The sequence below is a fragment of the Schistocerca nitens genome, chromosome 4 (assembly GCF_023898315.1).
Source record: "Schistocerca nitens isolate TAMUIC-IGC-003100 chromosome 4, iqSchNite1.1, whole genome shotgun sequence".
Taxonomy (NCBI): domain Eukaryota; kingdom Metazoa; phylum Arthropoda; class Insecta; order Orthoptera; family Acrididae; genus Schistocerca; species Schistocerca nitens.
In genome coordinates, this window is record NC_064617.1 from 976,725,639 (window position 1) to 976,793,050 (window position 67,412).

The 67,412-nt window shown below is 39.0% G+C and overlaps 1 protein-coding gene across 1 annotated transcript; it reads right to left on the reverse strand.

Moving 5' to 3' along the window:
* Positions 1-22,004: 22,004 nt before the first annotated feature.
* LOC126253676 (regulation of nuclear pre-mRNA domain-containing protein 1A-like) lies at positions 22,005-60,232 on the reverse strand. The gene is made up of 4 exons (XM_049955198.1): positions 59,991-60,232; positions 45,659-45,898; positions 23,394-23,522; positions 22,005-22,516 (listed from the first exon to the last, which is right to left on the reverse strand). The coding sequence occupies exons 1-4, from the start codon at positions 60,136-60,138 to the stop codon at positions 22,500-22,502; spliced, it is 534 nt and encodes a 177-aa protein (XP_049811155.1). The 5' UTR covers positions 60,139-60,232; the 3' UTR covers positions 22,005-22,499.
* Between the last annotated feature and the right edge of the window lie 7,180 nt (positions 60,233-67,412).

Below are 67,412 nucleotides of genomic sequence, written 5' to 3' on the forward strand. Positions count from 1 at the left end.
CAATATTTGTCACTGTTGTTCATTACTTCAACTTCTGATTTCATTACATTCATCACCGAAGTATTCAATCCTGGTTCAAAAGGTATAGAAGACGACAGACATTTCAGATACCTCACAGAAGGAAGATAAAAATGAACTGACAAATATTTGTATAGGCGGGGACTTCTTTGTATAAGGATAAAGCAAATACTTTGTCCTCGGGTGTCCATCGCCTTGCATTTGCTGATCGATGAGCATTTCGTAATTGGCTGTTTATGAAGCCTTTGGCAACAGAGTTTAAATTAGATTCTATGATAGAGAAAGTATTGCTGTCATATAAATCTTTAAGTGCTTTCAGGCCTTGATTTTTCATGATGTAGCTTTGCTTTCAGTTTTGATAGCCTTGTTAGAGTATTCCTATGAATCTCGTACATTTTTGATTTTGTTGGAGTTAAGTCTGCTTTTGAAACCCCTGTACCTAAAACCCCAGTTTCCTCATTACAAAATGTTTCAGATAAGAATGTGTACTCACTATCTGCAGATTCATTTTGAGGGGAGATAAAAAATTTAAGAGGTGCATGACTCAATGAATTACTCTGCTTAGCACAACTAGTGCTAGGTAATTCTCTAACACCAGTTTCACCTCTGGCATTGGCACCTGTATAATAAAGATTTTCCATGGTACCACTAGTGCTTGGTAAGTCTAATTCAGTATTAACACCAGTTTCAAGTGATCCACTTCTGGTACAAACACCTACATGAGAACTACTTGCCACAGCACAACTAAGGCTTTGTAGTTCATTCACACCAGTTTCACTTCTGGTATTAGCAGTTGCCATAGCACCACTAGTGCTTGGTAGGCCCAATTCACTATTAACAACAGTGTCACCTGATTCACTACCGTTTTGGCAATTTCACAAGTAACACCTGTCACATGTTTTGGAAACACACCCCTGTTTAGCCTATGCCTACTTTTATTCATAAAATCTTCGAAAAAATGATCTTCACAAACAAAATAAGAAGCACAGCTCACATCTGGTGACAGTTTACAAACATTCTTCCACTTTAGAAGCAACTCTGAGGTTGTTTTGGAAATCTGTAGAAATGCTTGTTGCAAATTTCCTCCGTTGAACCCACGTAATAACCAGATGAACAGCCGGGGAACTTGCAGGAGTATTTCAACGTCAATCTGTTGTGTTGAATATCCTGAAAAAATCATAAACGTCTTCATTACATAAAACTACTACAGACATATCAATGTAATTTAAATAAAGAAATGGAAACCACACAGCTTAATTCATGATAGAAGAGAATACAGTTCATTTATAAGCTACGAGATTATTTAATGAAAAATTAAATGTCTTACCTTACAATTAATTGTGGACTTTTTCAGCAGTAAACTTCTTCAATTCCGCGGTGAGCTTTATGAATTTAAAGTAAAAAATCTGTTTATAATGAAGATGAGTAGTAAGTAAATATGAAACAAATACAAAGACGACTGTAACCGAGGACCACAGACTTCAGTGCAGAGCAAGACGATAGAATATTTCAGAAACACCACCATTGGAGTTTAGACAACTCTCATTGGTCAATTCCGGCTTCGTTTGACCCCTAGCACGTCTAGTGGTCTGGAGTGGAACTACATGGCTTGTTGCCTCTTCGTCCATATAGCCTTCACCTCCGTATTCGTTACTACGATATCTTGATTTCCACTGCTGACAACGTCGACCTAGCAGCCGCCCCATTGTAACTGACCGGTATGCGTGTGTCACTGCAAATGAACCATATAAACATGAACGTCCCTAGAATGCGACTTCACAAAAGGTTGTTACTTTGTGTCATTTCTACCGTAGTATCTGACCGGTACACAGTGTAGAAGTTGGTAGCATTTCACTTTTCAATGTTCAAGTATTGGAGATTTTAATGCGTGATGCAGGTCGCATCATCAGAGTTATGAATATGAAAGCATCTACTTCCTTTTACCACTCTTAACAGCTTCTGTGTATGTATCTATGGCAAAGAACCTTTCGAATTATATAAGTTTCATTGGCCCTCTTGTATAATTAACATTAAAAATTGATAGACCTACTTCAATTTTCGTGTTCACGTATTAATATTGTGATGGTCACATGGCTAAATTCGGGTGGACGGAGTAACGCAGCGACCCCGACTGTTTTTGTGGTCATTCTGTGGAAGGCTAGTCGTAAAGTACTGCAGAAGCCAGAGGCAGCCAGTGGGCGTAGTATGTTGGCAGCTGCTTGCAGCAATAAGGCTGTTTGTTCATTTCGAGAGCGGCCGGGCTTGGCACCATATTCTTGGGCAACGCAGCTGAAAGGCGTTGTCTCGACAATATGAGCCAGGCAACTACTACATCTTCAGGCCAAGAAATTGTGATCCTGTATGTGACCCGAAGCAGTACAATATCATAAAAAGTGGCTTGTATAGAAACTCGCCGATTTCAGTTACGGTATGAACAGTCCAGCAGTACCTGTTGGGACGAGAAGAACACTTTGGGTGATGAGGGGACATGAACCAGCCTGCTGCCACAATCAGTTCCCGGCTATGCTGTCGCGGCATATCGTGGCACTGGGCCCTCTCCTGAATCATTTCAAGAAACTAGTTTTGCTAAAGCTCAGTTCAGTTAACAAGCAATAATGAATCCTATTCCCGTCACATTGTTGACCAGTAGACAGATGTACTACTGATAAAGTTAAGAAAATAACCCACAGAAATCCTTAAATTATGCATGTAGCTAATTTCTAAAACATGATAGGAACGTCAGCACTTAATTAGTTTCCGGATAATTAACACTTTTGTGTGTGGTATCGTTTACGTAGCTAGTTTTGCAGTTCATGTCATCAAGAATGCTTATTTCAGTCGAAACTCTTTTTGTAATATAAAATGCAGACCATAAACAATGTTTCTGTATTATTCAATTAATCTGAGATGTAAAATTGTAATTGTAAATTATCTAAACTACGTATTTAACAATGTGGAACTTTATTAACCATTTTTGCAGCCATTTTTAGAGCAGTCTGTTCCGAGATTTCGAGCGTGGAACCTGTGTAAGTCGACACTGACGTAATTTTCTTGTGGAGTAATGTGCTTAAGTTAATATAAAACCAGACAGTGAATTAGGACTATTAATAACATATGTGGAATAACTTGAATGTGAAAGACAGTCAGTGCCTAGATTCCGAAAGTGGAACCCATGTCAGTCTGAACCGTAATAATGTAATGGTGCAATGATGTGTTGTTTATTTATTTATTTATTTTCGTCCTGAATCTCTGAGGTACATGTACCATACCTTAGATGTTGGACAAAATGACATTACATTAATATACTGTTACATTGATTGTATACAATACATTTATAAATTGTTATATTGCTATATTGTTACATTACATTTTTATATTGTTACAACCGAAATTAACTTATTTTTCAAAATACTGTGTTACTGAGTAGAAACAGTTTTCCAAGAGATATGAAGTTACAGATTTTTTAAAGCTATGGATTTTGTTTATGTCCTTTAAGTTACTTGGCAGCTTATTTAACAAATGTGAACCTGAGTGATATACACCTTTCTTGCACAGTGTGGTATAACAATAATGTCTGTGTATGTCACTATTTGCCCTTGTATGGTGTTCATTTACAGATTTATTTTGAATAAATACATTTCCATTTTTTAGCATGCTTTTTTTTAGGTACATGACAACTTCTAGTATATAGATACATGGTAGGGGTAGAATCCCCAGTTCTTTAAAGAATGATTTGCATGATTTTCGGCTGTTAGCATTTTTCATTATCCTCACAATCTTTTTTTGTTTCCAGAATGTTGTTATGCTGTGATGAGAATTTTCCCAGAATATGATGCCATATCTCAATGGGGAGTGTATGCAAGCGTAATACACCGCTCTAACTGTTTCAGGACTTGTGTTGTTCCATATAATCCTCATTGCATAAGTCATTTTTGATAGTTTAGAATTTAATGATGTGATGTGGGAATTCCATTTAAGATTATCTTGTAAGCAGATGCCAAGAAATTTTGTTTCAGTGACACTGTTAATTCTTTGATTTTCCATGGACATGTTTGGTTTTAATGGGTTTTTATTTTGTTGCGTATGGAAGTGTAAGACGACTGTTTTTTGAGGGTTTATCAGTAATTTATTCCCCATAAACCACTCTGTGACATTTTCATTTGTGACTTTAGCATTTAAACTTGTAAATAAGAAGACGGGCAGTGAAGTAGGACAGTTAACAATGATTGCTGTTTAACTGTAATAGAAAAGTGCCACTCGTATTGTTCATCTGAGTGAGACTTTTGTAGGTTGGTTGGGTTCTACTACACAGTAACTATTATCGTATAATTAGACGGCGCAGTATGTGCATACCTGGTAAATGGGACTTTATTACGTAATTAAGACACGGATTGCCCATAACTAGTTCAGGTAGGGGGGTTCTCACGTTCATGATGGACGTAAAACTTTCGAATATATATATATATATATATATATATATATATATATATATATATATATATATATATAGGGTGTTTCAAAAATGACCGGTATATTTGAAACGGCAATAAAAACTAAACGAGCAGCGATAGAAATACACCGTTTGTTGCAATATGCTTGGGACAACAGTACATTTTCAGGCAGACAAACTTTCGAAATTACAGTAGTTACAATTTTCAACAACAGATGGCGCTGCGGTCTGGGAAACTCTATAGTACGATATTTTCCACATATCCACCATGCGTAGCAATAATATGGCGTAGTCTCTGAATGAAATTACCCGAAACCTTTGACAACGTGTCTGGCGGAATGGCTTCACATGCAGATGAGATGTACTGCTTCAGCTGTTCAATTGTTTCTGGATTCTGGCGGTACACCTGGTCTTTCAAGTGTCCCCACAGAAAGAAGTCACAGGGGTTCATATCTAGCGAATAGGGAGGCCAATCCACGCCGCCTCCTGTATGTTTCGGATAGCCCAAAGCAATCACACGATCATCGAAATATTCATTCAGGAAATTAAAGACGACGGCCGTGCGATGTGGCCGGGCACCATCTTGCATAAACCACGAGGTGTTCGCAGTGTCGTCTAAGGCAGTTTGTACTGCCACAAATTCATGAAGAATGTCCAGATAGCGTGATGCAGTAATCGTTTCGGATCTGAAAAATGGGCCAATGATTCCTTTGGAAGAAATGGCGGCCCAGACCAGTACTTTTGGAGGATGCAGGGACGATGGGACTGCAACATGGGGCTTTTCGGTTCCCCATATGCGCCAGTTCTGTTTATTGACGAAGCCGTCCAGGTAAAAATAAGCTTCGTCAGTAAACCAAATGCTGCCCACATGCATATCGCCGTCATCAATCCTGTGCACTATATCGTTAGCGAATGTCTCTCGTGCAGCAATGGTAGCGGCGCTGAGGGGTTGCCGCGTTTGAATTTTGTACGGATAGAGGTGTAAACTCTGGCGCATGAGACGATACGTGGACGTTGGCATCATTTGGACCGCAGCTGCGACACGGCGAACGGAAACCCGAGGCCGCTGTTGGATCACCTGCTGCACTAGCTGCGCGTTGCCCTCTGTGGTTGCCGTACGCGGTCGCCCTACCTTTCCAGCACGTTCATCCGTCACGTTCCCAGTCCGTTGAAATGTTTCAAACAGATCCTTTATTGTATCGCTTTTCGGTCCTTTGGTTACATTAAACCTCCGTTGCAAACTTCGTCTTGTTGCAACAACACTGTGTTCTAGGCGGTGGAATTCCAACACCAGAAAAATCCTCTGTTCTAAGGAATAAACCATGTTGTCCACAGCACACTTGCACGTTGTGAACAGCACACGCTTACAGCAGAAAGACGACGTACAGAATGGCGCACCCACAGACTGCGTTGTCTTCTATATCTTTCACATCACGTGCAGCGCCATCTGTTGTTGAAAATTGTAACTACAGTAATTTCGAAAGTTTGTCCGCCTGAAAATGTACTGTTGTCCCAAGCATATTGCAACAAACGGTGTATTTCTATCGCTGCTCGTTTAGTTTTTATTGCCGTTTCAAATATACCGGTCATTTTTGAAACACCATATATATATATATATATATGTGTGTGTGTGTGTGTGTGTGTGTGTGTGTGTGTGTGTGTGTGTGTGTGTGTGTGTGTGTCGCCACATTATTGGATGTAGATGGTGTTGTTCCCAGCCATATTTACAGCCAATTTTTCGCTGCCACTGAGGAACAACAAGCTGATGCATGACAAGGTATGTCACGCGGTATTTGTCAACACACTGCATGCAATGACGCACTCTTGTGTCAAGAGGAGACTTGGCCGCTGCACCACAGCGTCCATCCGTAGCTACATGATTCATAATAAAGAACTTGCGCTTGCGTTGTTACAACCGTTTCATTGAAGTCCCCACCGTCCAACATCATTACCTCGATCTTATCACATTTACCAGGAACAATTACTTGAGAGTTGTTAAGTTCAGTAGCACATTAGTCCATTGGCCAATATTTAGTATCGAATCTGCCCATAAATATTCGTTCTGTAATTTGTTGATCTATAAGTTGACTCCTTTCATCAGAAGCAACTTTTCAGAAGACACAAACCTTTCTACCGTACTCGTTTTTCTTAAAAAATTATAAACCCATAATTTTGGCACCATTGCTGTAAGAAATTGATATCTCAGGTTTATACCCAGTTGTCAATAAATAATAAAAATATCTGTTATAACCGAGACCAAACATATACCGTGAAATACCGGTTATTCAGAACTAAAATACCAGTACTGATTTTAACCAGTCTGTTTTTCTCATCCCTAGATTGTAACTGCACTGCAGTACTCTGTATTTGTCCCTTTTGGTAACGGGCGGTTGTACTCAGAGTCTGTGCCATCGGCTGTTACGATCACGCGTTTGTTCCTCAAACCTACGACGTTACTCTGACCGGTAGTGGTCTATTGTTTAATAGCTCCCACTGGTATATCATCACAGCCACTCGTAAGCTGTCAGTACACCTGGAACACGATTTCAATGTAAGCCTAGTCCAATTCTGTTATAGTTACCGGAACTATCCTTGGCGGTACACACTCTTGGTAATTGGTCGATGCCACCGAGTCTTATGGATCACCGTCTGCTACGATCAATTGACACACTCATTACTCATGAGAGGGGAATGCGCTATTGTGCATATTAATGATGGCACAATAGAGGTTTATAGCTGTGACGTTCCCCCGGTAGCTGAGTGGTCAGCGCAACAGAATGTCAATCCTAAGGGCGCGGGTTCGATTCCCGGCCGGGTCGGAGATTTTCTCCGCTCAGGGACTGGGTGTTTTGTTGTCCTAATCATCATCATTTCACCCCCATCGAGGCGCAAGTCGCCGAAGTGGCGTCAAATCGAAAGACTTGCGCCTGTCGAACGGTCTACCCGACGGGAGGCCCTACTCACACGACATTTCATTACTGTGACGTTACCCAGCTCCATCTCGAGTCCTCTAGCTCTGCAATACTGGCCATTAAAATTGCTACACCACGAAGATGAAGTGCTACAGACGCGAAATTTAACAGACAGGAAGATGATGCTGTGATATGCAAATGATAAGCTTTTCAGAGAATTCACACAAGGTTGGCGCCGGTGGCGACACCTACAACGTGCCGACATGAGGAACGTTTCCAACCGATTTCTCATACACAAACAGCAGTTGACCGGCGTTGCCTGGTGAAACGTTGTTGGGATGCCTCGTGTAAGGAGGAGAAATGCGTACCATCACGTTTCCGACTTTGATGAAGGTCGTATTGTAGCCTATCGCGATTGCGGTCTATCGTATCGCGACATTGCTGCTCGCGTCGGTCGAGATCCAATGACTGTTAGCTGGTTTTGAAATCGGTGGGTTCAGGAGTGTAATACGGAACGCCGTACTGGATCCCAACGGCCTCGTATTACTAGCAGTCGAGATGACAGGCATCTTATCCGCATGGCTGTAACGGATCGTGCAGCCACGTCTCGATCGCTGAGTCAACAGATGGAGACGTTTGCAATACAACAACCATCTGCATAAACAGTTCGACGACGTCTGCGCAGCATGGACTATCATCTCGGAGACCATGGCTGCGGTTACCCTTGACGCTGCATCACAGACAGGAGCGCCTGCGATGGTGTACTCAACGACGAACCTGGGTGCACGAATGGCAAAACGTCATTTTTTGGGATGAATCGAGGTTCTGTTTACAGCATCATGATGGTCGCATCCGTGTTTGGTGACATCGCGGTGAACGCACATTGGAAGCGTGTATTCGTCATCGCCATACTGGCGTATCACCCGGCGTGATAGTATGGGGTGCCATTGGTTACACGCCTCGGTCACCTCTTGTTCGCATTGACGGCACTTCGAAGACTGGACGTTACATTTCAGATGTGTTACGACCCGTGGCTCTACCCTTCATTCGATCCCTGCGAAACCCTACATTTCAGCAGGATAATGCACGACCGCATGTTGCAAGTCCTGTACGGGCCTTTCTGGATACAGAAAATGTTCGACTGCTGCCCTGGCGATCACATTCTCCAGATCTCTCACCAACTGAAAACGTATGGTCAATGGTGGCCGAGCAACTGGCTTGTTGCAATACGCCAGTCACTACTCTTGATGAACTGTGGTATCGTGTTGAAACTGCATGGGCAGCTGTACCTGTGCACGCCATCCAAGCTCTGTTTGACTCAATGCCCAGGTGTATTAAGGCCGTTATTACGGCCAGAGGTGATTGTTCTGGGTACTGATTTCTCAGGATCTATGCACCCAAATTGCGTGAAAATGTAATCACATGTAAGTTCTAGTGTAATATATTTGTCCAACGAATACCCGTTTATCATCTGCATTTCTTCTTGGTACAGCAGTTTTAATGGGCAGTAGTGTATATTTTCTTGGCTTAGTCGTATGGTTCTAGTGCAGGAAAGGCGGCCGCTGTGGCCGAGCGTTCTAGGCGCTTCAGTCTGGAACCGCGCTGCTGCTACGGTCGCAGGTTCGAATCCTGCCTCGGACATGGATGTGTGTGATGTCCTTAGGTTAGTTAGGTTTAAGTAGTTCTAAGTCTAGGGGACTGATGACTTCAGATGTTAAGTCCCATAGTGCTCAGAGCCATTTGAACCATTTTTGAGTGCAGGAAATATTGCTGTAAGCAACATAGCAGGTCGCCAAAAGAAGTTGTACCTGGACCGCAGCCGCCGGGCGACTATAACGTATCAGTTAAAAGCAATTAGGCATGGACCCTACCTTAAGTCTTGCACTTAGTTGTATGAGTACTTATGTGTATCTATTTAACGTTTACGGGCAATTAACAAAGAATTCGCGATATGGCTGAATTGGCAAGTGCACTGCTCTCAGACACTAACGCATAACGCCTGGAGCACCTGCGTATATGAAACAGAAGTATCGTGTAAACAGGATTCAGTTTGTTGCTTAGGTGCGTTTGTACTTTGTGTAACTTGTCCTTTATATTAAAGGGCTGGAATTCAAACTGATACCGTGCACTAAGGTGACAAAAGTCGTGAGACAGCTCGTGGAAATTTCGTGTCGGAACCCCTAATCCCCGGCATAGAGTAGCAGCTCCAAGTAGCATGGACTCAACATGTCGTTGGAAGTCCCCTTCAGAAATATGCTGCCTCTATAGTCATCCATAATTGCAAAAGTGATGCCGGTGCAGAATTTTGTGAACGAACTGACCTCTCGATTATATTGCATACGTGTTCGATGGGATTCATGTCGGGCGATTTGAGTGGCCAAATCATTCATTCTAATTGTCCAGACTGTTCTTCAAACCAATCACGAACAGCTGTGGCCTGATGACATGCCGCATTATCATCCAAAAAAATTAAGGCCATCAGTGGCTGCAAATGGTCTCCAAGTAGTAGAACAGAAACATTTCCAATCAATGAACGGTTTAGTTTGACCACCAGACACAGTCCATTCCAAGTAAATACAGCCGACACCATTATGCAACGATCTTCAGCTTGCACAGTACCTTGTTGACAACTGTGGTCCATGGGCCCGCTCCACCCTACCATCAGCTCTTACCAACTGAAATCGGGACTCATCTGACCACGTCACGGTTTTCTAGTCGTCTAGAGTCCAACACATATCGCCAGGAGACCAGGAGTGGCACTGCAGGTGATGTTGTGCTTGTAGTAAAGATACTTTGCGTCGGTAGTCTGTTGCCACAGCCCATTATTGCCAAATCTCGCCGCACTACCCCAACGGATACGTTCGTCGTACGTTCCACTTGATGTCTGCTGTCGCTTGTCTGTTAACACTGACAAATCTACGCAAACGGCCCCCGCTCTCTGTGCTATTGTCGGCACACTCAACACTGTGGAGCTCAGAACATTGAATTACTTAACGATTTCCGAAATGGAACGTGCCTTACATGTACCTATGACTACCATTCCGGGTTCAGAGTCTGTAGTATGGCCATGATCACATCGGACATCATCTTTATATGAATGATCTGAATACAAATCCGCCAACGCACAGCCTTTTTATACCTCTTGTACGTGATACTGCCACCATCTGTATATGAGTGTGTCACTATCTCACGACTTTTGTCACCTAGCTGTAGTCGGTGGTGCTAACTTGAAGAGGTAACTGAAAATTAAGAAAAAGTAACATTTACTATGTCCACATCACGTACTTCTCTAAGATGCAGAATTGAAACTGCAGCATCAGTTGCAAATGTCCTTTTCTTTGAATCTCTAAAGGTAACTAGAACAGGAGTTGTAAAGATGTACTAGGTGAATAGAGAACTGTTGTTGTTGTTATTGTGGTCTTCAGTCCTGAGACTGGTTTGATGCAGCTCTCCATGCCACTCTATCCTGTGGTAGCTTCTTCATCTCCCAGTACCCACTGCAGCCTACATCCTTCTGAATCTGCTTAGTGTATTCATCTCTTGGTCTCCCTCTACGATTTTTACCGTCCACACTGCCCTCCACTACTAAATTGGTGATCCCTTGATGCCTCAGAACATGTCCTACTAACCGGTCCCTTCTTTTTGTCAAGTTGTGCCACAAACTCCTCTTCTCCCCAACTCTATTCAATACTTCATCATTAGTTGTGTGATCTACCCATCTAATCTTCAGCATTCTTCTATAGCACTACATTTCGAAAACTTCTATTCTCTTCTTGTCCAAACTATTTATCGTCCATGTTTCACTTCCATAAATGGCTACACTCCATACAAATACTTTCAGAAACGACTTCCTGACACTTAAATCTATACTCGATGTTAACAAATTTCTCTTCTTCAGAAACGCTTTCCTTGCCATTGCCAGTCTACATTTTATATCCTCTCTACTTCGACCATCATCAGTTATTTTGCTCCCCAAATAGGAAAACTCCTTTACTACTTTAAGTGTCTCATTTCCTAATCTAATTCCCTCAGCATCGCCCGACTTAATTCGACTACATTCCATTATCCTCGTTTTGCTTTTGTTGATGTTCATCTTATACCCTCTTTTCAAGACACTGTCCATTCTGTTCAACTGCTCTTCCAAATCCTTTGCTGTCTCTGACAGAATTACAATGTCATCGGCGAACCTCAACGTTTTTATTTCTTCTCCATGGTTTTTAATACCACCTCCGAACTTTTCTTTTGTTTCCTTTAGTGCTTGCTCAATATACAGATTGAATAGCATCAGGGAGATGCCACAACCCTGTCTCACTCCCTTCCCAATCACTGCTTCCCTTTCATGCCCCTCGACTCTTATAACTGCCATCTGCTTTCTGTACAAATTGTAAATAGCCTTTTGCTCCCTGTATTTTTCCCCTGCCACCTTCAGAATTTGAAAGAGAGTGTTCCAGTCAACATTGTCAAAAGTTTTCTCTAAGTCTACAAATGCTAGAAATGTAGGTTTGCCTTTCTTTAATCTTTCTTCTAAGATAAGTCGTAGGGTCATTATTGCCTCACGTGTTTTAACAGTAATAACCCTCTTTTTGGCTTCAATTAATAAGAATAAGGGTATTTTATTTACCAACATTTCTACGGAATCCAAACTGATCTTCCCCGAGGTCGGCTTCTACCAGTTTTTCCATTTGTCTGTAAGGAATTCGCATTAGTATTTTGCAGCTGTGACTTATTACACTGATAGTTTGGTAATTTTCACATCTGTCAACACATGCTTTATTTGGGATTGGAATTATTATATTCTTCTTGAAGTCTGAGGGAATTTCGCCTGTCCCATACATCTTGCTCACCAGATGGTAGAGTTTTGTCAGGACTGGCACTCCCAAGGCTGTCAGTAGCTCTAATGGAATGTTGTCTACTCTCGGGGCCTTTTTTTCGACTTTGGTCTTTCAGTGCTCTGTCAAACTCTTCACGCAGTATCATATCTCCCATTTCATCTTCATCTACATGCTCTTCCATTTTCATATTATTTCCCTCAAGAACATCACCCCTGTATAGACGCTCTGTTAATGAAATTGTATTAGTTATAAGCTTCACCTCGTTATAACCTTTTCTTTTGGGATAACTGACAGATCCAACCATTTGATAACTTTTCTTCTGTTTAAGCCTCCATCCGCCACAGACTGTCACTAATGTCCAATGGACTGAATATTGGCAGTTCCTGTATCATCTGGACCGACAGGGATAAGCAGCCTGGCAGCAGATTCGTATCCACCTCACTGCTGCAAGTGACCGAATTGCCACACTTGTCCACCGTCTACCCACTTGACCTATGTCAAAACTGTGATGCAAGATTCTTCAGTAAAGTTCCCCTGTAACCAATTATGCTCCCAACAGACATCAGCAAACATAAATACTGTAAAATTATGCCCCTTAACACTAAATTAATTGTCAATTAGTAACAGCTATCGTACCTTAGCATGTAAGACCCCTTTGATAGCACAATCTGTTGAAAGGATTGTTCAGTAATTCACCACCTTTGTAGCGGTGATGCTCTACTCCTGTTGACAGGGGAAGGACTGTGCAATGTTGGAGGGAGAAGGAACTAATTGTTCAAAATATTTATTTTTTGAACTCATCGCAGTAATTAACTTTACTGTTGTTGAGAGACCACTCACAGACTGTCCAATGCCCCAGCACATGGTGCTGGGCTCAGCAGGGTTCTCACGATAAGGATTGCTGATGGACAGACCCACTGGCAAGGTCTCAGTCACAGTTGTCGACCAATAGCAGTGCAGGAAAGGCTCACGGGGCATCTAGGATTCAGGCAGCTGAGGCCTGGAATAGAGACAGTTCGCCCTCTTGCCTACTAGCTTCTGATCCAGTACCACGTCTTTCTACTGCTCTCCTATGTTCCAATAGGGGGCTTTGGCCTCAATGGCCCCCTCCAACGTGTGGTGACTTCCCTAGATCTGACATATGTATCCCTTACAATGCAATAAACACTGTGACACTTTTACCAGATTTATCTGGTTCTCATTTACAAATGTAACTATTCTGGATGCCCACCTATTTGCCTACCTTTGCCCCCTTCTGTAAACTCCAGTAAAGTTATTGGGGATGCCATAACGGACATTGGATACGAGACTTTACTGTGTGTTTGGCAGGAGTTTAATATCTCTAATTTATCGTGTGGAAACGTATTCACTGGATCTTGCCCCCTACTATGCCGCACCACGGCTATCGTAAGATTAGACACAATAGAACTCGAATTTTTAACGAAGTCGAGATGCTGTTTGAGAGTGGAATTTGTCGGGAAATTTGTCTCTGTGTCCATAGACACGCAAGACAGATAACCACAAATGGGTTAGCTGTACAACACCACATCTGATGATGCAAGTTAGATAAAGCACTCAGATGTTAACAGTTTATAAAGTTTCACCATGCAATAGTTTTTATCTATTGGAGAGTTCCCATGGTTGATTCGCACTGATACCAACGTAGTGGATGCTTCAGCTCTTTCAGATGATTCTGGTGTAGTACGTGTTTTGTAGCTATATTTAGGGTATCCTGATAGTTCACATGATATGCACAGCAATTTGCTGCTATCTCTAGATCACCAAAAACTGTGGAACGGTTCGCATACCAACTTGATGACAAAGCTGGGGGATAAAACAAGGTAAATAACCCATTAGAGAAACTTCCAGCAATACCTCAAGCTGGAATTGCAAATGAGGTCACCCACATTATTGGATTCAAGCAAATTCCCTAGCTGAAAAAGTGTATAAATTTAACTACCGAAAAAAGATCACCTGCAACCTGTGATTTCGATAAAGAATTTTACGGATTAATAAATAACTCGAGTTTTGATAAGGCAATGGAAGATATCAGGAAAAATCGTGATATAAAATTAGTCAGCTGTTGGTTGAGGTGTTATGGAGCGAGACAATTGATCACCAAGCCCAGTTTTGAACAGGCTAGTATCTTCCACGAATATTCTGCAGCTCTGGAGGTGGCAAAGGCTGCAGTACAGTTCACGAAACATGTTTGGGTTGATGTGTGTGTATTGGACCTACCAAAACTCAACATGCTTTGTTTCCACAATGAGTTTGCTAAAACTCATTTTGAAAACCTAAAGTTGCTTTTCATGGATACCAACACTTTGATTTACTCGGTTAATGGCTGTGATCTATATGCATTTGACACATCTGGATATGTAGTTTATAACCTTTATGCCATAAAGCTGGATCGCAGATCGTGTAGTTTCTGAGTATATGATCCAAGATGAGCGGATGATGCTCCACATGTGATGCATCAGGTATATTTGTCAGTCAAGAGGACACGTGGTCCATTCTGTTGTGTAGCTGAATATCAGACTGTCATGTCATGATGATAAGCGAATCATTTGCAAGGATGGAATTCAAACCCTGTCTTACTGATTTCATACAGTGGATGTATGCTGTGTTGTATATAGCAAAACTGTATGCATTTGCATACATGGAATAGTATGACCTGTCTATTATAGTGTTTATAGCTGTCTGATGTATATAAACTTCACACTATAAGAGAAAGAAACATTCCACATGGGAAAAATATATTAAAAAAGGTGCTGTGACTTACCAAATGAGAAAGCACTGGTAGATAGACACAATAAAAAACACACAAACAAACAGAAATATCAAGCTTTCGCAACCCACAGTTGCTTCATCAGGAAAGAGGGAAGGATGTGGGTTTTAAGGGAGAGGGTAAGGAGTCATTCCTATCCCGGGAGCGGAAAGACTTACCTTATGGGGTAGGGGGAAAAAGGGACAGGTATACACTTGTGCGCACACACGCCCCCCCCCCCCCCCCCCCCACACACACACGTTATGTTTGAATAGCATATCGTCTATGTGAATTGAGTTTTTTGTGGACCCTATGTGTTCTTGAATTGTAAGAGTATAGACCCTATGTACAAATTATATTGGTTTTTATGCATACTGCATATGTCAATCATTCATATGTCAATGATTCACATGTTAACCCTCTTTTTACTCTGTGTGCATTATTAGCTTGGTTTCTGCATGCTATGTGCAAGAATTATTAACTAGTTTTATACTATGTGTAAATTAACTGCTTCTACTGGTTAGTTTGTATATTAGCTTTCGTTTTTCCTGGCGCTTGCCATTCAAGTCAAAAAATAATTCAGCTTCAAGCCTTATACCAATTTCCCTGCATAATATAAAAATGTAAAGTATCTATTGTAAACAGCTGATCTGTCGAGTTTCATCTTATGTAAAATATGCTAAGTCTCTCTCTGACTGATACAAATGAACTATTCTCTCTCCAACATTTCAATGACAGTTGCTAAAACTCTCTCTCCAACATTGCAGTCTGTTAAGTCTCGTGGGAAATATGTATGTTTGAGTAAAACATATTGAAATTTGTAGAAATAATTTTATCTACTTCGATAAATTATTCTCTCATTATTAATATCTAGTTTTTCTTGAAGAGAAGAAATTTGAGGCAAGACTGTAGCACTACGAAGTTAGTCTGTGTAAATGGCTATTGTCAGGTAGTTAACTTCGTTCACTTGCTGAGAGCTGAGCTGTCAACATTAAGGTGAAAACATCACGAAAAGGGAAATTTTTCAAAGCAGTAATTCCTTAGGTATTATTTTTATCCCAAAAGAGAACTTAGACCACCCAAAAGAAGAAAAGCGCAGACTCAATGCCCTCTTTCTGAACTGCCATCCTATGTTCAAATTCAGACTTCCTGCATAACTAGAACTCTCTCATGTGTTATACAGATCACCTATTTCTTCTGGTATTGTGAGGGTTGTCCACGAACTCCATCACGGAACAGGAATAGTCTCTTCCCTCATTTCTTCCTAGAAGATTTTACCTTCAAAGACAATGGACGCGAAACTATGCAGACATATGTTAATGATACTATTTATGTGACCCAACACTGAAAAATACATCTAAAATTTTAGATGTAATGGTTTCTGTCAGAGACCGCATAAACTCAATGTAGAGTTGGTGAAACACGCAAACTGAATTCTATAAAATGCATTTGCCAGCTCTTTTTTTTCCTTTAACTTTTGCTGTCAAACACAATATGAGTCTGGGTTTATTCAGTGGGTCCGACAACCCATGCTCGTGTCATACTACACTTGAGGCATTAGCAGCTGCCGCCATATTGCTGTACACTGTCTCTGATACAGTCTTGCACTGAGCTGCCACCTCCTCTGACCTGTGAAACAGTCCGCAGGTTATCAAAAAAGATTTTTATGGTACTCATGGTGGTCTGAATACGCGACCTGCCAGAATTTTTCCATGCAAGTGTTATTATTAGCGAATGCTGGGCTTAAAGGTGGCCTATACTCCTTGCTGTTGTAGAAGTCATGAATGAGTAAGTTACAGTTTCCGAATGTTTCTGCAATCAAGTATCCATTAAGGGAAGATCACTAACTGAGCAATGAAGTCTAAATTGACAAGTTAATTCAATAAGATAAAAATAAGAATTTATCTCGTAAGACATCGACTTATTATTCTATCCATATGGCGTGATGGCTCGCAGTAAACACTGGCTCCGGCAGCAAACAGATGCGTAACACATCGAACCTGGAGCAGGACGTAGTTCCATCTGTATATGTTCGGGAATGTGGCATCTACACCTACAGCTACAGTCTGCAACCCACTGTGAGTGCATGGCAGAAACTACTTACCAATACACCACTTGCAGGGTTGCTTCCTTATCCATTCACGTCCAAGATAAGGGAAGAATGATTGTCTAATGCCTCCATGTGTGCTGTAAATACTTTAATCTCGTCTTCATCATTCCCACAGGAGCATCACGTAGCGAGTTGTAGTGTAAGCCGGGTTTCACGGGGTAGTTTGCACCTGTTAGTTCAGGTTTTTCACCATCTCACTCGGACTCTCCCATATGTGAAACAAACAAGTAAACTGCGTTTTATGGTGCGCACAGTTCTATATTTCTGAACATTTAATGCAGGTTACCAATCTTTGTACCACTTTGAAATCTTATAAAAAGCTGACAAATTATTTATACGACTTTATTCAGTCAGCACTTCATTAAAGACTAGTGGAGAAACGCTCCTGTCAGAGCACAAAAACTGTTTAAAAGACTGACAGGAAAGTGGGGACCCAACTCAATCCTCATTCCACCTCCCTTACCACAAATTTTTGCATGCGAACATATTCGTGCTCTTTTAACACGGGACATTCCTAAATTCTCTCTCTGTAGTTAAGCCTTCATAAATAGCTTCTTCACTGCCACTGTCTATATACGTCTCTCTCTCCCACTGTCTCCATTATCTCCCAATAACGTACAGTATGTCCTACTACCAATGTTCCCTCTCTCACTTACACTGTCTTCTTTTGCCTTTTTTCTCACTGCCACAGTCTCCACCATACTTCGGCACATCAAAAATTCTGGGAAGTTCAAATTATCTTTTCACCTATACCCACATATACTGTAGTTTCCCCATCTGGGAGGGTCCAGACCTGCCGAGCGTATGTACCGTCTCCACCCAATTTTTTCTTCTTTTTTTTCACTTCCACTACCTCCTCTCTCTTTTTATCCCATGGGATTCTATCTCCATCCATCTCTCTTTCTCTTGTAATGCCACTCTCTCTCACTGAGCATCACTATCTCCTTTCTCTTTCGTTCCCATTGCTATGTCTTCGTCCACTTCTGTTTCTCTTTTGCCACCATTTTCTCTCTCTCTCTCTCTCTCTCTCTCTCTCTCTCTCTCTCACACACACACACACACACACACACACACACACACACACACACACACACACTGCCTCCTGTCTCTTACAACACCACCGTCTCTCTGGTACTCTCTTTCAGGACAAAAAAATTGCGTTATGTTTGCATGCCAAAATTTTTGGTGAGGAAGGAGGAATAAGGATTGGGGCAGCTGGTTCCCCACTTTTCTTTCAGAGTCTTTTAAAGACAAGCGTATTCGTCTTTGTGCTCCGATAGGACAATTTTTTCACTGGTTACCTCCTTTCCTCTGTTACAGCAAGCTGTGTTGCTTATGTAAAACGATTTCTATAGGTCAGTAAAGTTATGAAAGCTTACTTATTTATTTACACACATTTATATACTTCGCCACATACACTCTAAGACAAAAATACGATGTACCGTAGAGGAACTATCCAAATGGGACGGAAATCAGTAGATGTGATGTACATGGACAGCCAAACAAATGGTTTCAATTTCAGAAAAATTGAATGGTTCATTCACCGGCCCTTATGTAAGCAGTTATTAGGATTGGCATGATTGACAGAGTTTTTGGGTGTCTTCCTGAGGGAGGAAATTCATTCCAACTGGCGCGTTGTATTGTCAAAATTCCGAGTTGCCTTGAGGGCCCTGCATATAAGGCTCCAAACTAGATCTGTCGACCTTGCTGGCCAAGGTAGGGTTTGGCAAACACGAAGACAAGCAGTAGGGACTCTCACCTTGTGCAAACAGGCATTGTCTGGCTTCAGTGTAAGCCCAGGGTAGTTTGCCGTGAAGGGCAACAAAACGGGGCGTAGAATATCATCAACGTACCACTGAACTATAAGGGTGCCGTAAATGACAGTCGAAGGGGTTCTGCCATGAAATAAAATGGCATCCCAGACAGTCACTCGTGACTGGTTTGCCGTATGGTGGCGTCGGTCAGATTGGTACCCCACCACTGTCTGTGGCGTCTCCAAATACGTCTTCGCTGGTCATCAGGGCTCATTTCGAAGTGGGACTCATCACTGAAGACAATTTTGCTCCAGTCAATGAGTTTCCAGTGTCTGGAAAAACCTTGTACAGTAATTGGATACCTGGCTGCCTGTTGCCCACCTTACAGCCCTACAACCATGAGTGATGGTCTGGGGTGCCACTTCTTCACATAAAAGGATCCCTTAAGGGTCAGCGGTACTTCGACAACAGTCGAAGCTCCACCAACTCTGTCAATCAATGCCAATCCCAATAACTGCTTGTGTAATGGCCAGTGAACGAACCATTCAATTTTTCTGAAATTGAAACCATTTGTTTGGCTGTCCATGTACATCGCTTCTACCGATTTCCGTCCCATTTGGATAATTCCTCTGTGGTACATCGTATTTCTGTCTTAGAGTGTATGTGGCGAAGTATATAAATGTGTGTAAACAAATAAGTAAGCTTTCATAACTTTACTGACCTATAGAAATCGTTTTACATAAGCAACACAGCTTGCTGTAACAGAGGAAAGGAGGTAACCAGTGAAAAAATTGTCCTATCGGAGCACAAAGACGAATACGTTTGTCTTTAAAAGACTCTGAAAGAAAAGTGGGGAACCAGCTGCCCCAATCCTTATTCCTCCTTCCTCACCAAATATTTTGGCATGCAAACATAACGAACTTTTTTGTCCTGAAAGAGAAAACCAGAGAAACAGTGGTGTTGTAAGAGAGAGGAGGCAGTGTCGGTGAGAAAGAGAGAGAAGACAAAGGCAGAGAAAATTGCGGTGAAAGAGAAAAAGAAGTGGACGAAGACATAGCAATGGGAACTAAAGAGAAAGGAGATAGTGATGCTCAGTGAGAGAGAGAGTGGCATTACAAGAGAAAGAGAGATGGATGGAGATAGAATCCCATGGGATCAAAAGAGAGAGGAGATAGTAGAAGTGAAAAAAAAAATGAAGAAAAAATTGGTTGGAGACAGTACATAGGCTCGGCAGGTCTGGACCCACCCAGACGGTTAAACTACAGTATAAAAACAGAAATAAAATTCAAAGACTTTGAAAGCCCGTTAAAACGCTCCATTAGAGTTACATGATGCTTGTGACATCACTGGCCTAGCTCACTGTTCCTACTGTTACAAAGATAATTCACAGATGTCTAGTTTCGGAACTTAAGTTTCAGAAAATGGATTACAAATAATGTGTAGTATCATGCTGTACAAACATCATAAAAACACTTGAAAGTTTTGTTTGAGTGTTTCAGAGAATGAGAAGGTGCATAAAAATTGGTTGCACTGCAATGGCAAAATGCCACCACGTGGATGCCCAAGTTCCGATAGCTAAAAATTTCTTGCACTTTGAAGTTAACATTAATTTAACTCCAAGATACACTTCCCATTGTTACAAAGAAGGATAGCATCAGTCGACAAATTAAACTTTCAGTAAAAATTATCATTATAACTGCTTCCTTTACACATCATTGGTAGCTCGGTTGGTAGAGCATAGTGAAGAATGACATCCAGATATATGTGGTTCCATTATTTTAACTTTTGTATTTATAAAAAAAAATCAACAATACTTTCATATGAAAACCAAACCACAATTACAAAACTTCACCGCACCGATTAGCAACAGTATCGAGTGTCGGTCGGGCACACAGTTTTAATCCGCCAGGAAGTTTCTTAACAATATTATTGTTTTTTCCTTGGTGTTTACATGAGCTTACATTTGCAAAAGCTGTCCACACGTATGTACTGTCCAGTTAAAGTTTCATCATCTTACATAATAAGATGAAGTTAAGTCTGCTTCAGATTCTGACACGAGTTTACACTCACAAACAACACAGCCCTTGTGTTTGTGTTACCTGCAAGTTTTACATGCTTTATACCTCTGCGCATACAGATCCTACACCTCATTATATTGCAGGAGTATGGTGATATCTTCACTACTAGCAATGCTTTCCAACAAAAGTAATCGTCTGTAAGCAAAGAAGATGCCTTTATCATCAGTTGTCCATTTCTCAGACTAAGATTAATGTGAAGCTACAAACAATACATCCCATCATCGAAACAACTGCTACGACTTCTTGCTTAGGCTACTTTCATATTCCATGTAAAACTTAAAAATGTATGACCCTTCCAGGATTTGAACCCACATTCTTCGTATCTGTAGTTACAAGCACTATCCCTTGCACCACAGAGTCCATGCTGCTCTTTATCGCTTTGTTGAATATCTTTTATACTGGAAATCAGGACAAACATTTGCTAACATTTTTGCTTTGTGCTATATTTCATGACAGTAGTCGACAATGTAGATATGAGATATCAACCCACTTTCAAAAGTTCCACAATTCGTTAGTTTGGAGTGGGTTTAATGGTGTTGCAGCCAGCAGGGGAAGAATGTCTGTCCTCTTACATATCGCCGTTCTAAATGAGTAGAGCACGAATGCATCAATTTTCGTACAGTTTCCACTATCAGAACTGACATTATTCCTTTCTATTGTTACTTTGAACTTGTAAATGCATTTTCCATTACTAAATAGCTAAACTATTTTCAGAAAAAGTACATAAAAACCTAACATTCCTGTAACGCACATTAGCTTCATCTTACTCCAAGTCTGTGACGTCACCAGAACATCAGGCAGCAACAGAGCATTTTTTTATCGCTTGACTAAATCTTGATATTTAGTGATTTATAAGCTTTAATTACATAAAAATAAGAGATATTTTATGAAAATATTGATTTTAAATGTGATCTGAATCTTATAATCACTGCAAATGATGATGATCTGAACCATATTTTTAACACAGGAAAATAGCTTATTCTTAGCTTCACACGGACAGTTTTCACTATGGTGATATCGCCTGAAGTGGTATAGCTGTGAAGAAGTTGAATATTTTACATAAACGTAACTGTTTATTTCAAAAAACTGTTATAAATGTTTCACTCTGGAAGACTAAACATGTACAAAAAGATATTTTCCATTTGTGCATAACTTCACATCCTATATAACAGGAATATTATTGATTAAATACATGACAAGACACTAAGTCATGGTCAAATTCCTTTATGCACAATGAAGCGTGTAGCCACCAAAGTATAATTTTTAAGCACCGCTTTTAAAAGCAGTCTTTCTAGACCTGAGTAATACGATAAATGCTTAAGCAAAAAAACAAACTAAGCTTGGAATACATTGGTGCATTACAGTTCAATAACTAAAATTACACAAATTAAATATCATCTCCACAATATTTAAACAATTACTAACTACAAATGATTGATACAGCCAAATTTAATCACAATTCTATTAACAGTATAACATGATTTTTTACAGTGTGCGTCCTTGTGTTTGTATCTAAACACACTAATTTCTTAATGATGCCAAATGAAGCTGAACTATCTTGTGACATGATAAAACAGTTTACACGAAATATTTTCCTGAAAAAGAAAAAAAAGAAAATTAATTGTAACACAGAATGTACTGATACAGCAAAATGTTATGAATTATAGGCTGTGAATATTAAATTCAATAAATGAAGAGTTGTGGCTCACAGCCTGAAGCATTTTTTTTCCCTTTCATCACATTGGCAGCTTTGGTGATGAAACTGCTGTTTATTAATTCAAACAGCTTTCATTTGTCTTAATGGTTCTCATTCCAGGCATTTCCTACCTATTCCATTCCACATCAACAATAATAATCCCATGGAGATAACCAAGAAGGCTGTAGATTATGAATAAGAAGCATCTACCAACAGTTAAATATCAAACAACTGACTTTGAACTAATTGCACCATCACCCTCACCTTATTTAGCATGCTAGTATTACGGAAATGCTTCATGAACTCAAATGGGAATCCCTGGAGGGATAATGATGCTCTTTTCATGAGGCACTATTGCGGAAACTTAGAGAACCAGCATTTGAAACCAACAGCAGATTGATTCTTCTGCTGCCAATGTACATTTCATTTAATGACCACAAAGATAAGATGAGAGAAGTTACAGCTTCTACAGAGACTTATAGACAGTCATTTTTCTCTCCCTCTATTTGCGAGTGGAACAGGAAGAGAAATGTTGTACCCTCCACAACACACATGATGTTTTTATCCATTTTTATTTGATTGTAGGTCTTTGTGTAACGATTTAACTTTGGCCCAATGCAATCTAATCAACATACTGTTTAAAAACGAGAAGAAGGCTAGTTTGAGAAGAACACAAGCATACCAATTTCCCCCTGAAGTGTAATTATAACTATGGCAACAACAATCACCACCATAACTTCCAATAAAACAATTCCACAAAACATCAGAATACAAACCTGTCCGTGATGGAATTACAGGTGTCGGCTCATAAGGTATAGGCTGCCGCTTTGTCTGAACCTCAATCTGATAGGTTGCTTGTGATTGGGAAGCATCAGATAATGGTGGAGATAGATGGCTCCTCTTTTCTGCAAAGGAAGTATTGCTTGTGTTATTACAAGTGCTTTCTTTTGACCTCACTCAAAGATGACAAAGAATAATTCAACAACATTAACAATTCTGTATTACTTTACCACAAATGTTTCACACAGATTCTACTTAGTAGATCATTATGTAGGAGGAGGTTAAAGATGTGCATATGAGGTGTGATCAAAGAGCAACAGGAATTTTTATTTTCTTAAAGATTGTGCCAGTGCTTTTTCCAATCTTGGAAACACTCCTGGAATTCACTTTTTGTTCTGGTATTCAGCTCCTTCAGCAATTCCATTTTTATCTCAACGGTGGCAAAACAACGTCCTTTCATGGTTCTCTTCAGACTCTCGAATAGCAAGAATTTGTAGGGACCATGTCCAGCAAATATGATGGTTGAGCTAATGTAACAGTTTTGTTTTTTTGCCAAAAGATCACGAACAAACATTGAGGTGTGAGCAGGAGCATTATCACAATGGAATTTCCACGAAAGGTTTTGCCACTATTCTAATCGTTTTCTTCTGTCTGCTTCATGCAGACTGTGTGTAACTTCCATGTAGTATTCCTTACTGACCATACGACCATAACGCAGGAACTCACGATGCACTATTTCATTGTAATCGAAGAAACGGGAGAGAAGAACCCCCACATGTGACCAAATTTGTCAAACGTTTTTCTTGTTGACTCTTCAGGCAGTTTCTATTTGGACGACTGGGCCTCGGTTTCGATGTCATACCAGTATAACTTCCCTAGAAGTTCTGGATAGTTGTAAACTTTATTCAGCAATTCCTTAGCAGTGTTTGTGCAACATTGTTTTTGGTCGAAATTCAACAATTTTGGAACAAACTTTGCACCTATACATTCCATGCATAAATCATAAAAAATAAAAAATAAAAATTACTTAGCATGAGCCAAAGGATATGCTGACACCATCAGCAACCTCTCCGATGGTGATTTGGTAATTTTACAGAACCACTCTTTACTTCTTCCACACTGTTATCAGTAATTTATGTGCTAGGACACCCAGGCCAATCATTATCTTCAACACCCTTTTGACCCTCTTTGAAATGTTTTATGCCACTTGTAAATTCTTGTCCTACTAATAGCAGATTTGTGAAAAGCCAGTGTCAACATTTCAAATACTGTGCTACATGTTATTCCCTTTTTCAAGAAAACTTTAATGCAACTTCATTGATTCATCTTTTTCAAGAGTAAAATTAACCAACCATTAGAAACTATGTATAACCTTTTCAACTGTCAACAAAAAAAAAAAACTAAATATTCAAAACAGCTGAAAATGAAAACATACTTCAGGAACATATGTACCAACAAGATTTAAAAAAATTGAAAGTCTAATGTATGAAGCCAGCGAAATTAAAAAATTCCCATAACTTCACATCCTTTACACAACTGAATTGCAAAGTACACCAATATGATAATATAAAAGTGCTAGTACATATTATATTACATTAACTGACTGTTCCATTGGTTCTTGACAGAATATTATACATTTTAATGGAAAACACATTATATGGATGTAATATTCTACAATATTTATTATTTTACAAACTGATTTTTGGCTATTAGGCTGTCGTCAGTTACAAAAAGATACATCTACATGGCTGCAAAAATTGTATAGGATCAAAGATTTTAAACTTTCACATCTACAGATTATTTAAAATTATTTACATAAAAATACAATTTAAAACTATTTAGCTCAGATAAAATTTGTGACACATTAAAAATCAATGACATCACAAATTACAACTGTTCTGAGGAGAAAAATAAGTTGAACACTATATAGTACACGTTTGTTACATGTTTCAAGAGGTTGACCAAATAATATGATCTTGTCCTCAAAGAGACCAATATTACAAACATGTAAAGCATTGTAAGTGAGACTAAACAGGTAAACTACACACTTTCACTTATCTCTTTAGTCTCACTTTTAAGATTTTACTTGTTTATCATATTGGATCTGTTAAACATTAGATTATATTGTTCAGTCTAACTGCTTGGAACATATCAAAGGAGTTTATTAAATATTGTTCAACGTATTTTTCTTCTCATAAAATTTGTTGGAATTTGTTGTGTAGTCCACTAGTTAATGTGCAACATATTTTATCTAAGCTAACTAGTTTGAAATCACATTTGTACTAAAGTAATTCCTCTCGTTTTAACCATAAATCAAACTTTAAAAATTGTCTCTTTGGAAACCAACTGACATACTCCGTAGATGCACTACTTTAAAATCTTTTATCCTACAAAAATTTCAGAGCAATGATGGCATAATAGCCAAAAAGAGAATTGTAAAATAATAAATATTGTATAACCTTACACTATTGTCATGTGTTTCTTTTCACTCAGATTTTGTTACTTAATAAACAATGCAAATTAATTTTAAGACTCAGAGAGGGCATATCAATAGGACAGGACTAAGTTGTCAATGCAAACATCTTAAACTAATTATTTCCCACATACAATATAATTTCCTCTTACAAGCTGACAAAAAAGGAAACATGCACACCAATGGATATGGCTTCTTTCCAAGTTAGTGTTAAACCCTGTAAGTCTTTGAAGAAAGTTTTTGCCATGGTACTACAATCAAGGCTTATATATTGTCATACCTCCCTCCCAGCACTGCCCCCCTCCCCCTCCAAGAGAGACCAATTGATAATGACAAAGGGGAACACTGTCAGAAGTGATATTCATCCCAAGGAAATGTGACAGGACAGTTAATGTTAACAACTACAGCCTTGCAGAAAATGTTTTAGCGTTCTGAGGTTATTCACAGCTGTCTATGTTGGAGGGGGAGAGGAGGAGACCATCTGAAGGATTTTGTTTGCAATATTGCTTCTATATTGTTGCAATATTTCTCTCTATGGGGAATTTGTGGAAGAGGAAAGTCTTGGAGAAGTTGATGGTGTAGGCACCAAGAGATTTGGTACTGAAAAAGACAGGTTTGCTACAGAGAAGCTGGAAAGGACTGTTTGATGTGGACAGAGTGGCAGCTGCTTAAGTTGAGGTATTGTTACTTACAGGTTGCTTTCAGGTTCTAGCTATTTGGAACAATACAGAACAGTCCGAGTATGCAAGTACAAAACATTCCGAGTATGCAAATCTCACCATTTAGAAAGAGAGAGTTTTATTGCAAAATAGCCTTAAAGACTAGTAATTCACCTAAAAGGCACTCACTCACAAAAGCTTTGTTCAATCAGTTCTTTAATACTGTCTGTCTGTCTGTCTGTCAGGGGATCATTGAAACGTCATACTTATTGAAGGGCAGGGGGTTGTCAAAGGACTGTTTAATCAGCATACTTGCTTTGCAGATAGGCTTACCAACCCAAGTCAAGAAAACACATTTATCACTCCAACTTACATCTCGCATAACTGTCACAATCACATGGTGAAAGTTAGAGACTTATCTTTCTTCCCATGCCTCATCTGCAAATGGAACTGAAAGGATATTATTCTGTTACACCATGTACACACTACCACACACCACATAGTGCCCTGCAAACTACATATATAGATAAAGGCTCCACTACATATTCACATTTATACTCCGCAAACCACATTACAGTTCGAGGTACGTGATCCTTCCAGTGTCATTCTCATTTGTTCCCTTTCCTGTTGCACCCGCATATGACATCAGGACTTCACTTTTATTCTTTTTACATGTAAAACATCTACCACACAATCAAGAAAACAAATACTGGAAAATCCAGGATGGAATAATGACAATATTATGAAAAGATTTCTACTCACCATAAAAATGCCCCACTGAGTTGCTGGCAGGCACGATGAAGAGACTGTAATACTTTATAGCTTTCAGTCAAAGCCTTCTTCAGCAAAGAAACACACATTCACACAAGCAAGCACACCTCATGCACACATGACCAGGCATCCTGGTGCAGTGGTAGTGGTCATTCATATTAGGAGAAAGATATATTTCTACTCACCATAAAGAAGGCTCGTTTTGAGTTGCTGACTGGTGCATCACAAAGACTATTAATGTTATAGATTTTGTCCAAAGCCTTCTTCAGAGCGCCCCCCCCCCCCCCCACACACACACACTCTCTCTCTCTCTCTCTCTCTCTCTCTCTCTCTCTCTCTCTCTCTCTCTGTGTGTGTGGGGGGGGGGGGGGGGGCGTGCGCTCTGAAGAAGGCTTTGGACAAAATCTATAACATTAATAGTCTTTGTGATGCACCAGTCAGCAACTCAAAATGAGCCTTCTTTATGGTGAGTAGCAATATATCTTTCTCCTAATATTGTTGATATTCCAACCATATTTTGAAAAGGATAGATTGCTACTCACAATATAAAGGAGAGTTGAGTTGTAAACAGGCACAACGAAAAGATTGCTATACATTTAAGCTTTTGGCCAAAAGGCTTCTGCTAAAGTAGAAAACACACAAGCACAAGTTACACAAACATGACCACTGTCTCTGGCCACAGAATAGGTGGTGCTTTTCTTGTTGATGCGGGAGTTTCCATCAAATCCAAGTGTGATAAATCAACATGAGATAATAAACGAAATATCCTTAAACCTTTAGTAGGTTCTCTGTCACTGTTATGCAGCAAATTATGTGCAGCACAAGGTCTAACCTCATTACAGTAACACAAGTGATAGATTCAATAAACCATTTTTAGTATACAAAATGTTTGGTTACATACACTAATAGTAACTTTAATTCAAATTTGCATGTAGCAGATCAACCAATATAGCTATGTTTACTGACAGCTGTGACTTGCCAGATTAGGTGATGCAATGTCAACAAGATTTCACCTAGTTTCCTTCATTCATTAATGTCTTACTGTGCAATATTTTGAAGCAGAGCAAGAAAATATTGATTACTCAGAAACATGTATTAATGAAAATATGTTGTGGCCATCTCCAGACTTCTTGTGACAGAGCTGTATGGAGCTTGGCTTCCCTTTTGTGGTTTACTGTCAACAATTCACAGTACAAGAAGAGCACATTATATAATTATAACATTAAATAGAAAATTAAGCTACATTATCTGTTCTTCAGCCAAACCAAGGTGAAAGAGAAATTAAAGTATACAGTCATAATCATCTGACAATTTATCCATTATTGTGAAAGGTCAAATAGATAACATTACTTCTTAATGAAACAAAATATTTTGACAATTCTATTTACTTCATAGAGACTTTCTTGACATGTTCAATGCAACCTTCTGAGTGAGGATGGGTTAACACAACATTTTGTATATTTTTTCCCATAATGCTATGCCTAGATTAAGTTTGTAGCACTCCTTTGTATTCAGTATGAAATTAGCTAGACCACAGAATGTCAAGATGCTGCACAAAAAATACTTTATTACTTTTTGTAATTGAGTCTTTCAACAGTTAATGATATTTAGTTAATAAAGAAATAATCATTCGAGGACTAAAACTGTCGCTTAGTCTGCTCCAAAGATGACACAAAAATACACTGTGTGCAATTTATTCTGCCGGTTATGACTACCAAACAGCACCCCCATAGTTGAGCGGAGTTCCAGGAACATACAGGTACTTATAGTGTACGCACTGGCCTGCTCTGGTGCAAGTTTCAGGCATTTCTGGACTCTCCATCGGGGTTGCTGGATGTATTTATGGCAGTGTGTTGCCTTCATGTACCATATCCTCTTCAGTCTGTTCTGGCATAGTGGACACGATTTCGCTCTGCTGCTTGTACCTTATCATATGCCACCAGCACATCTGTGGACTTTACCCTTTCTAGTGAGACTGTTAGCTGTTGCAATATACAGGGTGATTCAAAAAGAATACCACAACTTTAGGAATTTAAAACCCTGCAACGACTATCTGTCAGCGAATTAAGGGAGCTATAAAGTTTCATTTAGTTGTACATTTGTTCGCTTGAGGCGCTGTTGACTAGGCGTCAGCGTCAGTTGATGCTAAGATGGAGACCGCTCAACAGAAAGCTTTTTGTGTTATTGAGTACGGCAGAAGTGAATCGACGACAGTTGTTCAGCGTGCATTTCGAACGAAGTATGGTGTTAAACCTCCTGATAGGTGGTGTATTAAACGTTGGTATAAACAGTTTACAGAGAATGGGTGTTTGTGCAAAGGGAAAAGTTCTGGACGGCCGAGAACGAGTGATGAAAATGTAGCACGCATCCAGCAAGCATTTGTTCGCAGCCCAGGAAAATCGACTCGCAGAGCTAGCAGAGAGCTGCAAATTCCACAATCAACTGTATGGAGAGTCCTACGAAAAAGGTTAGTTATGAAACCTGAACGTCAACTACCCGAAGCGATGGATCGGCCGCCAGGCAGCCCGTGACAGAGCACTTCATCACTGGCCTCCAAGAAGCCCTGATCTTACCCCCTGTGATTTTTTCTTATGAGGGTATGTTAAGGATATGGTGTTTCGGCCACCTCTCCCAGCCACCATTGATGATTTGAAACGAGAAATAACAGCAGCTATCCAAACTGTTACGCCTGATATGCTACAGAGAGTGTGGAACGAGTTGGAGTATCGGGTTGATATTGCTCGAGTGTCTGGAGGGGGCCATATTGAACATCTCTGAACTTGTTTTTGAGTGAAAAAAAACCTTTTTAAATACTCTTTGTAATGATGTATAACAGAAGGTTATATTATGTTTCTTTCATTAAATACACATTTTTAAAGTTGTGGTATTCTTTTTGAATCACCCTGTATATAGGCATTGTGTGATCTCTTTCCAAAACTCTGTACGGCCTGGAGTGAGAGTGTTGCAGTGGTGGATGTACTGCATCAGTCCACAGTATCACATGGGAACAACTGCTCAGCTCTCTATGCACAAACAGATTGTGTTCCCCATGTTGCAAGCCAAGTGAGGGGCTTAGTATGGCTTTGTATCCCTTTACTTGCTGCAGTACAGACAAATAAATACCACTTAAACAGGCCTTGAAGGCCCAACTGTATGGACTGGCCACTGTGTCATCCTCAGGCATCACAGGACGCGGATATGGAGGGACATGTGGTGAGCACATTGCTCTCCCAGCCTTTGTCAGTTTTAATGACCAGTGTCACTACTTCTCAGTCAGTAGCTCCTCAATTTGCCTCACAAAGGCTGAGTGCATCCCACTTGCCAACAGCACTCAACAGACCCAGACAGTGACCCATCCAAGTTGTAGCCAAATCTAACAGCACTTAATTTCGGCGATCTGACGGGAACCGGTGTTAACACAGCAGCAAGGCCCCTGATTTACTTGCTGCAGTACATATGGTAGATTCACAGTTGTCAGTTCCGCATTGTGTTGCAAAAAGTTCTGCTGGGAGGCACACAGTTTCTTCGTATGTATCTCCACCAGTGAAGCCCCTATTATTTGGTTTGCATGTGGTCTGTAGACCTAGCAACACTAATGACAATGTGGAGGACCAATTCTCCTAGTGGCTCATCAATGACACAAAGTTCTCTGTCAATATTCAACCATCCCATTACTACCTGGGTGCTAGTTAGTTGTGTGACGGTGCCAAAACCCAACACACACTGAGCAGTTCCGGGAACAGTGTAGACTCAAGCTGTCACCCTTGTCTGTGGTCACATGCATTGAGCAGCCAAAACTTGCTACTCATGCCTCCACGAGAACTATTTCTATTGTCTCTGCCAATATCTCCGCCAATATTGTTACAACCTCAGCCCATTGTATATATCTGTAAATGGCAGTTAGCAAGTAATGATATCCTTCCGAAGGTGTCAGTGGCCCCTTTATGTCTAAATACATGTGAGCAAACATTATGTATGGGTTTGTGGACATTCCTCCCTGTCTTTTACCTCTTTCACACTATACACACCTTGGCCACCTGCAGCAATCCTTTCAGCCAGGAGCTTCATGCTAGTGTTCGCACGCTGACAGGCTAGGTTATGAATACCATCGAAGATTGCTTTTCTTAACTGCTTAGGTACAAATGGTCTATGTTTACCTCGTGACATCACACCAGATAATCTTTGCCCCTTCTTGTTGTACCTGTTTAAATTGTAGCCCTGTACAGCTATTCCACAGGTACTCCGTTAGCTGAGGATCCCTAGCCTGTGCAGCAGCAAACTGCTCGTAACCTACTGTATAGGAAGATGGCTTTGCCACTTGAGAAGGAGTCATCTATGACATTTGCAGCCACCTTAACATGTCATGTCATGTATATCTAATGAATTGGCCAATAAATTCTAATTGGCAGAATTTTCTCAGGGACCAATTGATCTTACACTTCTTGAAAGCAAAGGTTAAAGGCACGCTTGTGATCAGTGTAAATTGTGACTGCCTTAGCTTCTACACGTGGGCAGTAATGTTCCACTGCCTTATAAATCACCAGCAGCTCTATCTTAAGGGCTCAACTTCACTAGCGACACCATGAGCTTGTGTGAAAAAGAAAGCTAACAGCTGCCAGTAATTGTCTTCATACTGGTGGAGGGCTGCACCCACTGCCGGTTGGTTGGTGTTGACTACTACTGCTAACAGTGCTTGGAGCACAGGGTGTGCTAATACAACCACTTTTCTTACACTGGCCTTTACTTGGTCGAAAGCCCTCTATATTTCCGGGATCCATTGCAGGGGCCATCAGCCTGTCACATTCTTACCCACTAGTGCTGCAGTAAAGGGCACTTTTATCTCTGCTTTCCTGGTGTCAATGACAGTCCCTAGAGATCTCATGAGCTAGTGAAAATTGTCAGGCCAGTCACATCTCTGATTACGGCTATTTTGCCCTTCAATGGGTGGATTTTGGCTGCTGATAATGCATTGCCCAAAAACATCACATGCTGCTGCTGCTGCTTGAATGTACACTTCACCTTGTTTACTACTGTAACATTTTTTCATGCAGTCAAAAACAGTCTTGAGAAGGAATGCTGTCAAGGTACTCAAAAACAACATTCCTATCCTCACAGTACTTTGTGTGGCATTTTCAGCCCAAAAGGCAGTCTTAAATACTTTAACAATCCAAATGTATGGTATGTCATCTTCCGCTACCGTTATCTGATTGTACGTCTTTTTTTTTAGTCAGTCTTGCTGGAAATGGCTGTTCCCACAAACACACCATTAAAGTCGTTGATATTTGGTACCGGGTAGCAGTGTGGGATTGTATAGGCATTTAACGTGTGGTAATCACCGCGGAGCCTTCATGTATCATCTTCCTTTATGACAAGATGTAGCAGTGACGCCCACGGGCTATCAGACCTTCACGTCATGCCCATTCACCACATGTTGTCAAACTATTTTTGCCACCACAGAACTGTCTGGCACTAACTTTCTAGGCCACCACGAGACTGATAGCCCTGGTGTGGTCCTAACATAATGCACTATGTCATGTGACTCCTGATGTATGTGTGCCATGGTAAGACTACTATACTTCCACACCACCAAACTGTGCGTGTAGACTGTGTTAACAGCCTGCTCATGATGCTGTGATTGATGTGCAGATACAAATTTTCGTCCTGAGCACTATGCAAGTTCATTCATACATACAGAAGGGAAAGCCGACAGTGTTTGGCCCCTTTTGGTCAAGGCGCACACCCTGCAATTTTTCTCCAAGGACTTTACAAAAGCTACTCGAAAAAAAAAAAAAATCATTTTTACTTATAGCTTTATGTGTCAGCTTCACAATTATATGCCTGTCACCTCGTTAATGGTCATAATTATTGTGATATTTGCATGCAAGTAAGACACTGTGCGAAATTCAAAAAAGTTTGCAATGAAAAATTAGGGTGGTTATTATTTTGGATTTGGTGTGTATTACAAAATATGTTGCTGTTTATGAAACTTATTAACATGTTGAATTTTTCTTTCAACTTGGGTAGAAGTCTATCTGTCGCCAATCTCAAGAAAATTGGTCTGATTTAACACACCCATTTGTGATCACATGTGCCAGTGATAAATCCAGAATGAATTATTCGCAACATTCCTCTTATTTCATAAATGGTTTGAAATACTGAAACCACATTTTGGGAAATAATACCACGCAAGGAGGAGAGTATTTTGCCACATCTTTATTATGCAAAACTTCTCTATCTTCCATGTTATTCCACTGAATACAGACTTTTTCAATGAAAGAATTTTTAAGGGCCATCGATAGCTAGTAAAATGGAAAATGCTATGGGTTTTGGAACATCATACACGAAGACATCACATTTATTTTTGTACCAATGATGTGCTTTTCCATAAGAGATTGGCCTTATTTTCCTCAGTTTCTCACTTAATAAACTTAATCATTTCAGCATCCTCTCAAAATTGCCTCTGCACAGCATGTTAGTGAGGTGACACTAAACTCTGCTCTGTTTTGGCAAAATAAGCTAATTGTAACACGGCAACAAGAGAAATGTGTAGGGTTTCCTCAAATTTCGCCACTCTTGATGCTTCTCTGAAAGCTACAAATGGTTAACAAGCCAGGCAAAAATAAATCGCCAATTCTGCTGCATTTTCAGTGGAATTAATTTTAGATACTAACCAAAGTAGATGCGCCACATCTTTTTGAATAGCCACCATGCATGTGTGGGCATGGAGAGATTCCACTTAATATTTACAAAGAAAGTGAGCATAGTCTTGAGCTGAGAACGGCACTTCAATTCAACAGCTCGGCATTTCCCCTGCAGCCCCCATCACTGCCACTCTCCCCATTTGTGACTTGCCAACAGAACATCTACTGGCCATGTTACACTTTGTGCATTCCGTTTATTGCTTTCAGCCTAGGAAACCTGTGACCACTTCTCCATCCTTCCTGACACGAGCACTGCCGAGACTGATCTGAATCCTCTTCTGACTATGGAAGTTACTCCAAATATGGGCACATCCACCTCTATACAAATCACCACATACATCTCTTACGAAGGTCTCTCTTCACTTCACGATTTATGACCCAGTCTATGAGGTAGTGGCAATCTGACTTCATGTCTTATGTGTAACTGCCGAGACAGCATTGGTAAGCTTGTTACTTTACTCACTGCGTTGAATCCTTCGCTATATTCTCCTCCCTGGTCCGCCGCACCTTCTGCCCGCCACTGATACCATTTGGGTATGTGTATGATAACTTACATCTCTGAGTTCTCCCGCCAAAATGTCGATGGCACCAGCCTACTGGGTCATTTTGTTTTGGTCCACTGTTGTCTCCCGTGTTCTGCTTGGGCATGATTCCCTTGTTTCCTAACAGCCTTGCCATCTGATTTTGCAGTGTGTCTTTTCTGTTCTTTAAGACAGTGTATCTGCTTACTGAAGTCCGATTGTTACCCTTTTTGGATAGCTGCTGTCTTCTGTATAACGAATTGCTCAGTAACCATTGTTACACTTGCTGCACATGTATAATCCAGTGTTGCATAAGCTTTGCCCGCTACTGTGATCACTGTGTAGACATAATCTTTTTTTGTACGTTAACTCTGCTGACTTAATGACCCCAGTAGTTGCACCATCCAGATATGCCACAGCATCGCATCTGGCAATTTTGTCTCTTCCACAATGCCTCTCAAGTGCTGCCAATATTCAGTTTTGCTCATTATTCAGCACCTGCTGCATTCAATGGTCAAGTGGTTTGCATACTCTGCTGATTAATGGCTTCTTAGACTCTCATATCGCTGATCTTGTGGCAATTTTGGTATTACGTCTGCACCTATAGTGGCTGCCCTAGCATCTAGTCCATTAACAGTCACTGCAAACTTCATGCACTCATCAGTTCTCTTGTTTTGTGCAAATGCTAGTTTGAGCACTGCAAACCCAAGTTCTGGTTTTTCTGGCAAGTACTGCGGTGTCTGTGCCTTCACCTGTGGTTTTCTCACTACTGTAATTGCCGTTTGTTGCTGCATGTGAGCTCACCAATGAATTTTCCTGTTCCTCTACTGCTTGTTGGAGTTGTTCTGTCTTCCTCTGTAAATCACCCTGTAGATCTACAAGCTGCCTCTTGGCCTGAATCTGACTCATCTCTTGTGGCAACAATATTTTATGACTTTGCATGCCTGGTTGCGTATTTTCACATTTTTGTGGGGTCATCACTTTGTAGCACTGCTATGTATTTGCTACGAAATTAACTAGACTACATGATGTCAAGATACTACACCAAGTGAACTTTATTTTGTTATAAACACAATATCATGAACCATCAAGAGAATTAGAAAAAAAGAGTAATAATCATTCATGGAGTAAACAAACTCTTAGTATACTTCAGAGAGGAGACAAAAATACAATGCAGGCAGTGACTCCTCAAAGTTCACCTCCCATAATCTTACAAGGGAACCTCCCCATCGCACCCCCCTCAGATTTAGTTATAAGTTGGCACAGTGGATAGGCCTTGAAAAACTGAACACAGATCAATCGAGAAAACAGGAAGAAGTTGTGTGGAACTATGAAAAAAATAAGCAAAATATACAAACTGAGTAGTCCATGCGCATGATAAGCAACTTCATGGACAGCGTAGGCTCAGGAGCATCATGGTCCCGTGGTTAGCGTGAGCAGCTGCAGAATGAGAGGTCCTAGGTTCAAGTCTTCCCTCGAGTGAAAAATTTAATTCTTTTTTTTCGCAAAGTTATGAACTGTCCGTTCGTTCATTGACGTCTCTGTACACTGTAATAGGATTAATGTCTGTGTTTTGCGACCGCACCGCAAAACCGTGCGATCAGTAGACGAAAGGACGTGCCTCTCCAATGGGAACCGATAACATTTGATAGCAAGGTCATAGGTCAACCGATTCCTCCACAGGAAAACACGTCTGATATATTCTATACGACACTGGTGACGGCATGTGCGTCACATAATTGAAAATAAAAAATTAAAATTTTCACTCGACGGAAGATTTGAACCAAGGACCTTTCGTTCTGCAGCTGCTTACGCTAACCACGAGACCACAGCGCTCCTGACCTTAGGTTGTCCTTGAAGTTGCCTATCTTGCACATGGACTACTCAGTTTGTATACTTTGCTTATTTTTTACATAGTTCCACACAACTTCTTCCTGTTTTCCCCGATTGATCTGTGTTCAGTTTTTCAAGGACTATCCACTGTGCCAACTTATAACTAAATCTGAGTGGGGTGCGATGGGGAGGTTCCCTTGTTAGTATAAAACGGAAGGATGTTCTCACAAAAAAAAAAAAGATAATGCAGGACAAATTTCTTAATCTGAAATAGGGAACACTGGTCCTGTAATGACCTGGCTGAAAGTTATTGGAACAAGTGAGAAATTCTGAAATTTACCACTAGCCTGCTGATGAAGATGAAACTCTAATTACACGCATTGTTGTGATAATTTTATTTATCTGCAAGGCTTGATAAGATGCTACATTCAGAACTGTTGTGCAAAGTGGTGTTTCACAACTGTCGTATAAAGTGGTGTTGCCAAGTTTCTATGTGTTACTCCATTACACGAAGTACTGTCAAGCACCCCACTGTTGTTCGGGATTAGGTCAAGGATATGAGCTGGCCATGGACCAAGACCTTTCCATGAACACCTGATGCAAGTATTCACAAGCAAGATGCACAATGCAGGATGGGGCTCCATGTCAGAAATACATACATTCACAAAGATAAAATGGGATCCCTTCCAATAATGTTGAAAGAATGTGTCTCAAAAATACAGTGCATGCCGTTGCACTTCAACTGCTAAGAAAATACTTGTCTATTAACCAACCATTAACTATGTGCAACCAGAAGTTCACTACAAGTCTGTTAACAGTACTTCAGAACTTTCCTCATACGTGTGAGCAAGTATCACTTCTCACAATTTGCCAAGAATCTTTACAATACGTGTTGTTGTGGTCTTCAGTCCTGAGACTGACTGGTTTGATGCAATACATAGTCCTCCTTAATAGTTATACTGCAGTATCTCCTTTCCTCTTTCCTGTAACGTGGAACAATCTGGTGTGCATCTGATTGGTGCTACATAGGCTCTTGGCCTGATACAACCTGTCAGTTTCCAAAAAATTTGCTTTTGCTTCTCAGAACACAAGACATGTTTACCGATTTCAAAACCAGGTGCTGGCACATCAGGGCTAATTAACTGTGCACTTCAACTTATTAACATGGACTGCAGTCTGCTCACTGTTTGAACTAGGACTGGCCCTATTAGTGTAAACATCACAACATATGCAACACATTAGCAGAGTTTCCTATCCCAATTCATCCTGAGGCATAACTACATATTTGTCAAGTTTGCATACCCTACAACATTAACAATTATTTCCATCATAGTAAATCAATTTATTACATAATATGAACAATTCACGAGTCTCATATTCTAATGAGAGAATTGCAACACAATACATCTGCTTTTATAACCTCCAAACTAGTCACTTCCACACCATAGTTCCTCATAAGACATTGACATTTCCACTTCATCACCCCTAAAAAATCTTATTACAGAAACAATATGCAGCTGCCTACACAAGATGTCCCATTTATCTTGCTCACCCAAGTTAACTCTTATCTTGTGCATTAAATGAAAAATTGTTTCGACCAACACTTTTTAACATCACTGGATAGTTCTTTCTGAGCGTATGTGTTTCACGTATCCTCACAGATGTACGAGATACTGGGTAGAGGTTGAATTGTTTAAATGGAACCACGTACATTTTATTGAAGAATACACTTACACTCCCCAAGAACTATTCAAAAATGTATCGCACTGTACCATTTTTGTCAATAAAACAGACGTGTGAACAAAAAAGAGTACACAGGTTGTGAAAAATCTAACTGTTTATTACCTTGACTGTACACATTACATACTCAAGTGCTGTCGTATAGGTGTGGGTTTTGTTTAAGATTTCCAACATAGTACCCGCATAGCAGTAATACACATTATGAATACAATTTTTACTGTGTAAAGGTGTACGATGTATACACATTAGAGTAGGGCAGAAATCCTGCTGATCTACAGAGAAAGTATGTCGACAGGAAATAATTTATTAATTCACATTTTTATGTTTAGCACTGTTACATAAAACCATAATTATTGTGTTGTTATGTCTATCCTGGACTCTGCTGTACATACCTGTACTGTCACTTGCTGTACACAAGCAAAATTCCATTCACGCATAATTACTGTGCAGCAGATGATTCACTGACAGGCAATCACCTTCTCACTGGATGTTTGATAGTCTCATTTCTTACCTAAGTGTAACAGGAAGTTTAAATGCAAGACCTCAAAATTATCGTAGAACATGAACGCACGAAACTGCCGAGGCCACTGTGTTCGCTCGCTGCCGTAACCGTGAATCCTCAAGAAAGCACATGATGAATTCAACATGAAGTTGGCGTCTTAAAAACAAGTGCTCATCACATTCTGGAATGCCATAAATTCCATTCTTACCATGTTCATTTACACCAAGAACTTCGAGGAAATTACTTCAACAAAAGAGTTCAATTTTGTCAGTGATCTCAGCAACAACTTCTCACTAATCTTAATTTCTTCTCAGATGTTCTTTTTACAAATGAAGTGTCATTCTTGAACAAAGGAAATGTCAATTTGAGAAATATGCATTATTGGTCCATCAACAATCAACAATGGCTCCAACAGATAGAACATCAACGCCCATGGAACGTTAATGTTTGGTGCGAAATTATTGGAGATACCATTATTGGAGCTTTCTTTGTAAATGTCAACCAAAATGGCAGACAATATGCCCGAATTTATGACCCACTCTTCCTGTTCTCTTGCACGCCGTACTTCTGAATCAGAGAATGGTCATGTGGTATCAGCATGATGGATGCCCTGCGCATAATATCTTATGAGCACGATGAATTCTGGACTGTAAATACCATACTAGGTGGATTGGATGTGGTGGGCCTATTAGCTGGCCTGCCCAATCCCCAGACGCCACTGGATTTTTTTTGTGCGGGAAGCAGTCTAGGATGCCACCTACCAAAATTTTCCAACAACACCAGAAGACTAGCAGCAACGCATTATTGATGCTTGTATAGCCATCGCAGAGGAAGTAGTAGCAAGATGTAGGCCACCCTTTGTCCACAAAGTGACCCTATGCATGAATGCCAGTCATCACCATTCTGAACATGTGATGCAAATGCTCTGTTTCTCATGTAGTGCTAGTATCACAAAAAAGGTTACTACATAGACCATATTACTTTTGCATTGTCATAAGTACTGTAATATAGTACTGTACAATAACAAGATCCAATTACTGTATAGTGCAGTACTGTTGATTTTAAATTTTTATTCATAATCTGTAAAATGTTCAAACATACCCTGTAGAAGTTAAGGGGAGCCGGAACAATCCACCTCCTCCATGTTAATTTTAGCAAATAGAAGGAAAATTTTTTCTAAAACCATTAAACATATTGCTCTGAAATTTGGACTACATGTTCAGTCAATATTTCTCTAAAAAGTTATAATACCATGTTAAGAAATATTGGTTTTTGTTTTACAATTTTTTTTAACAGATGCTTATTTTTTTCTATAAAATTTTGCACTTTTTCTTCTGTAACTTGAATTATACAATTTTTTTACAATTTGTTATAAAAATGAAGGAAAAGAAGTAAAAAATATTGTATAAAAATTTCATTGATATACTGTTAGCAGTTTTTGAGAAAATGTTCCTCAAAGATGAAAATTTTAAAGTTAAGGGAAATGGCTTCCAAAGTTTTTTAATACATTCCTGCCCCATATGATGGATTATCAGCACCCTCTTCTTTTTCCAGTGTTAGTTTCCTTTTCACTGGTCTTTTCTTCCCTTTTGCTGCATGTTGTATGCTTTTGTCTCTTCTTCCTGCACCTCTTAGTCTTTCTTCATCAATTAGGCGCACTGTGGAAATGGTGGTGTGTCCTGGTTGGAAACCTAAATGTTTCAGCACATCACATTTGATAATGTTTCCTTCATTGTATGTTGCCACTGCATCATATACTCCAAAATGCGATGTTTTTATCTGTACAAACACTCTTTTCGGAATCCTAATCCTAATTAAATTATTTACACTTTCATTTGGATTTTGTGTTTTCCCATTAAACATTTTTCTAATAAACTTGGCTCCTAGATAGTTAGTGTATCGTACATTATACCACTCCTGTGATCTGGAAAAAATTGCTTTCACTCCCTCTGCTTCCATCGCTCCACTCGTGCTGTGAAAATTTGCTTCACAACTTTCACTATCTTCGTCCATGGTATTGCCCGTACATCTACAATGTTTTGAGAGAATAGCAACATCAGTTACTTTGCAACTGTCTCCACTGGTAGCTGTCACAACTCCATTTAGAGATTTATGACCTCTTCGTTGCCATGATCCATCTAAAGCGACAGTTAAATCTCTACAATTCCCATTATCTGTCACAGCTTCTTCAACCGCTTTCTTCATTGTTGCTTGAGCAATATCTTCAGCAGAAGATCCCACCAATTCATTATGAAATCCAAGCTTGGTTGGTGTTTTTGCCAAGTTCATAATTCCACATAACAATGTCCCTGCAGCACTGACCTTGCCAATGCAATGCGAGCTAGCCTAACATTTATATCATACACCTTCTTTCCACTATTACCACTACGAGGAATACTGTTAGAATTAGAAAACGAAACTTCTGCAGCACATTTGTTACACTTCAATAATATTTTACTTGCCAAACCAATGTGTGAAGTTATTTTCGATTCCAGTCCTCTTTCTTTGCAAACTTGGCATAATACGTTATGTTTCAAAATATTGGAGAGCAAAGAAATGTTAATTATTATTTCATTCACATCATTACTGTCTCTTTCATAATTTTCAAATTTTCTTTGTTGGAAGAAGTTCTATCACATTCAAAAAAATGGTTCAAATGGCTCTGAGCACTATGGGACTTAACTTCTGAGGTCATCAGTCCCCTAGAACTTAGAACTACTTAAACCTAACTAACCTAACGACATCACACACATCCATGCTCGAGGCAGGATTCGAACCTGCGACCGTAGCTGTCGCGCGGTTCCAGACTGTAGCGCCTACAACCGCTCGGCGACCCTGGCCGGCTCTATCACACATTTGGAGTAGTCGGTGAAGCAGTCTGTACAGCATCTCCCTTTGAAACAAGAAGAGATTTTTTCTTCCACTCATTGTGCCTTTTCTGAAACACTGATTGCTGAAACGGGGTATACTGATATCCACAAACCAAATACGTAAAACACGTATGAGCAAAATTCGTCAAATACACAAAATTGAACAGCTAAACAGCACAAAGCAAATTCCACAAGTCAACAGACACGGTATAGCGTTTATGTTTACCTATATGAACAGTCACTTGTCACAGAGATAAAGGCATACAACTTTGGAAAACAAAACACTGTTTAATTCCACAAAGATACTCTGCTTGCAGCCAGCGAGCGGCGCCGTGTGACACACCAAGTGGACTTGCAAACTGGAAATTATGGTCAGTATGATCTCCATCGCTTTCTGGCCGACAGCAAAAATAGTTTTCAGGCTCTTGTAAACAGCAAAGGTAGGTGTAGAGCAAGCACAGACAATTTAAGTGTCTTTTCATAACTAAATATTGACCATATGGATTATTTACCTGCTGTCCTACAATCCCTCCCCCCTCTTCCTCGTTTACACTGCTGCATAGGCATACCAATTATGCTGAATGCACACTTCGATCTTATATCGTGCAAGTTAGGATGCTATAAAATTGAGGGCCAGCTGTTATAAAGTTTAAGTCAATTTTATGACTCAGTACCTCTCAAATTTGCTTTTGAAACAGCACTTTTTTCAGAACTGCAGTTTTCTGGAAGTTCTGTTAAACCTGATTCATACATACATACATACATTAATCCTTGTTCCATAGATCATGGATCCGACATTTCGTAATGGTATGGAATGTGTCACTTTAACATAAGGTTTCTTTACACAAAATAATTTAATTAATATTTTTTACAGTTACTACTTCATATCTAAGAATTCATCTATTGAGTAGAAGGAGTTGTCATTCAGAAATTCTATTAATTTGCTTTTAAATGTTTGTTGGCTAATTGTCAGATTATTAATACTATTTGGCAGATGACCGAAGATTTTTGTGGCAGCATAATTCACCCCTTTCTGTGCCAAAGTCAGATTTAATCCAGAATAGTGAATATCATCCTTTCTTCTAGAGCTTCCTAAGGAAACTGACTCACCCATGAAGAGTGGCTCATAAGCCACTTGATCAGTTGATTCTTGAGTATTAGTCATCAATGTGGGAATCAACAAAAATCGGCATTTTTGTAACAAGGTCTTTTAGACTGTGCAAAACTGTTACAAGGATGCGGAGCAAACTCCAGTAGCAGACATTACAAAAGAGGCATTGTGCATCATGGAGAGCCTTACTATTGGAATTTCGAGACAGCACTTTCTGCAAAGAGTCTGCAACATTACTCCCATATACAGCTCATGAAAGACCATGACAAGAAAATTCGAGAAACTAGAGTTGCTAAAGAGGATGATGGACAATCATTTTTCCCCACACACCATTTGCAAGTGGAACAGGGAAGGGAGGATCATTTAATGATACCATAAATACCCACTGCCACATACAGTTAGTTAGGTTGAGGATTATGCTGTAGGTTTAGTATCCAGAATATCAAGGACTACTTACATCTACACGATTACTCTGCAATTCACATTTAAGTGCTTGGCAGAGGGTTCATCGAACCACAATCATACTATCTCTCTACCATCCCACCCCCGAACAGCGCGGGGGAAAAAGGAACACCTAAACCTTTCTGTTTGAGCTCTGATTTCTCTTATTTTATTTTGATGATCATTCCTACCTATGTAGGAACTTACAACAGTTACAGGACGGTTAGCATCAGGAAAGGATACAATGGCTTTATATCATCATCATCATCATTTACGACTGATTATGCCTTTCAGCATTCAGTCTGGGGCACAGTCCCCTTTATAAAATTCCTCCATGATCCCCTATTCCGTGCTAACATTGGTGCCTCTTCTGATGTTAAGCCCATTACTTCAAAATCATTCTTAACCGAAGCCAGGTACCTTCTCCTTGGTCTGCCCCGACTCCTCCTACCCTCTACTGCTGAACCCATGAGTCTCTTGGGTAACCTTGCTTCTCCCATGCGTGTAACATGACCCCACCATCTAAGCCTGTTCGCCCTGACTGCTACATCTATAGAGTTCATTCCCAGTTTTTCTTTGATTTCCTCATTGTGGACACCCTCCTGCCATTGTTCCCATCTACTAGTACCTGCAATCATCCTAGCTACTTTCATATCCGTAACCTCAACCTTGTTGATAAGGTAACCTGAATCCACCCAGCTTTCGCCCCCATACAACAAAGTTGGTCGAAAGATTGAACGGTGCACAGATAGCTTAGTCTTGGTACTGACTTCCTTCTTGCAGAAGAGAGTAGATCGTAGCTGAGCACTCACTGCATTAGCTTTGCTACACCTCTCTTCCAGTTCTTTCACTATGTTGCCATCCTGTGAGAATATGCATCCTAAGTACTTGAAACTGTCCACTTGTTCTAACTTTGTTCCTCCTATTTGGCACTCAATCCGTTTATATCTCTTTCCCACTGACATTACTTTTGTTTTGGAGATGCTAATCTTCATACCATAGTCCTTACATTTCTGATCTAGCTCTGAAATATTACTTTGCAAACTTTCAATCGAATCTGCCATCACAACTAAGTCATCCACATATGCAAGACTGCTTATTTTGTGTTCACACATCTTAATCTCACCCAGCCAGTCTATTGTTTTCAACATATGATCCATATATAATATGAACAACAGTGGAGACAGGTTACAGCCTTGTCTTACCCCCCGAAACTACTCTGAACCATGAACTCAATTTACCGTCAACTCTAATTGCTGCCTGACTATCCATGTAAAGACCTTTAATTGCTTGCAAAAGTTTGCCTCCTATTCCATAATCTCGTAGAATACACAATAACTTCCTCCTAGGAACCCGGTCATATGCCTTTTCTAGATCTATAAAGCATAGATACAATTCCCTGTTCCATTCATAACACTTCATTATTTGCCTTAAGCTAAAGATCTGGTCCTGACAACCTCTAAGAGGCCTAAACCCACACTGATTTTCATCCAATCGGTCCTCAGCTAATACTCTCACTTTCCTTTCAACAATACCTGAGAAGATTTTACCCACAACGCTGATTAAAGAGATACCTCTGTAGTTGTTACAATCTTTTCTGTTTCCATGTTTAAAGATTGGTGTGATTACTGCTTTTGTCCAGTCTGATGGAACCTGTCCCGACTCCCACGCCATTTCAATTATCCTGTGTAGACATTTAAGACCTGACATGACATTCCACTGTATTTGATGAGTTCCGACTTAATTTCATCCACCCCAGCTGCTTTATTGCACTGCAATCTATTGACCATTTTCACCACTTCCTCAAATGTGATCCTATTTCCATCCTCATTCCTATCCCATTGTACATCGAAATCTGAAACATTACTGATCGTATTTTCACCTACATTGAGCAACTCTTCAAAATATTCCCTCCATCTGCCCAAGGAATCCACAGGATTCACAAGCAGTTTTCCTGACCTGTCCAAAATACTTGTCATTTCCTTCTTACTTCCCTTTCGAAGATTGCTAATTACACTCCAGAATGGTTTTCCAGCAGCTTGACCCATAGTCTCCAACCTGTTTCCAAAGTCTTCCCAAGACACCCTTACCAACCTAATTGGTGCATTTACTGAGACTAGAGAGCGTGCAACTTCATACTGATAAGTGGACTTATGTCAAATTCTTTATAAGTTTGATTCAATTTTATCACTGAAACAGCATCACCAACCCTCTCAGGGGCCAAAGTTCCATTTTGTTTCACCCTTCCCTTTGGGTGCTAATTTTTTTTTTTTTTAATCAGTGAGTGTACAATGTTGTTCAGCAACTTTCGTATGTTAGAAAAAATAGAGGCAGTTTTTTATGTAACTGTATGGCTGAAGCTGCATAACACAAATATTTGTTTTCTGTCTTATTGAATTCGTGTCAAGCATCATGGCCATCACAGGAACAAATCAGTTTGTAACAGTGTTGACCCATACTCCTATCATGCAGCTTCAAAAATGATCTCCACTCAACTTCTACAAAAAATAGCAACGCTACTTTTCATTTGAAACAATAATTAGCACAAGGTCAAGCAGCGACAGTGCATCTGTCAGAGCATTAACCGTTAAACCATGCATTACGTTACATCATTATTTTAAATACTCCTGTGCCCATACCTAATACTTTCCGGAAATCATTAATTACAGTTTCATGGTAAACATGTCTGTCTTCCCATATCTTCAATAACCTGTAAATTCTGTTTCTTGTGTCTTCATCAGATTGTGGTAATGATAATTTTTCAAATGCTTTTCTGAGTGCTCTTTCAAATGACTGGCCAAATTCAGGGCCTTTTCTTCTACTTCTCTGAATAATGTCATTTGCGAGATACATGTACACAATTTTTTTCTTTGGACATCCTAGAAAACAAAAAAATTCCAGTAAGAACACATCTGAACAGTGGAAATTTTTTTTTTTTTTTTTACAGAAAATGGTGACCATTGTAAGAGATGGACAAAGATTTACCGTTACAATCAGTGTACAGTAAAATTATATCACAACAAACATAAAGAAAGGTACAAGAAACTACTATATTCTCCACAGCAGATGAGAAATTGAGCTTTTAATTAGTTTACATCCAAATCTCAGTTGTACACATCAATGGCTTTATCACTCTTCAATTGGAAGCTATAGATAGCTTGGTTGCCTGCATTACTGAACACTGGTGTAAAGGAACTTTAACTGAATATATAGTTTTACCAGTATCTTCTCATAAACTAGCATATTGCTACATGACGTTGTTAAACAGAAGAAACTCGTGTATTTGCATTAAAGACAGGACTTCAAAGTTAGAAGTCGTGATATTTCTTTGAAGGAAAGATGTTTAGCTATTAGTGGAAGACATTAAAGAGCAAAATAAATTTATTAAGTTATTATACAGTGCTTACATAGACCCCCTAACGGTCACATCCATATATCCATGTCTCTTTCACAAAATTAATGTAAGTTCTGTATAAGATGGGTACTCTTAGGGGATATATTTTTATTCACTTAAATATTAACATGGTGAAAGTAAAGAAGTTCTAACAGGTTGAGAGAGAGAGAGAGAGAGAGAGAGAGAGAGAGAGAGAGAGAGAGAGAGAGAGAGAGAGAGAGAGAGAGAGGGGGGGGGGGGGGGAGGCACCTGTAGTTGCAAAATATTCAGCAAAGTCATGACTGATGACTGTATTGAGACTAGAATTTGAGATGACATTTCATAAAACAGTACAATCCATTTAAGGATCTAGTAGAAAAACTTCATGACACAAGGTATCAAAAAGTCCTGAAGAACACTATAAAGATTCCAGAATAACACTCATATCTCAGTGCCATCAAAAAATTAGTGACCCAGCGTTCTTACAGTTTTTCCTTAAAGATGAACAATACTTCTGCAGGACATGTAAAGAATCCAAAATGGTATGACATCATACAACTAAGATAACAGAAGAAAGTCAATTTTGAATACAGTAAGCCAATAATCTTTTAAAACAAAGCCAAAACAGATCTACAGAGAAATCATAAATATGATGGATTGATAGATAGCACTAAGGGAGAAACCAGGGCATTTGATACCATCTGTCAACTCTGACCAATGACATCACGCCAAGCCCCGAGAAGTAACACACGATTTCAAAATCATGACCCATACTCTTAAATGTTTCCATGGTGTGCAAACATACAGAACTGAGCAAATTCTTAATGCTAATATTGAAACTAATGGGACAACTGTGGGAAAATGGGGGTGGTTGGTGAAAAACTAACATCTCACATAAACACAAAATCACATTAATAGTAAAATGTACAAAATACAACACTGATAAACAAAATAAACCACGAATTTCATAAATACAAAAAACACACCACAAGCGGAAAAAAAACTGGCACTGACAATACAAGTTGAGCTATGTAGCTCATCTTTACAGACCAATACCTACAGAAAAATCTGTAAGATTTAAAATGTAAGAGTTAGAAATGCCGAACGGCAAGACCAATACACACCACAAAAAAATCATGGAAATTTGATGAAAGGCAGTACAAGCAACATCAGACGACCTCTCCGCATTACCACAAAATCTAAACTGGCTCATGTTCTTAATATCAAAAAGCTAACCTCACCAATGTAGGTAAAGCAAACCCCAGGATATCTACCAATCACAATTCAACATAATTACCAACAATTAACAACACAACCCAAAAATTTACAAAAATGTATTAACACTGATTTTGATAGACAAGAAAGCCACAATGATGCACATAACACACATACTATAATAGAAAATAAATAAAACCATAAACAGAATTTGCCAAGCAAAGCCAATCGCAACACAAATCTAACAGCGACATAAATAATATGTTGTCAACACACTCTCTTCAATAGCAAGCCTAGACTTCTCAATTTAGGAATCACTCCAATTAGAAAGCATTATGTTATCCCATCAACAGTGTCACATACAATGTTCTCCAAATGGAGATGCAGCAACTTTCAACCTCATACCTTCTCCACAAACATAGTACGTTGCACATACTCAGCTATTAATCCAAACAAATTTAATAATGTTTGACACATCGTCCCTCCTTGTGGCAGGCACAGTTCTACTCACGAACTCCGTTGGAGTCAACTCAAATGTTTAATACCACTTGTCACCACTGACCTGTGACGTAATCGTGTTGTTTGACATGGTGGCACATCATATTTGAATTATGACTGTGTCTGCAAAAAGCGTGTGTTGGAGTATGCAGTGGCACTCTACTTAAGGATGTCTAGGTTTCTAAATTGTTAGTGATGTACACATGAGTTGACACGAGTCATATGGGATCCTCCTAACATCATGTCAGACTTCCTTTTGCGTGACATAATGCAGCAACTTGACACGGCACGAACTCACGCCATTGGAAGTCCCCAAGCTGCCTCTAGCCATCTATAATTGCTGAAGTGTTGGTAGTGCAGGATTTTGTGCACAAACAGACCCCTCGATTATGTCTGGCAATTTGGGTAGCCAAATCAACTGCTTGAATTTTTCAGAATGTTCATCAAACCAATTGTGAACAGTAACGGCCTTGTGACATGGCATAATGTCATCCATAAATATTGCACCATTATTTGGGAACACAAAGTCCATGAACGGATGCAAATCGTCTCCAAGTAGGCGAACATAGCGATTTCCAGTCAATAGTTGGTTCAGCTGGACCAGAGGACCCAGCCCATTCCATGTATGTGCAAGCCCACACCAATAAGGAGCAACCACCAGCTTTCACAGTGCTTTATTGACAACCTGGGTCCATGGCTTAGTGGTGTCTGCATCACACACTAAACCTACCATCAGCTCTTACCAACTGAAATCTGAACTCATCTGACTAGGCCATGGCCTCCCAGTCTTGTGTGTTGCAACCAATATGTTCACAAGCCAAGGAGAGGCAATGCAGGTGATGTCGTGCTGTTAGCAAAGGCACTCACATTTATTGTCTGCTGCCGTAGCCCACTAAGCCAAATTTCACCATGCTGTCCTAAAGAATAAATTTGCTGTAGTGTCCCATATTGAATTCTGCAGTTACTTCACACAGTACTGCTTGTCTGTCAACACTGACATCTTTACACAAACGCCGCTGCTCCCAGTGACTAAGTGAAGGCCACCAGCCACTGCATTGTCCGTGGTGGGAGGTAATGCCTGAAATTTGGCAGTCTCAGCACACTCTTGACATTGTATACCTTGGAACACTGAATACCTCACGGAATATCACGTGTCTAGGGGCAACCACCATTCCGCGTTCAAAGCCTGTTAATTCGTGTCACGTGGTCATCATCATGTCTGATACCTTTTCACATGAATCACCTGAGTACAAATGACAGCTCTGCCAATGCACTGCCGTTTTATACCATGTGCACGTGATACCGTCACCACCTGTACATGTGCACATAACTATCCCACAACTTTGATCACCTCTGTGTAGGACTCCTTGAGTGCTGTCTGTGATAATAATATTGATAGAGTTTGTAACAGTTTGTTGTTGAGTTATTTTTATACTGGCAATTATGAGCCATAGATTCGTCTTTGGGTTTGGAATTATTAGTACGGTGTTCTGTTTATGGCTGGAGATTTAATTTTATGTTGTCTTTTTTTTTTTTTTTTTAAAAAAAAAAAAAGAAAAGAAAAAGCTGTAGATGTGACAACAAAGGGCATAACCGAAGATTGCAATACCGTGTGATGGCCCTATTTCATGAAGTCACTTATCACTCATATGAACAGACACAAAATAATAACAACTAATGGGGCAACTGAAGGAATCAGCTAGTTCTGAATCGGGACAAAGTAAGCATACTACAGACTTAGTATTTGATTTGATATGTCTTTATTATTAACACAATAATTGAGCAAACTAAATCTTCACCAATCAACAAAACCACAATAGAAAATGCTGAACATAAACGCATCAGAAACTTCACTTGACCTATGTGGTGATTACTAAGTCCGCAATAACACAAACCCGTACACTGCCCCAAAACCTGAAAGTCTACAGGTAATTTCACTTTACCTATATAGCTGAAACAAAGTTTCCGACACCACAAAATCAAAACTTGCCCAAGTAGCATGACCAATTTAGATAAAAGAAATTCCACGATACCTACCAATAACAATCCAACATAACAATACAACCCCAAAAATAATAAATTCTCATACACAAGGAACGCCCATTATGCACAAATACCCTTACCACACATACTGTTGGAAATGTGTGAACAATATACTTCGTGTGAAACGGCAGCAAAGTGCATCGTGTGGGATATAATATACCTCTCTGGTGCTATTGTACACACAGAGTTTTACGTGTGTAATAAAATGTTTCTTGGTTGTTGTGTTCAATGTATTTTACCTGGAAGTGCAAATATAGTTACTGGCACTAAATGTGTTTTACTCACTATTACTTATTCACCTGTGTCGAGTAACAGGTTATGGGCCCAGCGATGCATTTGGAATAAGTATATACATAATACAGTAATGAGAAAGTATTAGAAAAGTTCCAAGTAGTGCACTTGGGTGAAGTACGACTTTTTCTTACAAGACGAACGCAACTCTTCTTTATTATTCTTTTCGTCAAGGAAGATCAAAGTTACGATTAAAATGAGTGTGGCACAAATTCCTCAGATTGAAAGACTTATGGGTCATGAAAACTATGCAACATGGAAATTTGCAATAGAATTGTATTTACGTTTAAGCGACCTATGGGATGTGGTGGATGGGACAATGAACTCTACAGATCAGAATTATTTAAGTAAGGATAGGAAAGTAGAATCAAAGTTGATATTACTATTTGACCCAGTGAATTATGTTCACATTGAAAAAACTGCAACAGCGAAGGAAGTCTGGGACAAATTATGAAATGTATTTGAGGATGGAGGTCTTACAAGGAAAGTAGGATTATTACGCGAGTTAATTACCACTCAGCTGGACAAATGCAAGAGTGCACACGAATATGTCAACAAAATAATAGCCACATTGAACCGACTGAGAAGCATTGGGTTTGAGATCGCTAATGAATGGGCAGGGACACTAATGTTGGCAGGACTGCCCGAAAGGTATGCACCTATGATTAGGAGGCAGGAAAGCTCAGGTATACCAATCATGGGTGACAATGTTCAAGTGAAAATCCTACAGGATGTAAAAAGTACTTCAAGCTGTCATGTATTGGAGAAAGAAACTGCATCTGCTCTTTATTAGAAAAGAAATCAGTGAGGTGTTATAGATGTCAGAAGAACGGGCATATTGCATCTTGGTGCAGAGAAAAAGTAAACCCAAGGTCAGACACTCAGCTAAAGAGGTATGTTGCTGACAGCCCAGAGAGAGGGACCAATAATAAAGGTAAGGCACTCTCATGAGATGTGGGTAATCGTCAACTGGAATGAATTTTAGACTCAGGTGCATCTGTGCATATAGTTAAAGACAAATCGCTTCTTTATGATGTTAAAGGTAAGACTCATATGGGAATATCTACTGTTGATGGCAGCAAGCTTGAATGTCATTTGGCTGGGAATTTAGACCTACAAGTAAGTGTAAATGGCGACCCCGATATGGTTACAGCACACGATGTTCATTATGTAAAAACTGTTATGACTAACCTACTGTCTCTAGGTGAAATTGTCAAGAAGGGAAACCGTCATTTTTGACATGCACAGAGAAAGAGTAATCAACAAAAATGGTGAAGTTCTAACTACAGCAAGTAATGAAAGGGGTATTTTAAAATTGGATACTATTGACAGTAAGTATAGAAATGTTAGTCATTCAGTATACTCGGTGAAAGGTTTTGTATGGGACCACAGACTTTGACACTTAAATAGAAAGAGTATGTCTTTAATGTTGGATATGGTTAAGGGAATACAGAATTATAGTGTAACCAAGGACCCTTGTGAGATATGCATAACAGTAAACAAGCGAGAATACCTTTCAAGACTAGTAAAAGTAAATCTACAGATGTCTTACAGTTATCCACACAGATGCATGAGGCCCGATGGAGTGCGAATCCATAGGTGGGAGCCATTATTTTCTTATGTTTATCGATGATTATTCACGATATACTCATGTTTATTTTCTTGGTTCCAAAAACCAAGAGAGTGACATTTTTGAGGAATATTTAAATATGGTCGACAGGTGGACGGGAAAGGAGATTAAGATCATCAGGTCTGATAATGGGAGAGAATATATTAACCAGAAATTGAAGACACTTCTGTCAAAATGGGAATCAGGCATCAAACTACCATAAGGTACAACCCATCTCAAAACAGGGTTTCTGAGAGGGCTAATAGGACCATTGTCGAAAAAGCAAGAAGCATGATAACTGATGCTGGATTATCAAAAGATTTTTGGGCAGAGGCGGTATCAATGGCCTTATATTTGAACAATATATCACCAACAGAAGCATTAAGGATAAAACCCCCTATGAGATATGGGTAGGAAGGAAACCTGACCTAAGCAATATAAGGGTTTTTGGGTTTGATGCAATGGCGCACATTCCAAAACAGCTAAGAGGAAAATGGGACTCAAAAGCTGCAAAGTGTATTTTTGTAGGCTATAATGAGAATTCAAAGGGCTGCCGATTAATTCATCCAGTGAATAAAAGGATTGTTACAAGCAGAGATGTAGTATTCTTTGAAAAGAGAAAGGACTCTGAAGACGGCAAGACTACTAAGTTAACTGCACCTGGTTCCTAGAGTGAAACCTTATATGAACAGAAAGTGAAGAACAGGAAGAGGACAATCAAAGGCAAATGAAGACTATGATGACAATGAGTCTGAGAACGAACAAAATGAAGAGAACAATTTAAGGCGTTCGCATACCAAAACCGAAAGAAAATCTGGATTTTGAAATGTATGCAGCCCAGTCTTTTAATGATGAGCCAGCAGAAGAAGAAGAAGAAGAAGAAGAAGAAGAAGAAGAAGAAGAAGAAGAAGCAATGAGCGGCCTGAACTCTCAAGAATGGAAAGAAGCGATGGAGAGAGAACTGGAATAGAAGCGATGGAGAGATAACTGGAATCAATCTCAGAACGAAACCTTTGAATGGGTAAATTTACCAGCAGATAAGAAGCCATTACATGCAAGATAGGTATTCACTTTAAAGAGCTTTGAAAATTCATCACCAAGATATAAATCACGATTTGTAATAAAAGGATATTTGCAAAAACAAGGGGTAGATTAGAAAGAAACTTTTTCACTGTGAGATCTTTTAGCCTTGACAGCAAAACTAAATTTAACAATTCACCACATGAATGTAAAAATGGCATATTTAAATGGGAAATTGGAGGAGGAGATATATGTCATTCCACCATGAGAAGCTATGAAAGCCAGGTTGGAAAGGGAAAAGATTTGGCATTTGCAAAAAAGTATTTATGGACTTAAACAGAGTGGACATTGCTGGAATCAATATCTACATAAAACTCCAATAAATATGAATATGAAGCAATCTAAGGCTGATCCCCGTATATACTATAAAAGTGAAAGAGAAGGGATGATAACAATAATGGCAATATGGGTGGACGACTTCTTTATTCTGACTGAAAACGAAAGTCAAATGAGAATTTTTAAGAAACAGCTGCAAACCAAGTTTAAGGTGCTTGATTTGGGGTAAGTTAAACATTATTTAGGTATGCAGATTACTAAGGATGAAGAGAGACAATAATTGAGAATAAATCAATCATCATATACAGAAAAAAATCTTATAGACATTTGGCATGAGTGATTGTAAACCGATAATTACTCCAATGGAAGTATGAGCGAAGTTAAATATAAATGAGACAGATGTGGAATGTGATACAAATGTTGCATATTTAAAAGCAGTAGGGAGTCTGTTATATTTGTCTTAAATGTCACGACCTGACACTGCTTTTGCTGCTAATGCAGTGAGCAGATATTGCAGAGACCCAAAGGAAAAGCACTGGAAAGCTGTGAAAAGAACATTCCAATACCTAAGAGGAACTTCAATGAATTAAGATACCATAGAGAAGGTAATGAAAAACTAGAAGGCTATTGTGATGCAGATTGGGGGAGTGAATTTGGTGATACGAACTCCACTGCTGGCTGCTGCATAAAATTAATGGGAGGCCTCATTTCATGGTCCTGTCCAAAGCAAAAAACTTTGGCATCGAGTACCATAGAGGCCGAGCATATGGCACTGTCTTACACAACCCAGGACGCATTGTAGCTAATAACATTAATAAGTGAAATAGAACCCTATTTAATAGTGGAACCCATAACGATGTTCTGTGACAATAAAGGACCCATTAACCTAGCTAAAAATGATGTCACCAGTGCAACAAGACATATTGATATAAGGCACCATTTTATTCGGGACCACAGAGTGACAGAACATCGCCGTGGAATACCTGTGCACAGAAGAAATGTTGGCTGACCTGACGAAACACTTTGACAAAGAGAAGTTTGAAAAGATTGTGGGACTATTTGGTTTATCTTGTGAAGGCAAGCCACAAAATATATGTTCAAAGAAGGGTGTGGGAATTGTGTGAACAATATATTTCATGTGAAACAGCGGCAAAGTGCATCACGTGGAATATAACAGACCTCTCTGTTGCTACTGTATGTTCTGAATTTTACGTATGTAATAAAATGTTCCTTGTTTTACCTGGAAGTGCAAATATAGTTATGGTACTAAATGTGTTTTATCCTATTATTTATTCATCTGTGTTAACTAACACATACTAAAATAAAACATACTTGTCAACCATCAGCCAACACTTGTATCTAGCATAGTAAAAATGACACCAACAAAATCCCTACAATGGGAGGCCCACAATTCTCAAACCAGGAACCCCTCCAGACTGAACAGTAAATTTATTCCCTGCATTCAGGAAGGCATGATGTCAGCAACTATTCTGGTTAACCAAATTATGCAATAAAGCGCAGAGAATTGTCAAATTTGCAATATTAATTTCCTTTATGGTGTGATGACTATAGTCAGAGTGATGAACGATGGCATTTGCGCAAGTCAGGACAAGGATGGGGATTTCACTGTTGCTGGTTCCTAGCAATAGCTGCGGCATACACGTACTTTGTGCTTCATTAAAGTGTGTATCCCACAAATTGTGTCTCTCACTTGCTTGTGTAGAATTTGATGCTTACTATCACAATCACCGATGACTACTTGCAACAAATAGAATAAAAGTTCACTCAATAACTTTATGATCAAGTATAATGCTCACATTGCATACAACATTCACAGCAGAGTGCTCAGAACACTCTTGAACACTCATTGGGTGTCAGAATGCACAATGTATGTGTGCAGAATCAGCCTACCCTCTACCACCTTCATTTGTTAAGAACTGTAGTTTCGAACATTTTAGCTCATTACCAAACCATCCAATAAGCTATACAATAACGTATATAATGACAGCTGCATGAATGTTCATTGTAGTACACATCTATAGTGAAGACTTTTTTCACTACTAATCATCAGGTAATAAAGGAAATTAATACTGCAACTTTGATGATTCTCTGCAATATACTGCATAATTTGGGAATGCTGTATGCTATCTCACCAACAATGCCACATATACTGTACCCTGGTCCAAAATGCATTAACTGACCAATCTCATACCTTTCCCACAAATACGAATAACTGAAGGAATGCAGGGACCTACTTCTGAACTTTCAAATTGTTTTATCAATAACTAACTAACAAAACAAATTACTTCTCCAATCAAACAACACACCTCAGTAATAAAGCCAAACCTGAAAATCAGTCTATTGCCCATAACTGCCAACATCAAAATAGCTCACTAACAAACCAACACAAACTCTGCCAATATTATTCGCACAAACAGAAAAAAAAGAAATTCAATGAGTCACTAAAAGCACTAACAAACAATTTAGAAACAAACATCCTACCCTGGAGTACATCATTGTATACTCTAAAATGTGCCAGCAACCCAATTCAAATTTGCTGCACTACCATATCACACAACACAACCCTGTTACTTCATGGCTCGAAGCAGACATATGGTACCGCAAACTTCAGTTGATCCGGAGGTAATACAGAAATCAGAGTTAGAAACCAGTTTCAGTAGCACTTCAAAACTAACAGAAACTACTGCAGAAAGCAGACTTATGGATTATTTTTCTGCACAAAGAACAGTTTGGTTTCAGGCCTGGAAAGGTGACAGAAGCTGTTGTAGCAAAATTTATTAAAGGGGTTTCAGAAGCCCTGGACAAATAAAAACATTAACATTTTTGGGTCTATAGAATGGAAACTGAATCTAATCTAATCATAGAATAGGTATTATCCTATACCTCAGTAATGAATTTGACACAGTTGATCACGAAATACTTCTACAGAAGCTTTAAACACAGGGAAGGTAGGGGGTACTAAATAAAAGGCTTAGGATTTTACATTGTAAACACACAAATAAAATTAAAAGTTGTAAAATTATGTACAGATTCTTCAAATTTCAAGTGACTCACAGTATATAGTGAAACATCTTTTGGATCAGAATATGTGAAAGTCTTGGGATAAGTCAGAATTCTGTACCACACGTAGCCTTTGACAGATGATGCCATATCTAGCTCCAAGATGCAACACAAATGTGATTTTGAAATAATAACCAATAACCTTGAACATTTCTGTGTTGTGAAAATAGAAACATCAAGTTCAGATACACATAAATTCTTAATAAATGTTGAAACAACAGAGCAACTGCAGGAAAATAATGGTTTCAGCCAGGAACAAACAAAGCTCTGACATAACAACTGCAGAATCACAACAGTAAAATAAACCAAATGGAACATTAGTAGAAACACAATATAACGGTAGTTTCAAAAAGTAAGAACCCACAATAAGAGCAAATAATCTGGTATTGGTAGCAGCAGTTGGACTCACCTTGAAATGCTGATACAAATACAAAAATCCAAAAATGGACAGCAGAACTAAAGGGTAAATGCAACACCGATATCCATAACAAAAAACCGTGAACATTTAACAACAGGCCATAATGACCGCATCAACTGTCTTACAGTATATAGTTCTATTTTAAAAGCCAATACTGATATACAACTGCCAAAATTTACATAACAAAAACTGCAACAAAACCAGGAATCAAATTTAACAGACACCAAATCCCCCCCCCAAAAAAAATAAAAATATTGTGAGTAGTAATGAAGCGATAATTCACCAACCAACTTAAAAACACAGAAACAGTAAGGACACGCAATTAACTGAATTAGGCCTTAGTGCCTGGAGACAGGGGCCATGTGTGAAAGTTTTCTACTCCTGAAGGAGGACCTTGAAAGCTGAAATATTTCTGGCATTCTTTTTCATTGTGGCTGTCTGCAACTCAATATCTCCTCTATGTAGAAAGTAACTATTTGCCCTTTCCATATCTTTGTCGCACATACTATATCTACAGTTGTCGCACATACTATATCTACAGAAGTCCCAAAGACACATAACATTTGCAAAAATCTAATACCATAGTTGAATCAACATCCCTATCTCACTTTCTCAGACTACTGAAGATTCACGCAGACAATTACACAGCAAGGTCCCAACTAAAATAACCAAATAGACAAGCCTTATACAGATTGTATACAGTATGAGAAACAATAGAATATGGGCAAAAATAGAAGAAAGGATACTTATCACAACTGTAACACAACAATGTTCATTCAATCACCTACAATTCAAAATAAACACAAACTGCAATACAATTCACAGTACACATGAATTGCAACCAATTTTCTCCAATTACTAAGACAATCATAGCAGATATTTAATCTTTGGATGCTTACAAACTTCACACTGTAAGCAAATGACATCACACCTCAAAACTGATGAGTGGTACTGAACACTCAAGTTGGTCTGAGTATTGTATGCTGAGTGGTTGGCTGTCCATAACTTTGTATCTGACAAAGGACATATTTTACACCATAAGCTGCACTTCAGAACCATTTACTTGCCAGAGTACTCCCTCAATGGAATGTGTTGGGTCCAACATAGTTTCTGATTTGCACTAATGACAAACACAAATGCTTTAGTCACCTTTTTAAGGGATAAAAAAGAATATTTGATACTAGCAGTTAATTTTGACCACAACAATCATAAATAACACGATAACTAAAATGTGTGTTCAGTGGCAATTTTTTCATACAGGCTAACAACAGATCAATCTGTCACCACAACCAAGTTTTTTGGTTTCACACTCACTAGCCATTAACATTAAGTAACTGATCAAAGCCAACAATTCGTACCTAATATTCCTCATGGCCATCTTTGAATATCAAATGGCGTCATCAAAAGGTGCTGGTTGTCTTCAGAGGGTCACACAAGAAGACACTATTTTTACTAACAATAGCAATATAAAAATTATACGTGTGTCACTAGAAATGTTATAAGGTAAAACTCACAAGGGCCATATGCTGGTCTGGAAATTGTCAGCAAACAACAAGGTAATGATATAAAGAAATTAACAGGAACTTCTGTATAAGTAAAAAGGCTAATACTACAAGACAAAATACAGAATGAGGCAATGTTGATCATGGATAACTCCTCTTCTTAGGTTTGCGTACTTGTAAGAAAGAATCCTCACAGCATGTTTGGTGCTATTAATACTAACTATAGTGTGTAATAGATCATTCCTAAAAACATTAGCTATGGAATAACATTCTGGGAAGCAACCACTGAAAAGAAGAAGAAGAAGAGGAGGAGGAGCCAACAGCATAAAGCTATTTAAAACGTGGGGTATTTTGCCAGTCCCAACAAATAAATCTTACAAACTACAGTATTTGCACAGAAAAACATTGTGTAATGCGTAGCTTTGGGCTCCATACATGCTAACTAAACCAGGTAGCCTACAATGGTTGCGTCTACATGGATAGAAAGAAAAAAATTAAGAAAAAACAATTTACCAAGAAGTCAAGCTGTATAATAAACAGCAAAAGGCTATCAAAGACAAAGGAACTGTAAGTTAAAAAATGTCTTAAATTTGCTAACATAATTTTTACTCCATTAGAGTTTACACGATAAAAACTGTGACTACAAATAAATTCTCAAACTGATCATTACAGCAGCCAAAGAGTATGGTAAATGTGTATGTGATCAACAAAATGTATGCCCAGTTTGTAAATTCTCATCGCAGACTCTAATAACAGATGTATTCCCCAGTACCAAACCTAAACCGCATTGTGTTTCCTCCAGTAGTGCAGATCAGATTCTTTCTGTTCCTTTAATGTAACTTTATGTAATTCTAAAATAAGTTGTGTACCATTGTATGTACAATGGCATCTAGACAGACAGACTTAAAAAAAAGTGAATTCTTGATCAGATGCTGCAAGATTTGTCTTTTAACTCACGAGTGGTAAGAGTTTTATATTGCAATGTCATTCTTTTAATCTTAAAACCTTTGTTAGTTACTGATCAGGTACAATTATGTTAATTCTGTAAGCTAGTAGCCTACTGGTCATACGAAATTTATGAACCTGACTAAAGAACATGGGAAAATTCAAAATTTCTGCGAAAATTGCTACTTACGTCAAAACTATTACGCAACTTTCATAATAATGTTTAGGGGGTATATAAGTCACCCTAATCATTTAGTAATTTTCATTCGTTTTTGGTGTGTGGTGCTTCAGTCTAACAAAGGCCTTTCAACTCATGATCAGTTAGTTCTTTTACCTTGAGGTAACGTCATAAATATGATTGCAAAAGACATTCATTGCAAGCACCCTAAATTCACTTTTTAGGCTGCAACGAGAACGAACGTCAAAAAAGACAGTGGACAATGTAAGAGAGAAACCAAGCCTTCACGGAAAACTTCATTTGTTTTGAGTCCAAAATCAAACCAAAACAAAGAACAATATGCATTACAACGAAATAAATACACATAACGAGAGAAGTTATACCACCACCAACTGCTGAATACATTAAGATTAAACGCTAAAGCAATTATCAATTATTTCTTGAATTGAATGTCATTCGTACCTTTCTCAAAGAATGACAACCAAACGCGCACAATACTTGCATGATGTTTTCGATGATGAATTAACCATCTGGACAAGGTTTCTATGCTTAGCTGTTTGCCGTTGAGATTGACAAACTTCTTTACTAACTCCGATTCATCAAATACCATCACATCGAACCTTCCTTCACTCCTACGGTTATATCACCCACACACCCAATCACACTAACACAATGTATATACTATATAGTGATGTTCGTTTTCTTATTTCATATCTTTGAACCACTGGCCAAGAACTCACAGATAAAATACAACTTCGACTACCCGCACGGCGTTGTCGTACGACACATTGGTATTTCAAATTATAATGTTACAGCAAGTGCCGAAAATAACTTCAAAATTCAAAACCTGAACACGTACACCTATGCTTGTTCCATGTTTCTGAAGGTTCCCTTTCTTTATGGCTTCAATAGAACACAATGAATAATTAATGACTAATCATAAGTGCAGGTTTTTTCCACTGCATGAAAAGCATACGAATTAAAGGTTCATGTCTGCAAGGTATACCGTAAAAGTTAACTTGAAGACTTAAAATTATTCTGTAATAGTATACATAAAGAAAGCATACTTTGAGGAAAGAAGGAGATTTCGCACTCACACTATCTAAGCTGTTATTTATCACTCGGTGCAACAAATAGACAACGTGCAAGTGTATGCATGTGACCAATATGCAAAAAAATAGTAGGCCTTAATTAAACATAGATACTTTTTTTACATACATTTCAGAAGAGAGTATTAAAGTGATGAAAATTTTTAAAGTTAATAGCCAGTCGGGACATTGCCCTACTCACACACACACACACACACACACACACACACACACATATATATATATATATATATATATATATATATATATATATATATATCTGTGTGTGTATAAGGTAATGTCCCGCCTGACTGACTCACTCATGGTGCAATCATTGTACAATCTCCGGTTAGCAGCCGGTTAAGGTCCATTGTCGAACATTCGAGAGAGAGGCATTGACGAACCTGCAGTGACGCCTAGCAGGAGAATAAATTGGAGATAACATAACCGGCGATTTCTGCTGGTTAGCGAGCACAACCGGGGTATAACTTTTCAAGCTGGCAGAGGTATAGTGACAGATATGCAGACAGCGATGACGAGGTTTTGGCTGAAGTGTTCATGAAAATGAGGTATGGAAAGAAAGAGCGACCCCAATTCCGAATTTATATCCATATCTTGCTTATCAGAGGAAGCCGTACTTCTTCTTGTCAATCTAGTACATGAGACACTGGAGCATATGACGGGCAGGTGAGACTAAGCAAGATGGCGGCAAGTAGTTGATCACAAGTGGGTTAGCTCCCAAGAAAAGTAGAGTTTTGATGAGTGTAAAGTGCTTAAAGTGTAGTAAAACTGTGAAAAACGGAATTCTGTGTGATGAGTGCGATGGTTGGTTATAATTTCGATGTGCAGAGTCAGAAGAAGACAATCTTCCAGACGAAAACAGTGAATGGCGATGCAATGTCTGTCTGAAGAGTAAGGACAATATGGCGCTGATGGAGGAATATAAACGTGAGGTAAACACTGACTATAGTACTTAACAATCTATCTTATCGGTGGCAGTTGAAGAGAATCTAGCTCTGGCTAAAGAAAACGAACAACTGAAAAAGGAATACACAGCAATCAATCAGGAACTCATTAAACAGAGTTTCCAAGAGGTTAGCATCCTGTACACAGAACCAAAGAATCAATGTAGGCCAGTAGACCGCCTACAAAGACAATGGCAGGCTGTTTCTGTCACAAAACGCGGTAGAGACTGTGTAATCTTTCCACCCTTGGAAAACAGATTTAGTGTCCCTGAGCATGTTGATGCCAAAGAAAAACACATTAAAGTATACTCACAAGTCAAGGTGCTTAACACAAGTAAGATTAATGAAAGTGAAGTGAGTAATAGGTGTAGCAACAATATTACATCAACTGGCAATAGAAGTGAAGCGAATAATGGGTGCAGTAAAAATATTATGTCAACTGTCAATAGAAGTAATGAAACCGAAACCCCCAAGAAAGCAAGCCGCAATTGCAGACCTAGGCCTGTGAAAATACATTTATATGCAGTCAGTCAAGGAAGGAAATTAAGGGATATAGTTGAGAACAATTCAAGCCACCATATCTCAGCCACAATAAAACCTAGTGCAAAATTTAATGATTTTGTAGCAGGTTCTTCACCAGCAGAAGCTGTGAAACTGGCAGTTTTTCTGGCTCGATCAAATGACCTAGTGAGAAATGAAGGAAAAGACTTCTTGTTATCATTAAAGACGTAACTGCGGGAACTACAAAATACGAAAATCCTCATCTTTTCAATAGCATTTCGGCTTGATCTTCCACCCTGGTCTTGTGTGAATGTTGAAGTGAGAAGAGTAAATGAAGAAAATTTGTAAATACTTTAAAAATGTATGTTTAGTAAACATAACTAACTTAGGTACAAGATTCCACACTGCTCAGGGTATCCATCTGAATCAACTCGGAAAGAACTATGTGGGTGATGAGATCATAAAAGTAGCCAATGAGTTAGGCATAGCAAAAATCGATAGCTCTGAGTCAGTACCACTTAGACTTAGGGAAAAATCTTTTTTAGAGGTAGCAAAGAAGGGCCAAGACTAACAGGTTTGGCCAGATTCACACTGGATGACCAGATTAAAGAGAAGAACAATATAATAACTGTCGGTAACGCTAGAAAGAAATATAGCAGTAATGCCGACTTCCCCCATAAAAAAATACTCACCAACTTTGTCTTTCAAGATAGGTTATCCCAATATTGAGAGTATAAGTGGAAAACACATAATTTTAAACGAATTTGCAAATGGAAACTTATATGATGCATTATGCTTAAGTGAGCACTGATGTAAAGGAAATGAAATACCTTTTCATGTACTAGACGATTTCCACTTAGCAAACAGCTTTAGCAGAGTGCAGCATATTCATGGGGGTGTATCAATTTTCATTAAGAAAGGATTAATAAATTATAGTAATGGACTAGATCTAGAATCCTGTGCAGTGAGATACATTTTGAAGAAACAGGTGTATATCTGGATCATTTAAAAATTGTTATTGCACCTCTTTATAGATCAACAGAAGGAAGTCCATTAATATTTTTAGAAAAACTTGAGACTTTACTAAATTTCCTTCTTAGTTCTCAGTGGAAGGAATATAGTATAGTGTTTGGTGGTGACATAAATGCCACATTTGATGTAAACAAAGAAGTGCACACTGTAAATGAATTCAAAAACCTGTTATGACAATTTAACTTCATTTTTACGAACTGCAAACCCACAAGACAGTCTGCTTGTCTCGACAACATACATACAAATTTCAATAGAGAGTTACTGTCTTCAGATGTAGATGTCTTCGCTTTCTCGGACCATGACTCAGTTTGGGTAAAAATAGGTACAGATTGGCCTAATATGGACTTTAAGGAGTTTAAAGAGCCTAAAATAGTCATCACAAGACCAATAACGCAAGAAAAATTGTCTGATTTCATGCTCTCACTCAGTAATTATGACTGGTCACACATGTATAACAATAACGCTCAGGCCTATGCCAATACGTTGTTCTTTAGATTTTTTCATTCTTTCTTAAATATATTCGAGACCAACTGCCTGCAATACAAATGTAAAGTTAACCCTAAAAGTGACAGTAGTAGGCATAGGGATAAGAATCCATGGTATACCACTCAACTAGCCAATATTAAAAGGAGGTTGTTGTTGTATAGAGATTCTTACAGACTTCAGAAAACTGATATGGCTAAACAAATGTACTCAAGAGCACAAAATGAATATAAGTATGCTTTAAATGAGGCCAAAAAACAACATAACGTAGTCAGCATTGAGTCATCAAAAAATAAATGCAAAAAAGCATGGACTATAATAAATTCAGTGGCAAAAAGCAAGCAGAAAGCTGAGGTAGAAATTTCAGCAGATGAATTTAATAACTACTGTATAAAATCTGTTAATTAGGGAAAGCATTGAGAGGCAGCAAGAAACTGTAGCTGATCTCATTAAATATCATAATGTAGACTACACCCTGAAAGATAAACTCCTTTTAACAGAGGTCACACCAGTTGTTGTTTTAACTATTGTAAATAATTTTAGGGCCTCTGATAGTGAAGATATATATGGTATTTCTTGTAATATGTTAACAAAGATAATTGGGCATATAGTATATTCTCTTACTAAATGTACAAACAGATGTCTGATTGAAGGAGCATTCCCACATGTATTAAAATTATCCAGGGTAGTGCCCATTTACAAGACAGGAGACAATAATTGCCCATCTAGCTATCGCCCAATATGTCTGACACCTATTTTGTCTAAAGTTTTGAATCCATCATCAACTCCCAGTTGTGTGATTATCTGACATGTAATAACATTATTACTATGGTACAATTTGGCTTTAGGAAGGGAGAATCTACAGTTCATGCCATTGACTCCCTGATTAAAAAAGTTCTTAATGCTTATGAAGGAAAAAAATTTGCTCAGGCTACCTTTTGTGATCTTAGCAAAGCCGTCGATTGTGTGGAACGTATTTCACTCCTCAACAAACTACTTTATTATGGAATCAGAAACAGTGAAGTTGACAACATTTTCGCATCTTTCCTCAGTAACCGTAAAAAATTGTTTGTATGGTAAACAGAGATCCCAGCTGGCTGCATTTAAGTGTGGTGTGCCACAAGGCTCAATATTAGGACCTCTACTATTTATCCTAATGATAAACGATCTACCGTCTTATATAAATATTCACTCCATTCTCTATGCAGATGATACCACTTTATTCTAAATCAGCTCATACATGGATATGCTCCAAACTGTGGCAAATGACACAATATCACAGGCATCAGTCTGGTTTCGAGCTAATGGGTTCCTGCTTAATGAGAGTAAAACTTAGAAAGTTGTATTTAGTTTAAGAGATCTCCCAGTAGAAGATTTCATGGATAGTGTTAAGTTCTTAGGTATTGTTATAGATAGTAAATTGACTTGGGTGTCACATATTAAATACATTAGTGCAGGGCTGTCTAGAGTGGTGTATTTGTTAAGGAAATTGAAAAAACCATGTACCTGTGGCGGCCTACTTTGCTTTTTTTCAAAGCATTGTATCTTATGGGCTTTTAATATGGGGCAATAGCTCACACCTTCAGGACATTTTGGTACTTCAGAAGAAAGGAATTCGAATTATCACAAACAGTGATAAACTGGCCCAATGCAAACCACTGTTTATCAACTAAAAGTATTAACTGTTATAAACATGTATATTTACACTGTCCTACTGCATATAAAGAGCAACTTATCAGAATACCAGCGTAGAAGAGATGAACACTCTCATGGAGCCAGAAATAGTAGCCATCTTGACATACCTTACTACAGATTATCCAGGTCACTGAACAGCTGCGAAGTGGTGGGTATGAAGATTTAACAAACAGCCACTAGAATTGTGGAAGCTCCATTTGATTTATTTAAAGACAAATTATTCAATTGGTTAGCTGCAAATCTTGCTACTCACTTCAGGAATTTTATGTCTGTGAAATATCATGGTGGTATCGGTTTGGAGAGTGCAGCATGATTTCTTTAACTGAGTAATTTATGATGCAATGTTTTCATATTATTTCATTTTAAATATTGTATTTTATGGAAAACCAATAGTCACATACTGATCTTCAACCCATGTATATATGCTGTATAACTTGTGTATATGTAACTCTACTTTGTGAATTGCTGTAATAGCTAAACGGCAATAAAATTTCATTCAATTCTATTCAGTTCAATTATTTTTCTGTTTTCTTGAATAATAATGTTTATTAATAATAGTAATATGCATTCAATTTCAGTACCTCGTGAATTCCGCTTTGTTATTGATGTAAATCAGGCACATTAACATAACGGTCTATTTAGCAGACAGTGCTATAATAGACTTAACCAAATCGAGAAACCATGCCAGTTACGTGTACTCTTTGTATTAACAGCTTTTTCTGTTTTTGATGGAACATCGACTTTCTGTGTTGCAAAACACTCTAATAAAAGAAGTTAGCTCCCAGCTATCGAACATAGCTGCTGTTTCCCACTATTAGTATTGTCCACATCAGTCCACCCATAATTATCATAAAATAATAGCAATATTCGTGTGTTATAAGAGCAGAACAGGAATCTAGTTATTGAAACTGTATAATTGAAGCATATGGAAGGAGTGCCTGAAATGCTATGTTTTTAACTTTCCTTGAATGCATATAGACACACATACATTAATACTGAAAGAACCAGAGGTTGTACAGAGTTTCAGGGAGAGCATAAGGGAACAATTGACAGGAATGGGGGAAAGAAATACAGTAGAAGAAGAATGGGTAGCTTTGAGGGATGAAGTAGTGAAGGCAGCAGAGGATCAAGTAGGTAAAAAGACGAGGGCTAGTAGAAATCCTTGGGTAACAGAAGAAATATTGAATTTAATTGATGAAAGGAGAAAATATAAAAATGCAGTAAATGAAGCAGGCAAAAAGGAATACAAACGTCTCAAAAATGAGATCGACAGGAAGTGCAAAATGGCTAAGCAGGGATGGCTAGAGGACAAATGTAAGGATGTAGAGGCTTATCTTACTAGGGGTAAGATAGATACTGCCTACAGGAAAATTAAAGAGACCTTTGGAGATAAGAGAACCACTTGTATGAACATAAAGAGCTCAGATGGAAACCCAGTTCTAAGCAAAGAAGAGAAAGCAGAAAGGTGGAAGGAGTATATAGAGGGTCTATACAAGGGCGATGTACTTGAGGACAATATTATGGAAATGGAAGAGGATGTAGATGAAGATGAAATGGGAGATACGATACTGCGTGAAGAGTTTGACAGAGCACTGAAAGACCTGAGTCGAAACAAGGCCCCCGGAGTAGACAACATTCCATCGGAACTACTGACGGCCTTGGGAGAGCCAGTCCTGACAAAACTCTACCATCTGGTGAGCAAGATGTATGAAACAGGCGAAATACCCTCAGACTTCAAGAAGAATATAATAATTCCAATCCCAAAGAAAGCAGGTGTTGACAGATGTGAGAATTACCGAACAATCAGTTTAATAAGCCACAGCTGCAAAATACTAACACGAATTCTTTACAGACGAATGGAAAAACTAGTAGAAGCCGACCTCGGGGAAGATCAGTTTGGATTCCGTAGAAATACTGGGACACGTGAGGCAATACTGACCTTACGACTTATCTTAGAAGAAAGATTAAGGAAAGGCAAACCTACGTTTCTAGCATTTGTAGACTTAGAGAAAGCTTTTGACAATGTTGACTGGAATACTCTCTTTCAAATTCTAAAGGTGGCGGGGGTAAAATACAGAGAGCGAAAGGCTATTTACAATTTGTACAGAAACCAGATGGCA

What these genes read in the sequence shown, in the direction of transcription:
- LOC126253676 (XM_049955198.1), bottom strand. Translation starts at nt 60,138, where the DNA reads ATGGTATTTGATGAATCGGAGTTAGTAAAGAAGTTTGTCAATCTCAAC. An exon ending in GTTGTCATTCTTTGAGAAAG is followed by an intron (nt 45,899 to 59,990) that starts GTACGAATGACA and finishes TTTGTTTTCTAG; the next exon opens with GATGTCCAAAGAAAAAAATT. An exon ending in TGATTTCCGGAAAGTATTAG is followed by an intron (nt 23,523 to 45,658) that starts GTATGGGCACAG and finishes CTTCCTTTGCAG; the next exon opens with AAAAGAGGAGCCATCTATCT.